The sequence below is a fragment of the Juglans microcarpa x Juglans regia genome, chromosome 4S (assembly GCF_004785595.1).
Source record: "Juglans microcarpa x Juglans regia isolate MS1-56 chromosome 4S, Jm3101_v1.0, whole genome shotgun sequence".
NCBI lineage: Eukaryota > Viridiplantae > Streptophyta > Magnoliopsida > Fagales > Juglandaceae > Juglans > Juglans microcarpa x Juglans regia.
In genome coordinates this window covers 12,195,442-12,267,530 of record NC_054601.1, presented here as the reverse complement: position 1 = coordinate 12,267,530, position 72,089 = coordinate 12,195,442, and the positions used below count along the sequence as shown (strand labels likewise).

The 72,089-nt window shown below is 35.3% G+C and overlaps 3 protein-coding genes across 3 annotated transcripts; 1 reads left to right on the top strand and 2 right to left on the bottom strand.

Annotated features, from left to right (window-relative positions):
* Nucleotides 1-24,849: 24,849 nt before the first annotated feature.
* On the bottom strand, nucleotides 24,850-26,801 carry LOC121263642 (BSD domain-containing protein 1). The gene has a single exon (XM_041166665.1). It carries the CDS (start codon nucleotides 26,604-26,606, stop codon nucleotides 25,146-25,148), a length of 1,461 nt encoding a protein of 486 aa, XP_041022599.1. The 5' UTR covers nucleotides 26,607-26,801; the 3' UTR covers nucleotides 24,850-25,145.
* Nucleotides 26,802-41,082: 14,281 nt separating this feature from the next.
* On the top strand, nucleotides 41,083-47,537 carry LOC121263641 (exosome complex component RRP4 homolog). Its single transcript, XM_041166663.1, has 8 exons — nucleotides 41,083-41,113; nucleotides 43,846-44,006; nucleotides 44,170-44,271; nucleotides 44,373-44,418; nucleotides 45,036-45,125; nucleotides 46,176-46,241; nucleotides 46,327-46,392; nucleotides 46,833-47,537. Exons 2-8 carry the CDS (start codon nucleotides 43,852-43,854, stop codon nucleotides 47,289-47,291), a joined length of 984 nt encoding a protein of 327 aa, XP_041022597.1. The 5' UTR covers nucleotides 41,083-41,113; nucleotides 43,846-43,851; the 3' UTR covers nucleotides 47,292-47,537.
* Nucleotides 47,538-48,610: 1,073 nt separating this feature from the next.
* On the bottom strand, nucleotides 48,611-60,375 carry LOC121263640 (auxin-binding protein T85). Its single transcript, XM_041166662.1, has 5 exons — nucleotides 60,186-60,375; nucleotides 59,220-59,326; nucleotides 58,673-58,876; nucleotides 57,774-57,841; nucleotides 48,611-48,894 (listed from the first exon to the last, which is right to left on the bottom strand). The coding sequence occupies exons 1-5, from the start codon at nucleotides 60,265-60,267 to the stop codon at nucleotides 48,789-48,791; spliced, it is 567 nt and encodes a 188-aa protein (XP_041022596.1). The 5' UTR covers nucleotides 60,268-60,375; the 3' UTR covers nucleotides 48,611-48,788.
* Between the last annotated feature and the right edge of the window lie 11,714 nt (nucleotides 60,376-72,089).

The following is a 72,089-nucleotide window of genomic DNA, read 5'->3' as shown; positions in this document are numbered from 1 at the left end:
AGGTGTTAAAGATTATGGACTTAAAGCCAACACACGTGGCTAATCATGCAGAGTCTTTTGGACCATGTTTAGTATGTGGAGGGATAGATCACCTCACCCAAGAGTGTCTCACATTTGCTTAGAGGAGATGAATGTATGAGGAACAATATAATGTCTTAGGTATGTACAAGAAGCCATTTACACCTTTCTCTGATACTTATAATCCGGGGTGGCGTAATCACCCCAATTTTAACTGGAAGTCTGAAATCCAGTCGCCTACACAACCACCTAGAGCTTATCCTACACCGTATCATGCATCATCTTCTTCTAGGAACCCCTTAGAAGATACTTTACATGATTTTATTGAGGCACATAGTAAAACTAATCAAAAGTTTGAATATTTGATTATATAGGTTATTGAAAAAAATAACGAGATAAAAGACCATGTATCCAAGTTGATGAGCTCTTTGAGTGTGAATAAGCGTTGCAAGTTCGCTTCTAAAACTCAATCCACATCTCAAGGTCAACATATGGCTCAAAGAAATTTGAAGGAGGTCAATGCCATTGTGACACGAAGTGGTAAGTCCCAACAACTATGCCAGAGGATGTTGAAGAGAAACAAAATAATGATAGTGCCGAGTTGCCCAAGAAAGTCGAGGTAATTAAGAGCCCAGTTAAGGTACCATTTCCTCAAGTTTTAAAATCTACTATGCAAACATTGGATTCTAACAATGAAATCTTGGAGAACCTCAGGCAGGTAAAGATCAATCTTCCTCTTTTGCATGTTATTAAACAAATTCCTACTTATGCAAAAGTTCTCAAAGATTTGTGTACAGTTAAGAGAAAGCACTATGTTAAGAAGACAACATTCCAGACAGAGCAAGTTAGTGCTCTAATTGAGCAGCGAATTCCTCCTAAGTACAAGAATTCTGGCTGTCCAACCATGGCATGTAATATTGGGAATCATGAGTTTGGGCAAACGTTGCTAGATTTATGAGTTAGTGTAAATTTGATATCTTATTCTATTTATTTGCAGCTTAGTTTGGGTGAAATTAAGCTCACTTCTGTTGTGCTTCAATTGCCTGACCCTTCAGTTAAGAAAGCGAGAGGAATAGTTGAGGATGTTTTGATCCAAATTGACAAGTTTTATTATCTTGTTGATTTCTTAATCCTTGATACTAGTTCTGTTGTTGACTCTAATTCTAAAATTTCCTTAATTTTAGATAGACATTTTCTTGCTACTGCTAATGCTCTTATTAATTGTAAGAATGATCTAATGAAGCTCTCTTTTGGGAATATGACTCTTAAAGTGAATATTTTCCATATTAAAAAATAACCAATAGAGGATGATGAGTGCTACAAAACGTACATGATTGACACACTCATAGACAAAGGAGTTCACACAACTTATGATTCTGATTCCCTTGAATATTTTCTTGTTAATTCTAAGTTTGATATTATGAATGATTCATCTGATGTTGTTAATGTTTGTGCTACTTTTAATGAACCTTAGGATTATGGCCCACATATTTGACAACCGAAATTTGAGGAGCTGTCTAAGAAAAATGAAAAGTAAATTTCTTCAAGTGTGGATAGAGTTGGAATTGAAACCACTGCCCTCAGTTCTTAAGCATGCATTTCTTGGCTGAGGTGACACTTTTTCTGTTAGTATTTCTTTGAAATTGAATACTGGTAAGTTTAGGAAATTTCAAATGACCGAGTCGGAGGAGTTGAGAAATTATGCTTATGAGAATTCTAAAATCTATAAGGCTAAAACGAAAACGTTTCATGATAAAAATATTGGTAGAAAGATGTTTAAGCCTAATGACCTAGTATACTTATATGATTCTAGACCTCACAAGCACCCAGGAAAACTTCAGTTTAGGTGAACCGGCCCCTTTGTAATGAATCATGTTTTTAAAAATGGGGCGGTAGAAATAAAGGACCTTAGGGATGGCCGAGTCTTTAAAGTAAATGGTCAACACTTTAAAATCCTTATTGATAGGCAAGTGCCTGAAGTGAAAGACATTCCACTTACAAACCCGATTTATCAACCTTAGCCACACTATGCAAGTATGTTTTTTTTTATTTGTTTTGTTTTGTTTTCATTCATTTTCTTTCTTTTTGTTTGTTGTTGTTTTATTTGTTTTTTATTTTCAGATTATTGTCATTTTGCCATTTAAGTTTGCCATCTCTTATGCTTACTGGGCTGCCCACATCACATATTAAGTGTATTTTACCCTCTTCGGTTACTCTCCATTCAGTTTTGATTTTTAAACATTGAGGACAATGTTTAGTTTAAGTTGTGAGTGGTACAAATTTTGCATTTACAAATGCTTGTTCGAACTCTGTGGCGCATTTACAAGTGTCAAAATTTTTTTTAGCATCACACGTACATCCATTTACATGTGTACTTATTCTCATGCATCGTCATCTTAGTGAATTCAACAAACCCATTTTAATCATTATCTTGAGGTACTCATAGGATTTCTAATGCACTCATCCAAGTTTTGTGATAAGATGGTTGTTTGACACATGTATCTAGAAAACTCTTTTGCTTAAGTCTTTATTTGTGAGTTTTGGAGAGGATTGAGAGTCAACAAATGCTGAAAATTGTGATAAGCATTTATTATTTTTTTGAATTGGGCACTTCTTTTGATAATATCACTGTATGGTTTGTAGTATGATGATGAATATACTTGGGATATGATAAAGGTCAATTTATGATTAACGTTTGAACCTTTCAAGCCAACTCTTTGAATTATAGATCCCTAGTAACCAACTTTGAGCGAAGAAACACATATAACTTTTTTTCTTTATATTCCTACATTATCCATACCTCTCCACATTAGAGTATAACCTATACACTGATTTTCCCTACCCTTGTTACTTTCAAGTGTGTATTAAATTTGGAATTCTTCTTTTTTGCGCGAAATTAAAAAAAAAAAAAAAAAAGAGAGAAAATGGAAGAACATAACTTACAAGGTGTTCAAGTGAATGAGGTTCAAGGGCAAAAAGACCAAGGTTGGGTAGAAATATCAAAATACCAAGGTGATATAATTGTTCACCAATTATTAAAAAAAAGAAAAAAAGAAAAGAAAAAGATGCATTATTCGATAATTTGAAAGGTTGAAGAGTACATCAAGTGAGAAATGTGGTTTATTAAGATGTTTAATAAGATTTCTTAGGTATGTACTTAGAAGTTTTTGAATCATTTTTCTTTTCTTGTCATATAGCTTAATCTAAGGCACATTACAACATTTTGTTTTGACCGTTCTGATCCCAAGTAAGTCTATGGAAAGGATGATTGAATTTTCATTTATTAATGTTTATACCATTAGATCAATACTTGTTTGTTACTTGTTAATAATTACCTAAATCTCTATGTGATTGTATGTACACCACTTCTCAACTCCATAGAGAGAGCCCTTACATGAAATACTATTATGCTCGTGAGCTGTGGAGTTGAACCTTTTGCTTGAGGCGTTCTTGATGTTGCATGTTAAGACTTGTGGTAAGATGATTATGGCTTGGAGAATACACACACTCTGTGAATTGGTACATGTGTATTTGTCTTGGTGAGTTATTGCATTCCATAAATATTTTTGATATGTGAACCTGAAAAATGTGAATTGATTGGCTATTTTAATATTTTCTCTAGTCTTTTTCATCTCTTTTACATAGAAATTGCTAGCGACTAGCAATAAGCAAGTTAGGGGTGTGATGAGTGTACGAAAGTGCACTTTAAATACCCTATTATTGGACTAAAATGCTAAAATATGAATATAAATTATAGAAATTAATGTGTATTCTTGAATTGAGTTTCTATTTACTTTGGGATACTTCTAAGCATATTTTTAAGTTTAATTTCAGGATTTATAAAAGAGCAAGTCAAAAATCAGTCAAATTCAAATGACATTAAAGTGGGCAAGACGGTGGAACAACTTAAGAACTTTCAACGAGTGTATGACTCTTCAAATAAGAATAATGATTAGGTTTGAGAGTGAAAAAGTTAGAGTCTAAAACATGCTATGAGACAGTTTGGACATATTTTAGTATTTTAATCGTAACTTTCCACTCACATATCGCATTGATGCGATTCTTGATGCGTTGGAAAGCAATCTTAAAGGTCTAAAAACTTGTCTCTAGTAGGGATCTCTAAATTTGAACTCTTGATGTACGTACATAGTTGCCAATATGAGTCCTAAAATTTAAGCGATTTTTTCATGCCGGAATCATGAAAATATTAGGGTTTCTTTCCTACCCTATATAAATATATCATTAGCAAGAAATTGGAAGATTTAAGAGAAGGGAGATGACTCAGTACTGAAGAACGAAGAGACAAAATTAATTTTCATGATCGTCGTTTGCTTTATTTTTCTCTTGAGATTTTTGTTGTCCATTATATTTATGGGTAACTAAATTCTCAAATAGGGTTAGGAATGAACTTGCACATTATATGATATTTTTAATTTATTTTTAATTTTTGCGTTTGATTTTCAATTACTAAAACTCTTTGTTTTTTATCATTTTCAATTCATTGTTGATATTTTCTTCTCTTAATAGTCATAGAATTTATTTTGTTTGTGAATTCAGTCCTACTTTTTCTATTGAATGGATTAGGTCTTTGATTATGTTTGAATCAATTATTTATCTATATTGATTTAATTTTTTGCTACAATATTCCCTGAGTATATTGTCATCGTTGGATTTTCTCAATAATGATAATAATTTACGTATTTTAAAAATGATGAATGATTTTTCAATGAATTACATTTGGTTTAATTTTGGTTTATAAATCTTGTTGATGTAAAAGTTTGTTGGCAAGGATTAGATGAATATGACCTATTTAAATTATTGGATGAATGTAATTTGTCTTTATCTTTATCTATGAATATTTAAATTCAATGTTAAATAGATTAATAGACAAAGGTTTGTCTTTATCTTTCTCTATGAATATTTGAATTCTAAGATAAGTGGTTAAATAAATAAATGTTCAAAAGACTTTTGATCAAGATTGAATGTTCGAAAAGATAGGAGATATCAAGTGATCTGGATATAAGATTCAAAAAGAAGATATCAAGCAGAAAGAATTTGAACTGTCAAGAAGTTATCCAGAACAAAAGTTGAACATAAATTAGTTACTGCAGAGAAGAGTTATCGTGACATGTCAGCAATCCATCAAGAGATGTCTTCGCGACAGATTCTATCCGTTAGCAGAATCCTACTGAAACTGGAACTCTTTCCAGATAACTTATTTAAGGGATTCTACTGGTTAAGATCGTTAAAGATTTAGATCTATATATTTTCTAGAGTACTTTCTAGTGCATTGTTTGGTGAGAAAATTCTTTTGTGAATTTTCATATTTGTAATCTCTCTTTGAGTGTGATTGTGCTTTGAACGTGGAGAGTCATGTAATTGGACTTAACCCTTTGAATTTGAAAATCACCAGAAGTTCTGGCTTCTATGCGGTAGAAAACAAACTGATCGTTTGTCTAGACAAGTAAGAGAGTCAAGTTGCAAAGATTTTGTAATTGATGAGTACTTGTAATTGATTTTCAAATAATAAGATTAACTTTCCTGGATTTGGCTGCCCCATAGAGTTTTACCTTTAAAGAGTTCTTTAAAGGGTTTCCCTTCGATACAAATCTTAGTGTTATGCAATTTATTTATTTTATGTTATTGTTTAATTATTAAATTAATTGTATGTTTGAATACTAACCAATTTGTTGAGTGAATTGGTAGATATTTTCGATATTTCTGCTGCATTACAGGGGTACTTGGATAATTTCAATTGGTATCAGAGCGTAGTTCACTCATTCGAGTGTGTTCCGTTCCCCTTTTGACTATATCGCTATATGTTCCGCCACACTTTGATGGGAAAACTATGCATATTGAAAAGTTCATATGAGGGTTTTTCTCAAATCGTTGGATGAACGAGTATGGTATTCCGTTGAAAAATGATGGACTAAATCAGCAGTAAGTATTGATGCTTGGACAAAAGATGAGATCGACAACTGTAATTAGAATAGCAAGGGATTGAATGCTATATTCGTGGCTGTATCTCCGGAAGAATTTAAGAGAATCTCCATGTGTGAGATTGCTAAAGAAGCATGAGATATCTTGAAGGTTACACACAAAGGAACAAAAATTGTGAAAAACTCAAAATTACAATTTCTTACTTCAAAATTTGAAGACATTAAGATGTTGGAAGATGAAAGTTTTAATGATTTTTATGCTAAACTTAACGATATTGTTAATTCTAGGTTTAATCTCGGTGAGAAGGTGGAAGATTCAAGGGTCATGAGAAAGATTTTGAGGTCTCTACTTGAAAGATTTCGGCCTGAGGTTACTGCCATTGAGGAAAGTAAGGATTTGGAAGCAATAAAGGTTGAAGAGCTGATCGGTTCCTTACAAACGTATAAATCCTCACTTCCTCAAATAAGAAAAGGTAAGTCTATTGCTTTAAAAACAATAAATGGTGATCAAGATGATTTTTCTGATAAAGAAAGTTTGAACGATGAGGATATAGATCTCATTGTAAGGAAAATTAGAAAATTTTTGTTTACCAAGAAAGCTAATGGAAAGCAAAAATAAGGTAAGAAATTTCCTGCAAAGAAAAAATATTCTGAAAAATGGAATACAGAAAAATCTGAGCAAAAATATAAAGTAAAGTGCTATGAATGCTCAGGTTATGGTCATATAAGAATTAAATGTCCAAACTTTAAGAAAAATAAAGGAAAAGCATTAAATATCACATTTAGTGAAAATTCAGAATCTGAAAATTCAAGTTGATCATCTGATGATGAAAATTCTTTTGTGGCTTTTTCTACTGTTATTAATGATTTTTCTGATTTTGTGGATATAAAATCTGAAAGTGAATTTGATGATAGTGACTTGGATATATCTATTATTGATGCTGACCATGAGTTGAGTGTACATGATGCTTATAATGATTTATGTGAAGAAGTGGTCAAGTTAAAAAAACTTAACAAGAAGCTGTATAATAAACTCACAGCTGTGGAAAATAAAAAGAATAACTTTTCTGAGGCACTGAAAAATTTTGAAGTTAAGATATCAAGATTGAATGCTCAAAAGGCTACATTTGAAAAAGAATTGAAAAAGTTTCAGGAGTGCAAGCAAAAAATAGCAACACAGAAATTAGAAGAGATGTTGAGTTTTCAAAGATCTTGTTGTGATCGCAAGGGTTTAGGGAATACAACTTCCCAAGGTATGGAACTTAAAGGCTTATCATCCGCTACTACTTCATCAAAATGTATCATTTTTATTAAAGGAAGTCGAGATGATGAAGCTCCAAACAAAGCCGTGTCTAAAACTCATGCTCCAAGAGCCTCACACAATAAATCAATGACAAAGAAGCCCAACCAAGGTAAGTTCAAATGTAAGTTTATTCCTACTTGTCATCATTGTGGTATTCTTGGTCATATAAGACCATATTGCTTTAACTTGAATAAAGTGAAGAAAAATTGAGGTGAAAGAAAGCTAAAAAAGAATGGAAAGACTCTAGAAAATCAAGTTGATGAGATGAGTGAACAAATCACCTTCATAACTCTAAAGCTTGGAGAACTAGCAGAATTTTGCCTTCACAATAAAAAAAAGTTCATACGAAGTGGTCTTGATGAAAATAATAGGCCAAAATTTAAAGCAAAGTGGGTGGTCAAAGAAGATGTCGTGTCACATTAATTGATAGGACCACTTGCATGTTCTTGCATTCCTTGCATTTCATTTTATTAGTCTAGGACATGCATTTTATTTTTCTGTTTTTAATTTATGTTTCTGGTTTTGGTTTTTAAATAAGAAAGATAATAGAAAAGTTTTTCTGGTTTGTTTTTATTTTTATTTTTTATTTTTGGGAAGTGCCTGCTTGATATGTCAAAGTTTTGAGCACATGTGTTCTCACGAAATAAATTTTTAAACTTATGCATCTCTTTACGTTGTGCAGTTCACTTGATGAATATTAACCCTTTGTGCTATCTTGACAAAGTTTATTTACAAAGCACTGTGAGAAACTTATGTGTATGCACCTTATAATTAAGTTCCATATTTATTATTGAGATGCTCACCATAGAGGGAGTTCATGTCTTGAATTGACTAATGCTTGTTGAATCTAGTACAATAATAAAAAGATATTCCCTTACCAAATACAAATAGTTGATATATATAGAAAAAGTCGATGTTATATCACTGCGGAAAAAGACAAACACCATACACGGATCTATCCCTTAAATTCTTATAGAAAGAATCGTTGCTCAAATCATAGTGGAATAAGATGAGTAACAAAAAAGGACATGAAAGAGGTTGTGCAAACTAGTGTTTGGAGGAAATACTCATGTATCTAGGCCCTAGTATAAAGTTTAACTTTTGAGGTGAGTGACAATCTCTTGGGAGCATCTACAAGAAGAAAATACTCATGAGTAAATTTATCAAAAATATATTTAAGAGAAAAAAAATAAAAATAAAAATAAAAATAAAGAGTTTATTTTTTATATAAGTTTGTTCACTCACACACTCACATAAACTTTGACGTTGATGATCTTATTAGATGTGAACATCCATGGTGATTATTGCAAATAAGAGGGTGTACTTTATTGAATGTTTTTTTGTGAGTGACACTATGTTTGGAACTAAGATGCATCTAGACATATTACTTGCCTCATTGCTTATACATATCAAAATAAAAATTTTTGTTAAAACTTTTTTTTATTATTTATTTATTTTGTTTTATATAAAATAAATATGAAAATATAATATATATTGAGGTATGAGTTAGTGTTGGGATTATTCATGTCAGTTTTAAACTAATGTCCACCAAGTGTTGTTTTTATGTCTCAACCAAGTTACTTCATTCATTTTATCATGATTTTACTTGCATTCATGCTTATACATCAGATGCATTGAATCTATGAAAAGTTGAGACACATGAGAGTTATGAGTCTTGTCAGATTAGTGACAAAAAGGGGGAGATATATTGGAAGATTGATTTACTTCGGGTATTATGAAATTTGTATTATGAGTTTTAGGGGGAGTTTGAGTAAGTGTGTTGTTGAGGGGGAGAGTTGAATGAATTTTTATTGTTCTAATTAATAAAGTTTAATATTGAGGGGGAGAACTAAAATATAGATATAATTCAACTCCAAGACTAGAACATGCTTAGATTTTAAATCTTGTAAAATTTAATCTTAGTCATTATTCTATGTCATTATTTTTTGCCTGGAATCTCTACTCGGTCTCTTAGTCTACTATTTGTGCTGTTAACAGGTTTTATATTACATTCATCAAGCTGGTTTTGTCACAAATCCACTAAAGGGGAGATTGTTAATGTAAAAGTTTGTTGGCTAGGATTAGATGACTATGACCTATTTGAATTATTGCATTAATGTAATTTGTGTTTATCTTTATCTATGAATATTTAAATTCAAAGATAAATAGATTAATAGATAAAGGTTTGTCTTTATCTTTTTCTATGAATATTTGAATTCTAAGATAAGTGGTTAAATAGATAAAGGTTCAAAAGACTTTTGATTAAGATTGAATGTTCGAAAAGATAGGAGATATCAAGTGATCTGGGTAGAAGACTCAAAAAGAAGATATCAAGAAGAAAGAATTCAAACTATCAAGAAGTTATCTAGAACAGAAGCTGAACATAAATTAGTTACTGCAGAGAAGAGTTATCGCAACATGTCAACAATCCATCAGGAGACGTCTTCGCGACAGATTCTATCCGTTAGCAGAATTCTATTGAAACTGAAACTCTTTCTAGATAACTTATTTAAGAGATTCTACTGGTTAAGATCATTAGAGATTTAAATCTACATATTTTCTAGAGCACTTTCTAGTGCATTGTTTGGTGAGAAAATTTCTTAGTGAATTTTCATATTTGTGATCTCTCTTTGAGTGTGATCATGCTTTGAATATGGAAGGTCATGTGATTGGACTTTAACCCTTAGAGTTCTAGGCGAAAAAGTAATATTTGAAGATCGCCAGAGGTTCTGGCTGCTACTGCTGTAGAAGACAAACGGATCGTTTGTCTGGACAAGTAAGAGAGTCAAGTTGCAAAGGTTTTGTAATTGATGAGTACTTGTAATTGATTTTCAAATAATAATTTTGATTTTCCTGGGTTTGGCTGCCTTGTATGGTTTTACTTTTAAAGAGTTTTCCTTTGATACAAATCTTAGTGTTATGCAATTTATTTATTTATGTTATTGTTTAATTATTAAATTAATTACATATTGGAATACTAATCAATTTGTTGAGTGAATTGGTAGATATTTCCCTGCATTACAGGGATACTTGGATAATTTCAAATCTATAACTTCCGATTGAGAATTTTGGAAATTGAGTTCCCAATTGAGTTACTCAATGAATTAAGAATAATTAAAATACCGGATTTGTGTAAGGGATTTCCGACGCTTTACTGTTCGTCAAATTTGAGTACTTTTTACGTTAGTCACTTTGCTTCACTTTAATTTGCATTTAAACTTAATCTTTGTTCTCCATTGATCATTTAATATTTTTTGTTTAGGTTCTTTGTTCCTTCTATTATTCTTTTAATTTGTCTCTATGTGTAATTGACACCCCAAAGTTGTGCTACAACTACCGCGTTAGTCATTGGACGTAATCACTTCTCAAACCTCCATTTTCTTCAAATATTAGGACTTTACAGTGGGGAAAACCCCAAATGCTTGCTCCATCCACCTCACCAAAATAGGCATTGGGTTTAGGGATGCTATAGTAGCTCCCCATATATCACAAGCCATTGTGCATTCCTAGTTCTCATTTAAGTTCATCACTCCTGCACAACCTTTCTCTTCACATCCTATAACTACTTGGTATTGACCCTCGTTCGCGTCCCCCTTCGACAACCCATCCAGTCGCATTCTTGGGTAAGTCTCTGCACCTTCGACATGCTCACCCCTCCCCCCCCCCCCCACCCCACACACACACACTCTCTGTCTCTCTCTCCCTCTCTCACTCTCTCTCTCTAATATCAAAATGCTCTGTGCTAATTATATATTTGTTCATCCATATTGGTTCATTTCTCTAGTTTTCCTTATGATTTAAATTGCTCTTTGGTTTACTCGAATGTGTCTTTGATTTATATGGGATCCCATAGGAAACATGCATAGCATCTTCCTCCATGTGTCCAAAAAGAGTGGCTTCTTGCCATACCTTTCCACGTCGGCATATTCCACTTCCAAAGCAAGAATCATTGTTTGAGAAATACTGATGAGACCCAAGTCTCTGGGAGTCTTGGGTTTTGAGCAAACCAATATAGATCAACAAAGACAGAATTTATGATCATCCTCTTGTTATTAAAAAAGTGAGGGAAAAAGGAGCAGGGAGTGGTTGTTTTAGAGGAATTCCATTTCCAACAGGCTCTGCTCTTTGTCGCAATACTTTTTCTTTGGAATGCCAATCATTTATATCATGGTATGATTTTTAGTAGTAGTAGAGCTTGAAGTTTGAGAAGTATGAATTAGCTCAAGTAGAGCAGAATTTTGTATTAATTATTGCTTGTCTTTACTACTTTTTTTTTCAAGAGACAATAATCAAATCACTCCTTAGTTGCAGTTGTTTAGATTTTCTTGGATGTGGGACTTAACTTAAGCCTTTCTCATAATGTTTCCTTGATTTTTGGGTAAAGGACAATGATACTTGGCTCCGTAAGACTTATGGCTCGAATATTTTATTTTATATTTTATTATTTTTTTCTTAATGTTTGAGGATGCTAAAAACATATTTAAAAGAAAATAAAAAAAATTAATTTGCACTAGCGGTATGCCCAGCAGTAAAAGCTAGGCAACCGACTAGCACTACCGTTTGGGTAAATCCAAAATCGGCAAATGAGTTGTTGCATTAAGAGCATTTACATCCGAAGTCCTAAACCTTCACTTTCTCCAAATTTTAGGGGTTTACACTTGGGAGTACATCTGTATTCCTCATTTCAATTCATCACTGTCGCTCAGCTTCTCTCTTTGTGTCCTACTTGCTATCGACCCCAGTTTGCGTCCTCATCTGGCAACCCTTCTAGGCATCTTCTAGGGTAAGTCTATGCACTTTCGACATGGTCACACCCACACCCACACACACCCACCCTTCCAAACACACACACACACACACACACAAACTCTCTCTCTCTCTCTCTGTGCTATCGGAATACTTTGTGCTTATTATATATTTGCTCACTCGTATTGGTTCATTGCTCTGGTATTCCTTGTGATTTACGTTGCTTTGTGATTTACTCAAATGGGTTTTTGATAAGATGTGATTTGGATAGTGAGTTGAGATGAGGTAAAAGTTGAATAAAGTATTGTTTGATATTATTTTTTAATATTATTATTATTTTGAGATTTAAAGAAGTTGAATTGTTTATTATATTTTAGGTAGAAATTTGATAAAGTTATAATGATGAGATAAGATGAGATAAAACACTTCATGTATCCAAACCGGGCAGCTCTGGTATTCCTTGTGATTTACTCGAATGGGTTTCTAATTATTTCTTGTGACTTATATTTGGATCTCTGATTTAGGAGATGTAGCTGTGAATTTGGAACTTGTCATTTTTGCATCATTGGGGTTCTGAATTGCATGTGAGTTAGATGGGTCTCTAATTCAATTTATTTAGGGTTTTACATTTTGGTATATACTTTTTTTTTTACTATAGATGTGACTTCTAAGTTTTAATTTACATTTCGTTACATTTGGGTCTCTGATTTACATGTTATGATAGCTATGAATTTGGATCATGTCATTTATGCAACATTGGGGATGTACATGTTTCCATTTAGGTTTATGATTCGATTATTCTTTATGATTTATATTTAAGTCTCTGATTTACATGTTACTATAGTTGTGAATTTGAAAATTTTTTTTTTCTACAGTATCAGGGATTTATATGTTTCCAATTGGGTCTCTGATTCGATTATTCGTCGTTATTTACATTTAGGTCCTTGATTTACATGTTACTATAGTTGTGAATATGGGACTTGTCATTTCTACAACATTGGGGCTCTGATTTACCATTATCATGGTTGTGATTGGTGGTTTGTGTAATTTTCAACTTTTGTATTTGGCAATCGAGTAAGGCTATCATTGGGGTTGTATATGTAAGTGTAGGGATGTGATGATGGTAGGGTTGTTAGGTGGACCCAACTGTAATATCAGCAGCCGTAGTGAATGCTCATTGATCGGTATGGTTGGGTAACCCAGATGTCCATCGTTATTGTGAAATCTTCACAAAGGTAACAGAGATTTGCAACCATCCTATCTTGTGACCTTGGTTATGCTTGAAATTATATAATTTTGAGCTTTCATGATATGTAAGTACAACATGTTTTGTTCTTTAGTTTTGTGATATATTGTGCTTTCTTAGCTTAATTGGTTGGGTGTGCTTGGGGGCTTGGCCCTTGTTAGTTGATGTGGCACATATTTTCTATTTTGGCTTGTACCTTATAACATGTTTTGGAGTTTAGTTTTATGATTTTTTGGCGGTGCTTGGTTGGTTGTGCTGCAAAGGGGCTTGGCCCTTGCTGGTTTATATGGCAACCCCATCACTGGTTTTGGTAGCAAATTTGTGCCTTATTTTCAGATTCTATATTTTTTGCATAAAACTTGGTTGGAGAATCGGATGTGGATACTGTTAGTTGATGAGGTGGGGAAGAAAAATTGGTTTTTGACATGTTGTGCCTTATGTTATATTACATTATCCTGAACTCCATTTTGGTATTGGATTGTGTGTGCTTACTAGTATAAGTTTCCTGATTTCTTCTGCAACTAATATGGGTTTTCTGAGAGCTCTCTCAACTAATGGATTCTTGATTTTTAAAATTTGAAAACTATAGTTCATTCCAGGCGAATAATAAGATCCCCAGAATTTGACTTTTGAAACTATAGTTCATTGTCTATAAAATTAGTTTATAGTTCAATCAATATAAAAAAATTTATTTGGCTATGTTTTGAAGGTTTAGATCTGATTGATTTCTTTTTTTATATAGGACATAACACCATATTTTACTCGGCATTTCTCACACACTTGTTCAAGAGTCAGAAATATAATTAGGCGTTCTTGTCATACTTTCTCCATAACATCGATTTTTGGTTGCCAAGACTATGAGGTACGTCATTAGTTGGTGGTTTTGTCTGCTAATATGTGTTGGTAGTCTTATTTGCTAATATGAACTGGTCAATTTCGCAAGCTTGGCATCCTTGCAGGTTTTTCTATTGGTTGGATCCAGAAATAACAACATATGGCAAAAAGACAATTAATCGATTAAAAACCGAATTTAAAAAAATATAAGTATCAATGGATACCCAAACCACTCGACATTGACTAGAAATTGTTTTAGAGAGGCATAAGAGAAAATTGGAAATAACTATGTTTCGTTATGGCAAATTCGTTGTTGTGGTTAATTATTTTGGGAATTTATTTTAAAAATATCTGAGCAATATTATGGGCACATGTACTGAATTTTAGGGGTTGGTGTATGGGCAATTTCAATGCTTGTAAATAGAATTGAGATAATATTATAAGCAAATGTACTGAACTTTTGTGGCTTGTGTATGGATAGTTTCAGTACCTGTAAATAGAACTAAGAAAATATTATGGATGTAAAGTGTAAACATTCTCTGGTTGTAAATATTTCAGTTTTTGAGAATTGAGACAAAAACAGATTTATCTATTTGTTTCCTTCAAGTGTGTCTAAAACTTAAATCCTTTCGATTTCTTTCTCTAGGCTTTAGTATTTCAATGTGTGAAAACTAGAAATTTTACCATTAGATAAAGGACAAAAAATATTACTATTAGATCTCAAAGAAAATCATAATCTTTATTTTTATTTTTCTGTTACAGATAAAATACCATTAGAAATGGTGAATTTTTATTAAAAAAAAATTATTACTTTTAAAATCGTAATAATTTCAAAACTATTATCATACTTGCCAAAAAAAAAAAGATTTGTGTTTAAAATATTAGTTAGAAGGTGATAGTTCAAAATATAAGGGAAAACATAAAAGAGTGAGTAGTTAAGATTGTAAATAAAAGTGAGAGAATAAAATAATAAAAAAATAGAAAAGATTATTTTAATAGAATAGAAAAATTATAGGAAATGAGACTTAGAAGAATTTTGAAAGATGCATAAAATTTGGGATAAGATTTTAGGAATTGTGGTTTTTAGGTAAAATTTAGAAAAATTTATAGGGAAGGGAACGTGGATGCTCTAAGGTGTCTCCAGACTATCCCTTCCCAACCTCTACACTTACCTCATGAATCTACAATACTGTGTTGTCACCATTTTCCCAAACTCATTACAATGTTTGGATTTTGTATGGTTTCCCACTTCTAGGGATCTGATTGGTTCTTTAAAAGAAATAATTAAAATCGAGGACTACTATAGCCACAAAAAAAGTATACAAAAGTAATCTCATAAATTAATGTAGTTTTATATGATATGTTAAATTTACTTTACAATATAAATAACTTTATAATCTAATGAATCACATAAAAACATGTTAGCTTGTGGAATTACTTTTGTGTAATCCATTTGTGACTAAAGTATTTCTCATTAAAATTGTTATTGAAGCGACTAAAATTTAAATTTTTCAGACATTTAAAAAGTTTGAAAGTAGTCCTTAATTTATGATGATATTTTTTAAAAGATATGAGATTTGCAGTTATAAAATGTATAGATTTTGTACACTCGTTTTGAAAAAAGTGGGTAAATTTAGAATCCACATTAAATTTTTTTAACAGTTATTCTACAAATAGTCAAAGTGTGTAACTGTTGTGCAACCTGCTGACATGGCACGTTAGTCGTTTTAAAAAAAATGAAAGGAGAAAACACGAAAAGAAAGAGGCAGACGGAGCTTCTAGCAAATGGGGTTTCGCAGAGCTTTTCACATAATGGAGCTTCTAGCATACCGAAATCTCTCCGCAGAGCTTCTCGCAAACGGAGCTTCTCTTCGTTGGAACTTCTCTTTGCTGTCTATTTGAGTTTTACGTTCAAGTTGGTTTCAAATTGTGGGTTCTTCCACAAATTTACAAATCTAGAATTTTTTTGAAAAGTTTTTGAAGGTTTTGCACATTGATCTGTGCAAATCGATCTATTAACCATTTGATTTTTGTGTTTGTGTTGGAGCTTCTCTTTGTGGGTTCTTCCTAAGATTGGCAAAATGGGCTTCATCTCAACTTATTAAAATTTTTTTGAAGGATCTGTGTAAATTGATCTGTTCACTTCCTCTGTGCAAAGCCGTACTTTTGACACCATCATGGTAAAAAAAAAAATTTGAACTTGTTATGGGTTTTCTTTATTTCGCCCACACAAATCAATTTGTTCCTTAACGTTGGGAGGTTGCTTCATTGCTCTGAATTTGGCCACTAACTGCTTTCAACCAAATGTGCTTTATATAATTTGTTAATTTTATTGTTGATAAGTTTTGACTCGACTAATCTATTGTGTTTATACGGGTGGTGTTGTGTTAATTTTAATGTTGGTATGTTTTGGCTCATATAATCATTAGTTTTGTTATGTTTTGGCTAGGTTGTTAAGGTGGTGTTGTGAGGTGTTTGCTAGAGTTCTCCATTGTTCTTGTTAAGTTATGAAAAATTTAACAAAATGTGTTGATAGGGGTTTTGTCGTGGATTTGATGTTTTTTGTTAGGTTTTGACTAGAATGTTAAGATTGTGTTGTGAGGTGTTTGCTAGAATTCTCCATTATTTTTGTTATGTTTTGAAAATTTGAATCTATTAGATAACTCATGGTGTTGGTTGCTGTTATGTTTGTATATATAGTTTTTACTAGGATTGTCACCATGAGGAAAGGGAAAGAACACACATATCCCCTAACACCCTCTAACTCAAATTCACGAACTCAGGTATGTTATGTTATTTAAAAATTATTTTGGAATGTGATGAATTGGTGTTTATTACCAGAATGCAACAACCTTGGGTTGATTACCATGATTGTTTATATGTTAGGACATATCAAGAACTTGTCCAAATTTTGCAAATTACATGCATAATTACTATGGACTAATGCCTGCATGGTCATCGCCTTTTGTACCATGTCGAGATGGCAACCCATATCCAAGCCACATCTAGGTGATGCAAATTAATTGCTTTTTTCTCTTTTAATTTTTAGCAATGGAGTTATTTGAAAATTTAATTGCATTTGTGGTTTAAGGAGAATGTTGTTTACCCATTTCAATATGGAATGAGACCTTCGACTCCTTTCACTACTACAAGCACAAAAGTACTTGAAGAAAGTAAAGAGACTACACTCGAGTATAGGGAAACTGAAGTGCCATGTACCTCTTCTAGAGTTGTTGAAGAAAGTAAAAAGGTTATACCTGATTCTAAGGAAACTGATGATGCCAATGCTGGGACACCTCAAATAGTGTAGATTGATGGGGTTGATAGAATTGAGGAGCCAATATCGGGGATGCATTTTAATTCTTTTAAAGAATTAATGACTCATTACAAGCGATATGCTAAGAAATTCAGTCTTAGGGTGGTGAAATAAATGAGTGAGAGAGGGGGGGGGGGAATGGGAGTGTCAGATATGTCACCATTGGTTGTGCTCGTAGTGGGAAGGCTCGAAATAGGACGTCAAATGTTGCAAAATAACGTTTGACAAGAAAGATGGACTGTAAGGCAAAGATAAATGCCTTAAAAATCAAGGGAATGTTGCGGTTGATAATAGTTCATAATACCCATAATCACGGCCCACGTCCACAGAAATCTCGATTCTTTAGATGTAATAGAGAAGTTAGTCAGTTCATAAAAAGAGTCTTAGATACAAACGACCTGGTTGCATCCGAATGAATAAGTTTTGACTCTCTTGTCATTAGCATGGGTGGGTTCGACAAACTCTCATTCTTGAAGAAAGACTATCGCAATTATATTGACAAGGCATGACACCTACAACTTGGGAAAGGTGGTGTAGGAGTGATTCGAGAGTATTTTGTAGGATGCAGTACAATAATGTTAGATTTTTTGCACTTATAGACTTAAATGATGAAGGTAGGTTACGCTATGCTTTTTGGGCAAATGCACGTAGTAGGGCTGCCTACAAATATTTTGGTGATGTGATAATATTTGACACCACATACTTGACAAATAGATATGAGATACCCTTTACACCATTCATTGGTGTAAACCACTATGGGCAATCAATTGTTTTGGGAGCAGGGTCGATTTCCAATTAGGATACAGAAGCTTTTACATGGTTATTCCAAACCTTGTTGCAGTGTATGGATGGTAAAGCTCTGAAGGCTATTATCATAGATTAAGACAGAGTAATAAAAAATGTAATTGCTATTATTTTTCCGAATAACCGATATAGATTTTGCTTGTAACACATTCAAAAAAAGTCCCTGAGAAGCTTGGTTCACATGTTGCCTACAAGAGTGGGCTAAAAAATCAGTTGATGAAATGTGTATATGACACACATAGTATTGAAGAGTTTAAGAGTTGTTGGGACGGGTTAATTAACACTTACAACTTACATGAGAATGCCTGGTTGCAAATTTATATGTTGAGCGTGGCTATTGGGTACCAGTATTCTTAAAAGTGTTTTTCTGGGCTAGAATGAGTACAATCCAGCGAAACGAAAGTATGAATGCTTTTTTTGACAGATATCTCCATGCGAGGACAAATTTGAAGGAATTTGTGGATCAGTTGGACAACGCGGCGAGAAAGAAAATTGAGAATAAAAATGGGATGGACTTCCACTCATTCAACGTCACAATTCCCTGCATCTCTAATTCTCCAATTGAAAAGAGATTTAAGAAGTTGTACATGAATGCTAAGTTTAGGGAAGTTTAGCAGCAAATCATGAGTGTGCTTGATTGTGCTCCAACTCTACAAAAAAATGATGGTGTAATTTCAACGTATCTGGTAGAGGATGAAGTTCGTGTTGAGAGCCATATTCAAAGCTAACAAAATACGTTCATCACCAAACAGGTACATTTTCGATAGATGGAGGAAGGACACAAAAGGGAGATACACTCTAATCCAAAGTAGCTATGACCTAGCTGAACACAGACTAGGCACTAACAGATATTTGTGTCTATTTAATATATGTTACAATATGATAACCAATGCAACGACATACGATGAGCATACTGAGGATGCAACTCAAAAGTTATATACAATGGCTGATTTATATTGCACAAACCAACCCCCAACTCTGACTCGGACAGATTCCAGTGTTGGTTGTACGACAGTTGACAAAATTACAGTTGGGAGTTCAAAGCAAGTATTTAGTCCCCTTGTCATGACAGGAAAAGGAAGACCCCTATCTCTCAGGTTGACATCTAGGATGGCAAAAGGAATGCTGAAAGTTAAAATCACGAAGAAGAAAGCTACTGCAAAGGGAAAACGTAGACATGTTCACCTTTTTAATAATTGTGACACATAGTATTAAATGTTTATATGTTTATATTTTAATTGGGATCTGTGTAAATGGTTCTTGTTTCTCGATTCTCAACGAGCAAGAGGAGATACAACAGTCTTGGACACTCATAGGTGTTTATTTGGCCCACAAAAGAAAGATATGTCCAAAGATGGACAAGTGCAAGTATATTAACACTTACACCCCAAATCCGAAGGTTATTACCATACTAATAATTATGAGATTATCACCAGATTGTGCCAGACAACTCAGCTTTAGATACTAGTGGAACCCAGCTCATACAACTAGTGATTGAGACTCAAGAAAGTGTACTAAAGATTTTCTAACTGGACTAAGTCATCGATTCTTTACACATTTTAATAGTAATATTATATCACATATAATATTTTGTATTATTCATTAGAGATGCTACTTGGGATGGATGAAACACAACCGAAGAGTGTAGATAGGACACAACCACATTGGGAAAGAAGTTCTTGAGCTGTAATTTATTGGGTTTATTGAATGGAAAGTGTAATTCTTTTGTGTATTTTAGGGTTGATTTATTAGTTGGAAGTGTAATATGACAATACAAGAGTTTATCTTCATTTTGGGCTGTATGCTTTGTTTTTGAATGGAAGTTATGTATATTGCATTGTAATTTATTGGGTGTGTTCAATGGACAGTGTAAAACTTTTGTGTATTTTTAGTACTATTTATTAGTTGGAAGTGTAATATGACAATATAATAGGTGATCATCATTTTCAATTGTATGCTTTGTTTTTGGATGATAAAATTCTTTATATTGTATTGGAATTGTCTTTGTTTTTCTTTTCCTAGTTTTATTTATATTTATGGGGTCAAGAACACAGATTCGTAAGGTTTTTGTTTGTCTTGAGTATGCAATGTTTCTATCAGGTTGCCACCCTTTGACCATGCCTGCTTAAACTTGTATAAAACATTGCTATTTAACCATCTGTCAAAATTTAGCTGCAGTATGTCCACACTTTGACCATGTGTTGGAGGCAAGTGTATAATTATATAATTTTGGAGGCAAAACTTATGTAGCACCAATGGATTTATGCTTTGTTTTCATCTCTATAAAATTATAATTATATAGTTTTGGACTCCCTTATTTTCATATCTATTTATGCAGCTGAGGGATGTAATTACATGATCCAATGCAAATAAAATTGCCTACAAATAAAATTGCATATAACTCATTGCCATAATTGCCAGTAGAATTGATTAAATAGCAAAAGTTGATTACTAACATAACCTATAACTATATATTACAGACCATAACCTGATTTCAGAATATATTACAGAATAACAATCATACATTTGTTAATAATAGCTAAATTAGATATTATAGACTAAGTATCAATCGTAAAGTATATATTACAAACGTTGACATAGAATCCAAAATCACTTAGATCCTATCAAATAACATAAAATAACAATCGTAAAAGCTCAATACACCCTAAGTAGTGTGCGTGAACACCACACTTCAACTTGTTGCTCGACAAGAACCAACTCTTTCTTCATAATCTCCTCATTTCTATTAGATAGCACCATCTCTCTCTTCTCGATCTCATCTTCTCTCTTTCGAAGCTCAATACTAAAAAATCCATAACAATCCTCACAATCCAGAAATTTAAACAGAACATGGCACATTGTGAGTCCATAACAATTCAAGAATATAAATAGAACAATCTAAATGTGATGTTTAGTCACAATCCAAGAATCTAAACAGTACAAATAAAAACAAAACAATACTAAAAAAACCTACAACAATCCTACAATCCCGAAATTTAAACAGAACGTGGCACATCGTGAGTCGATAACAATCCAAGAATATAAATTGAACAATCTAACCTAGGGAAGTAACTAACTTCAATCAGAACATGCAAAAAATGGATGCAATCGAAGTCATTCATTATATTAAAACACAGAACTCAACACCGAATCCATATATAATTTCAACCAAACAAAACTAAATAACAAAGTTCTACGCCACCTAGGTCCAAAGAAATGACATTAAGGTGGCAATCCAAACCAAAAAGAAGAAAACTTTTTCAACTACTGAGGGGCACTCACAAAACAAGTGCATTACTTCAAAGATCCTGCACACTCAAACCTACAAATGAAACAATGAATCATCAGATGTGAGGTGTCTCACTTTTAAGAGTGGTTATATAAATCAGAGAGCTTACTAGATTAAAAATCATTACTTTTCAAAGTTAAGTGAGAGAGCTTACCAAGCTTACAGCTTCTCGACCAATCATTTGCCTAGTGCCCATTTGTGATAAAGGAGAAAGGGGAGGTCGGGAACGAGAAGGAGCCGATGTCGTTCAGTGATGGTTAGGGTTTCAGGATGAAGGAGAATAGGCTAGGTTAGGGTTAGGGTTTCGGAATGAAGGGACTAGGTTAGGGTTAGGGTTTCAGGATGAAGGAGAATGGGCTAAATTTTTGTTACGGTTAGTGAAGAAGGGGCCTTGCTGAGATCTCAAAGATTTGAAAGGGGGAAAACAAAGGCTCGAATGTTAGAGAAAACACGAATGAGCTAATGAGGAGATGAGGCCTTGGAGAGAAGGGGGAACACGAATGGGAGAATGAGAAGATTCGGAGAAGGAAAGGGAGAAGGAGATAGGGGAAAATGAAGGGGAGAAGGAACAAATCGGAGAATGAAAGGGAGAAAGATATGGGAGAAAACGAAGGGGAGAGACTTTGAAAACGCATGAGCTTCTTTTCAAATGATGCGTTTTGATTTTTGCAAATGAAACAAACCGTTTCATTTTTTTCCACGTGGACACTGCTTGTGCCGCGGTTCCACTATCTTATTGCAAGAATAGTTTTTGTTTTTTTAATAGTGGACTCTATTTTTTCAAAGGGAGTGCACGGAACTTGCACGCCTTAGGATTGTATCTAGCATTACTAAAAAAAGAGAGATGGTATGTGTTATCTTGACGTTTGCAAGCCTCACACACTCCCTTTAAGAAAAGTGGATAAATCTGGGAGTTATAAGAAAATAAAATTATTTTTTAATAATAGACCCCACTTTTTCTCAAACAAAGTGTGCGTGACTTGTATATTCTAAAACTGTATCTACTATTAAAATATTGACTTGGAACATGACTACAACAAGCATAAGTGATCACAAGAGGGCATGTATTGTAGTTGTAGTGAGCTTAAAGGAAATTTAAAAACTCCCAGTCAACATAAATATGAAAAAAATTACTATAAATAAGAAACAAAAGGAGGCAATAAGGTGGCTTCTAAAGTAGTGCAGTGTTGGCCGCTCAGTGACACTACTTTTTGCAGCTCAAGGTGGCTGCAAAGGATCATATTGGGGTAGTTGTTGGCGGACACTCCTTGGGCAGCCACATCAGCTACACCTTTAGGCCTCTAAAAAAGGTGGGTGTTCAAGATCTATGGATGGGTTGATTTGAGCCACAATGTTAGATATAGTCATGGAATGCGTAAGTACTGTGCAATCATTTTGAAAAAGAGTAAGATCCACTATTAAAAAATTAATTTTTCATGTAGATATGATATTTAATCACTTCTTTTAAAAAGATTGTATGGCACTTGCACACTCCACGCAAATAACATTTCTCGTCTGTCTAATGAGGATGGGTTACACAAGTATGAGCTTTGACCAAATAAAAAGACATGTTACATTTGCACAGTCTCTTAGATTCGTTGTCATTAAATGAATATTTATAGGGGAGGAAAACGGACAACGATTTTGAAGAAAAGATATCCTCTCTCTCAAAGTCTCAAACAAGAGAGAGAGAGAGACTCCCCATCGCCCCACCCAAGAAAAGTTTCCGTTCACCGGGGGGAGGGGGTTGGTGCTTTGGCTCCACCCACCTCCCCTCCTTGCTGACCACAGCCTTGTTTATTTTTGTTCAACTTTGTTTATTTTCGGTTGGTTTTCTATTTTTTTTTTTTTCCGTTAGCACTATTCAACTTTGTCAATCTACTGCTTTCCGGGGGCACTGAGCTAACACACGCCCCTCCAGCAGCTTCTTCAGGTGTCAATCATCTAGATGGCAAAAGAAGTATGCTCATATGTGCGGTGCATACACCTCACAAGCTACTTATGCCATGCGAGAGATTAACGCGCTGCTGCGTCTCGAAGAGCTCTCTGCCGCCACGTGCGGCAGTTTCGAGACCAGCGGCATCGGATCTTCCAGATCCGATTGTTCTCTTTACTCTAGATGTGGTGTGTGACTTGCATGCATCACCACCGCCGATAACAACCCCCCGCCGACGATTTGTCACAATTTTCAGTTGCTACACTATGTTCTCGCCTTCCCTAATCAAGGATCGAGTGAAAGTGGAAGTAAAATTTTCTTCCAACCAGTCTAGACCAACAAGTTGCAGCACACAATCCTTAACTACGGTTTCTAGTCGCAGTTCTATAGTCTGTTTATCAGACTATATAAAAATCATCACCAAGCGATCTACCCTTGTGGAAAATGGGTGGAGCCATACTTTTGGCTCCAGATCCCTATTTTTCTTTTTCGTATTGTAATATGTTGTTTGAGAAGACTGTAGGGAACTCTCACCCCCATTAAATCTTGTATCTTGTAACAGTTAATTTATCTATGAATGTTCTACTTTTCTGAGAAAAAAGAATTGAATATTTATTCTCGTTGAGCATGCTGATTGTGCATTTCTATTTTTGTTTAAGTTGACTGTGTATAGATATGACAAGTACCCTATTTTGATTGGTTATTACATACCTGTCATGTGCCATATTAACATTTTTCTTGACTGGACTAACATACTTTTGATAGGGGGACCAATTTAAAATATCACTTAAATCACGAGGACAAGTTGGAAACTTTTTAAATGCATGTACAAGGTTGTAAAAAACCATAACCCTAAGGGCCTAAGCAACAAATTTCCTTTAGAAAAACAGTAGTACTCTGTCTTGAATTATATCATCCAATTACCATGACACATTTTATCATAACACATTGTATCACATTACCTTTTTTTTTAGGAAAAAATGGTACGAGAAGGATATCGAAGGTGGCTTCCCTACCTCGGCCTGACCATAATAGTGCTCTACTAGCTGGAAACCGAACAAGAAAAACCTAAATTACTATCAAATCGGGTTTAAGCCATAGATTAGCTCCAACCCCACTAAAGAATTCAATAGATCCTTAGGCGGCTAATGCCAATAGTCTAAAGTAAATCTATATGATTCGAGCCCAAGACATGCCAAACCATTAGAGAGTAACCCAAAGACTACTTAGCTAGCACCCCTTGGTGGTACAACACATTGTACCACCTGAACACACATTTTGAGTGAAAATTAATGGCCTTACAATAACGCATCCAATGTCACACAAGGAACCATACAAATTAAAAGGACGTACTCCCAGATCAACAATCTTTACTTATTCATGCAAGCATCTAATTGAAGATGGGGGAGAAGGAAACAGAAGAAAACACCACATTAGAATTTTGGATTAGACGCAGATCCAATCTGATCAATAATTGTACCACAATTTACTTAACATTGCCGGACTTGCAAATGAATGAGAAGTAATATCATTATAAACAGCTGCTTCAACTGCATACATTGAAAGAGACACAATCACAGTTTCCATTTTAAATCAATTAAAGAAGAAAAGGAGAATCGTTCCCAACCTATATCAGACTTGCATAAACATGTACAGAGGAAGACAGAACAGAACGGGAAATGGGTATATTTATAACATAAATGTATACGTTGAATCAAGCTTTAGCAGGCTCATCATCATCTTCAATATCCCAACTCAAGTCTTCCTCTTCATCTGCAGCACTCAGCCGCTTCCGCACATCAGTTCGGTTGGGGCTTTCACCTCCACCATGATTCACTTTCTTTTCATCAATGCTGCTAAGATCCTCGATCTCATCCCACCCAAGGTCTTCCTCCTCAGGCATTGAGGTCTGGGTAGAAACCACCGAAAACTCACTATCTTTACAAGACTCGCCGGAGTCGGCCTTCCCTTCTGAAGTCGCATTCTCATCAGATTTAAATGCCAAATTCTTATTCACCTCAGCATCCTGTGTAGAAGGTACTTTCTCATCAGACACCTTATCACCACTCAATTCCCCAACACTTACCTCCCTTCTCTCCTCTAGATCATAACTCTTCTCTCCCACTTGACCTTGCAAATCCTCAACAGGACTCTCCTCAGATATTTTCTCACCACCTCTGCCATCCAACTCCCTATTCTCTTGACCTTTGATCACTACATTACCCTGTCCGCCATCATTGCCCATCTCTTCAACATTCAAGCTCTTCTTCCCGACCTCAACATTCGACACCTCATCCCCCGCAGTTCTCCTTAAATCTTCATTACCCACCTCCCTCTTCTTCATCATCTCTGCATTTGGCACTATATCACTCCCCTCCTCTTCTTCATCGTCATCAACATCCCAACTCAACTCTTCCTCATCTCTGGAAATGGCACGCTTCACAAGATTAGACCTCATATCCTCAGCTTGCTTGAGCTTATGAACCCTATAGAAATACCTACACCAAAATGTCTCATTATCGACAGTAGTGGGAACAACCCGTTTGTAGATACTCTCCATAGCCCCATTTTTTTCAAGCAATCCCTCAATCTCCTCACTTTTCTCTCCGAAATCAAACCCTGATTTCCACTTATTGTAATCATCCAAATCCTCAGGTTCCTCACAGTAGGTGCCATCCTCACTCTGAATGGCACGAACCTGAGCGTCAAACCTACTGTACGGCTTAGAATTTAAGCTCTGTTGGGTACTATAATAATTAGGGTTGCTACCACTGTTGTTATCGGAATCGGATTCGAGATCAACGGAAAGGATTGAGTCCTTACCTTGGGAGATGATCTGGGCGGTTCCTTTCAGCACAGTGCTGCCGAACTCGTCAATGACTTGCCCGACATTCTGCAAGGAGCCTTGGCCCACCTCGATCTCCTTCTTCAGACCCGTACCGAATTCCCGGAGGTCGCGACGGTAGGTATCGATGACCGACTCGGATCTGGTCTTTAGGGTGTTGATCAGACCCCCAAAGCTCCACCCACCAGCACCACCAGCAGTGGGTGCCTCAGGGCTCGGGTCTAGTGGGGGATTAGGATCTGGATCGGATTCTTTAGCCGCTTCAGACGCGGATTCGGATGTAGGAGGATCTGGTGGGTCGTCGGCGAATACAGATTTGAAAAAATCCATGACGGATCTGATCGATCAATTGAGGTTTCTGTCTTCTGAGTAAACACACACAGAGGTAGAGAGAGAGAGAGAGAGAGAGAGTCAGATAATCTTAAGAATATCGGAAAACGCGAAAACAAGATTGTGTGTTTGGGGTTGGAATTATAAATAAAGTGTGTGGGTAAAGCCAGATTAATCTACGATGCACCCCGGTGCGTTATGCGCACTAGGACGCTAGGTGGTATTTTCGGACAGGGATGAACTTGAACCGGACCGGGTTGATGATTTACAGAGCGAACCGGCTATAATTATTGGCTTTAATTCTTTTTTTTTTTTTTTCTCGGAGGTTTGACATCTAAAATATAAGAGAAATGATAGTTTCAATTATGAGTGTACAAACGTCACATAATCACTTTAAAAAAATTAAATAAATGTAAAATTTATATGAAAAGAAAATTAATTTTTTAATAGTGGACCCTACATTTTTTCAAAACGATTACATGACGCTTACGCACTCACGACTGTATGTAGCATTACTCGAAAAATAATGCTATACTTTAGACTCGTTCACTTTCACAAAATTTTCTATCTCATCTTATTTTATCTTATCTAATCGTTACAATTTTATCAAAATTTCACACAAAATAAAATAAATTTTTCAAATTTTAAAACAAAAATAATATTAAAAAAATATATTATAACAATATTTTATTTAATTTTCAACTTTTATCTCAACTCATTCCATCTTATCTCATCTCATTTGCTAAAACAAACGAGATCAAACTTCTTCAATTAAAAAAAAGTAATATTAGGTATAAATTCCAAATAAACAAGTTTCATATAAATTTTTATAAAAAAAATAGGCCATACTAATAAAGAATAGTTTTTTTTTACACTTATTTAAGGTGGGGTCTACTTTTTTACAAAAGTTTTTGTGGGACTTGTCCATTTGAAACTTGTACAAATCATTTATCATTAAGAATTTCATATTTTGTTTTAATTTTATGAAAAAGAAAATGATATTTGCAATCATGGAGTGCGCAATAGTCGCAAATTCTCTTTGAAAATATTGAGTAAATATGAGACTTACATGAAAAAAAAAATTAACTTTTTAATAATAAATCTTACTCTTTTTTAAAAAAATTACATAATACTTACATACTCCACAACTATATGTATCGTTACTCTAATTTTATATATTTCCTTCTAAAAACATTGTTTAACTACAGATTTAAGTATGCTTGGTTAATGAAATATTTTAGAGTTTTCGAGTATTTTTAGACGTATTGTTTACTAGTTTTTGTGAGAATAAAATAAGAGAATCTAAATAATTTTTTAAAAAAATATTTTTTATATTTAGGATCGTGAAAGTGAATAGATAGAAATAAAAAGTTGTTTGAATATTAATTTTAGGATAATTTTTATTTTCATTTTTGTAAAGGTTATTCTTTATCTTTTTAAGTTTTCATTAAAATTTATACAAATACTTGGACGAAAAAAATTGAAAAATTGAAAAAGATTTTTTTTCTTTTTAATTCTTTTTAATTGAAAGATGGTAGGATTAAAGTTGAAGTACAAAAATAAAAAAAATAAAAAAAAATAAAAAAAAAAACCAAACATGGCCTATAGCAATTGTTGCGATAAAGTCGATAACCATTAATCAAGCTTAAAAATAAGACCAATAATCAAGCTCCGAGATAAGGCAAGTTGACTACCTAAAAAGAAAGGATCTCATGAGACAGGTTTACTATAAGGAAGGAAAGAGACATCTATAAAGAGAGTGAGTCTTCTCAAATTTGAGAAGAGTTCATTAGTCATGATGACTCGACTAAGCTCCTCTCTCTAGAAGCAAGTCATCTTCTTCAACCTCTAGATCTTTTGAAAAGTCTTCCATTGTATTGAGAGATATGCGAGGCCTAAGAGACTGTATAATCACCAACAAAGTGGATCTCTCCCCACACGAACCACGTAAATCTGTGTTTCATTCTTTATTTATATATTATTATTTATTACTTATTCATAGGGATGTACGTATGAGCACCATATCGATGCCCAAACCCCGTCAATGGGCTTTTCGACCACACCAGCGTCGCCCCTATTACCTATGTGGGACGGGGATGAATCTTCCTTCTGTTTCGACCTGTTGAGCAATTTTAGATATTAACATTTGGCGTCATGTGTGGGATCGATTTATTCTCTACACCAGAAGTAAGAAAATGATGATTCTCCTATTTATAAGATTGTCTCTGATGAAGCAGATAAGTTTCCTTTCAAATCTTTGCTTGTTATTTTTATTTCGTTAATAATAGTGTTCTGGTAAAGAGAAGAAAAGGAAGAGAGGAGCATGTATTGGATACAAAGAGTGTATTGTACACGTGGGACATGCATGATTCGTTACAGCAAAAAAAAAACAAAAAAAGAACTGGGTTGCATGTTGTGCACTATGCATGCCATACACAACGGATGCACGCGAGGTGCACCTAGGTGCATCATGCGGCGAGCTTCCTACCTTCCAGCCCCTTGCATGACACGACCCAACCCCGACCTCTCGGATGGACAACTAGACAAAGCTAAGAATTAAGCTCAGAGATAAGGCAAGTTGACCATGTAAAAAGAAAGGATCTCATGAGACAGGTGTGACTTAGGCCTCGTTTGCATTCAAAACCCACCTTAACTCATCTCAATTCATCTCATCTCATTATTACAACTTTCTCAAATTTCCACACAAAATATAATAAACAATTTAACTTTTTCAAATCTCAAAACAACTTTATCAAATTCTCACACAAAATATAATAAAGAATTCAACTTTTATTCTACTATTCACAAACCATCTCAACTCATCTATGAACCACTCTAATTACTCTAAAGAAGGAAAGAGACCTTTATAAAGAGATGGAATCTTATCAAATTTGAAAATAGTCCATTAGTCATAATGACTCCTCAAAGCTCCTCTCTCCATAAGCAAGCCATATTTTTCAACCTCTAGATCTTCTGAAAATTTCTCCATTGTATTGAGAGATATGCGAGACTTGAGAAATTGTCTAATCACCAACACAGTGGATTTCTCCCCCACACGAACCACATAAATCCATGTATCATCATTTATTTATATATTATTATTTATTGCTTATTCTCATGGATGTACGTATGAGTACCATATCGACGCTCAAACCACATGTGTGGGCTTTTCAACTGCATTGGCGTCGCCCTTATTACCTCTGTGGGCTAGGGATGACTATTTCTTCTATTCCGGCCTATTGAGTATTTTAAGCATTAACATTTGACGTCATTTATGGGATCGATTTATTTTCTATATCAGAAGTGAAAAAATGATGATTCTCCTGCTCATGAGATTGTCTCTGAAGAAGCAGATAAGTTTCATTTCAAATTTTTGCTTGTTATTTTTATTTCATTAATAATAGTGTTATGCTAAAGAGAAGGAAAGGACAAGAGGAGCATGTGCAGGGTACATTGCACTGTACACGTGGGACATGCACGATCCGTTATGGTAAAAAAAAAAAAAAAAAGAATTAGGTTGCATGGCATGCATTGTGCACGTACAAACTATGCATGCCATGCACAAGAGGTGCACCCAAGCATTTCACGTGACAGGCTTGCTGCCCTCCAGCCCCTTGCACAATGCGACCTAGGCCTGGCCTCTCGGCTGGACGACCATACATAGCCTCGATGGGAGCTTTCCCTTCATTTCCTCGTTGTCGAAAGCCCATAAATGAACGGGAAAAATCTGCCTGTCAACCATGAGCCAAGTGAGGCTGCCAGCGGCCACCAACAGAAATGCCGATGCTTTCTATCGCCGGCAAGGTGTTCCTTTCCCGCATAAGCTTTGGCCATATAGGAGGTCGCCACCACCACATTTCTTAGCCATGAGAGTTCCTCGCCCATGACTGAGTGAAGCTGCTGGCAACTCCAGCTACATGACGTTGGCTTCTGTCTCCTGTAAAGCATGACATCTGGCTCATTGGTGGTATCTATTGCCACCACAGCGTTTGATGAGAGGTAGAGAGCTAGGGCACGAAATGGAAGAATCTCGAATACTGAACTATATTTCATCAGAAAAGTAAAAACAATATATATAGTACAAAAGTAAGTAACACACTAACTAAAGTTCACGTGCATACAGGTAATTAAAAATAACTTTAATACACTAATAGGCCCCCTCAAGCTGGAGTGTATAAATTGATAACACTCAGCTTGGAGAGAAGACTATGACATCTATCTGTTCCTAAAGGCTTAGTAAAAAAATCACCAAATTGATATTCGGAAGAAACATGTAAAGTAATTACAATGCCATCTTGAATTATGTCCCTAACTAAATGACAATCTATCTCAATATGTTTAGTTCTTTCATGAAAAACAGGATTAGCAGCAATATGTAGTGCTGTTTGACTATCACAATACAACACAGATGGAGAAGAAAAAACTATTATGAAATCAGCAAGTAAAGCAATGAGCCATTTTATTTCACAACAAGCAGAAGTCATTGAGCGATACTCAGCTTCAGCAGAGGATCTGGAAACAGTCACTTGCTTCTTGGACTTCCATGAAATTAGTGAATCACCAAGGAAAATGCAGAAACTAGTGACGGATCGTCTGGAGATAGGACATGTAGCCCAGTCTGAATCACAAAAACCTTTCAGCTACAGAGAGGATGGACTTGGAGAAAATAGCCATTGACCAGCAGTAGCCTTAACATATCTTACAACTTTAAGAGCAGCATCATGATGGGATTGGCGAGGGTGATCCAAAAACTGACTCAAAGTGTTCACAGAATAAGAAATGTCAAGCCTAGTGAGTGTCAAATAAAGAAGTCTACCAATCAACCTTCTATAAGATGCTGGATCATCAAGTAAAGAGCCAAAAGATTCAGTTTTGGATAACCGTAAATTTTGATCCATAAGAGAAGTAGCTGGCTTACTAGCAAGAAGACCAAAATCAATAACAATCTCTAGTGCATATTTTCTCTGAGAAAGATAAATACCTTTGGTAGATTTTGCCACCTCAAGACCCAAAAAATACCTCAGATTGCCAAGATCTTTCAGCTTAAAATGCAAATGAAGAAAGGCCTTAAGATCAGCAACAAATGTGGAATTATTAGAGACAATGACAATATCATCAACATACGCCAACAATGCCATAAAAGAATCAACAGAATTCTTTGTAAACAATAAATAATCAGATTTAGACTGATTAAAACCATAGGTAATCAAAGTGGAAGAAAACTTGGAGAACCATTGACGAGAGGCTTGTTTTAAACCATGTAAGGACTTAAGTAACTTGCATACCCCAGAGTCTCCAGGTCTTGAAAAATCAGGTGGCAGTTTTATATAAACTTCTTCATCTAATTCCCCATGAAGAAAAACATTGTTTACATCCAATTGATGTAATTCCCATTTGTGAATGGCAGTCAAAGCAAGAAAACAACGAACAGTAGTAAGCTTTGCAACATGAGAAAAAATATCAAAATAATCAATGTCCTCACGTTGAGTATAACCCTTGGCAACTAAACGAGCCTTATATCTTTCTAAAGTGTTATCAGATTTCAACTTGCACTTATACACTTATTTATAACCAATTGACTGCTTGCCAAGGGGTAAATCTGTTAAAACCCAAGTATTATTAGCTTTTAGGTTCATATAGAGAATCAACAGAAGAACAAAAGTGTTTGTAAGAATTGGAGAATTTTGAATATGATAAGTATGAAGAAATGGGATATACAGTATCTGCTGCTGAAGAACCATCAACGAGAGGAGAATGAGTAACTTCATTATTTGAGATCAAGAAATAATGGTAATGTTGCAAGTAATCAAGTGGTCTCCTATTTCTTGTAGACTTTCAGGTAGGAATAGAAACATAATCATTTTCTAGATTTGTGGGAATATGAGAAGATGTGGAGGGAAGATTAGATGATGTGGGAGGAATATTAGATTAAGAAGGATTGAGAACAGTGTCTGATAAAGGGGCTCGTAAACAGGATTAGAAATAGGAGCAGAATCTGATTTGAAAGGAAAAATGGTCAAATGAAAGATAACATCTCTTGAAATAATATCTTGTGAGTATGAATATTGTATAGTTTATACCCTTTTATGCCAGCTGGATATCCAAGAAATATACAAGCTTGAGCTCGAGCAGAAAATTTGGTTGAAGAACCACCAAGAATAGAGGCATAACAAAGGCAACCAAAAACTTTAAGATGATTATATTGAGGTTTAATAGAAAATAACACCTCATATGGTGATTTATTTGAAATAATTGGAGTTGGTATTCTGTTTATGAGATAAACAGCAGTTAAAACACAATCACTCCAAAAATTTAAAGGGATATGAGATTGAAATCTAAAAGCTCAAGCAACATATGTGTTGATGTTTTCTTTCAACAATAGCATTATGTTGAGGAGTGTATACACAACTAAGTTGATATATAACTCCTTTATTTGCAAAAAATGATTTCATGTCAAATTCCAAAACATTATCAGTACAGACAGTTTTGATTTTGGAATTAAACTGAGTTTCAACAAAAGAGAAAAATGATTGAATGTAAGATCAAGTTTCATATTTTGATTTAAGTAAGTATATCCAAGTACACCTATTAAAATCATCTACTATAGTTAAAAAATATTTGAAGCCATTATAAGAGGGTATAGAAAAAGGTCTCCATACATCACAATAAACAACTCAAACACAAATGTTGAATGAGATGTGCTTAAAGGAAAAGGCAGTCATTTATGTTTGGTAAGAGGACATATATCACAATGATTATTATGCTGAGATGTGAAGTTAGAAAGATCAGAAGCAATATTATGTAAACGAGAATAAAAAATATGTCCAAGGCGACAATGCCATATGTAAGAATTGTTTCTAACAGAATTACAGTAAGGAAACATATCAGTATCAACAAATTTACAAGAAACATAAAAGTGTCTGGAACTTGCATTAGATGATATAGTCCCTGTGATTGCTTAGCTACTCCAATCGTTCTCCAATTGGAGAGGTCCTGAATATAACAAAAATCATGTAAGAACAAAAGAAAACATGATAACTGTGAAATTAATTTTCTTACTGAAAGAAGATTGAAAGTAAAGGCTAGAACATACAAAACATCAGTTAGAACAAACGAATCAGAGGAATTTATAGAAGAAAAAAGGGACAAAGAACCAATCTTGTGATCGGTTGCACCCGAATCAAGAATTCAAGAATGAAATGGGATGGAATCACGAGTATTATTAGAAAGAACATTAGAAGTACCTGAAAAAGAAGGATCGGATGTGGAAGGTACAGAGGAACTAGAAGGTGCACAAATTGTGCTTGCTTGATTTACAGAGGAAACGTTAGACTGACTTTGAAGAAATGTAATGAGTTGTTTACACTGCTCTTGAGAAAAAGGAAATGATTGGGTTAAAACTAAATCAGAAACATTAAATTGGCTAGCAGATATTTGGTTGACATTAGGGTTTCAAGATTTCGATTTGTATCTAGGAGGATACCCATGAATCTTGTAACACTTATCAATAGTATGGTCGATCTTTCTGTGGAACAAAAGACTTGCCATGTTTGGATCCATTAGATCCAGTAGGTCCAGTAGATACACGATTTGAATCTCGAGTAGAATCACAGTTCGAAAACATAGCAACAAATTCAATAGAAGTCAAAGAGCTAGAAACAATATCTCTCTATTTTTTTCTTCAAGAACAATAGAGGAAACTTTATTAATTGGGGGAAATGGATCAGAAAGCAAAATCTGATTTCGCAGATGAGCATAGGACTCATTGAAACCCATCAAGAACCGTAGAACATAATCTTCTTGTTGAAAATCAACAATTTTCTTTATAACTCTACAAGAACATGGAGGCAAAGGGCTAAAATGAACCATCGCTTTCCAACAACTTTTTAAATGGGTAAAATAAGAAATTACAAATGATGCGTCTTGAGTTAAAGAAGCAATGTTCTTTCAAATCTGAAAAATGTGAGGACGGTTACTTTAAGCAAACCTTTCCTTTAGATCGTTCCACATCTCATCGGCAAAATCGATATAGATGATAGAAGCCGTTATCTCCTTTCACATAGCATTGGGAAGCCATGATAAAACCACTATATTACACTGGATCCATGCATTGTGCATTGGATCAGAGATAAGAGGCGGTGGCAGAGCACCATTCACAAAATAAAGCTTATTCTTGGAAGTGAGGGCCATGGACATAGACCTATTCCAAGTAAGGTAATTATAACCATTGAGCGGCTGATAAACAAGAACAGCACCGGGATGATCACCGTGTTAAAGATAGAAGGGATTAGAGTAATCCTCAGAGTGGTGAGAATGATCAACGGGAGAAGGGGGAGGCAAAGAGTTAGAGGCCATTGTTGATGCGAAACGGCGCTGAGGAAATGTTTAGGGTTTGTTTACATATGATACCATGATGAGAGATAGAGAGCTAGGGCACGAAATGGAAGAATCTAGAATACTAAATTGTATTTCATCATAAAAGTAAAAACAGTATATATAGTACAAAAGTAAGTAACACATTAACTAAAGTGCATGTGCATACAGGTGATTAAAAATAACTTTAATACACTAATAGCGTTCCCCGCCCACAAGGAACTTGAAATCGTTGCACTCGCACGAGTCGTGCTTGCCTACCCTCTCGAAGCTCGATCACGAGTTCCTCACCGATCCCTTGTCACAAACTGATATGGTGGTCTCCATGGCCACTGGAGATCACCATCTGGACTGTCGGCGTTTTCTATTGTCGATGAGGAGGTCCCCTCACCACAGAATTCTTCGCCACTACCACCAGTGCTCATCATGATGCTTGATGCCAACACTATTGCTCACAACGGAAGCTTGCTCAACACAGCGGATCACCACACTCTGCGTCGGGCTCGACGGCGAATGTTGCATGGCCCCATGCAATGTGCTGTGCAGAGTTGGTTTTTGGCAGGCATACCTCACAGAATGTGTAAACATGTCGGCTGTCACGAAGGTCACATTCACGCAAACCAGAAACCAATCGATACAGTTTTTGTCATCAGCATTAGGCCTACCTCGCAATGAAGACCCGACAGGGACAAGACCCGCCAGCCATATACATCGCCCCAGTATCGTGAGGATGCTGGTGGGCACGACGTCTACTTGTCGGTATTCACTACGGCCACTATGGTATTCCCACAGCCTTAGCACCCTAGAACACGCTGGCGAGCAAAATGGTGACCTTGGGTAAGTAAGCTAAGTTGACCGGTTCGCCACTCCTCTTGAGTTGGTTCCTCATTGTTTCAAGCCACAAGGCCTTGCCTGCCATGGACATTCCCTCGGCAATATTGCTCACCCTCTTGGCAGTGAGCAGTGAGTCCACCAATCCCCAGCAGCTCACATGGTGGGCAACAAACACACCGTTGCTTTTGGCTATCAACAAGCAAAACATAGGTCCATCGCCCTCCCTATAGCAGGCAAGGAGCTTGTCTATGGAAAATGGAGCAACTATCTCACCACGAACAGACACACCCGAGCTTAACCAACTTGCCACCTTTTGTGGTGAACAACCATCTCGCCATGAGCATCCAACCACATTGGGCTTGGCCATAGCCTATGGACTGCACCTTTCCTACGAGCCTAGTTGTTGCATAGCCCTCTGCTCATAGGAATTTGGTGACAACGAGGAAGATCTTGCATTCTCCAAAAGATAGTGGTCTTGCAGTAATCACCTCCACTTTGAGGAGGTTTACATACAACTCTGAGACTATCGGGATTAAAAGGAAGAAGCACGCCACATGGCTCCCGAACAAATCACACTGCTCACCACCTTAAGTAGCCCACGAAGGATTAAAAAAATAGATATAAACAAAAAAACCAGTGGACGGAAGAGGAATGTTGTGGGCAATAGGCCCTCCATAATTTATGATCAATGTGTACAGATGAAGCAAGGTTGGCGGAAGTCATGCGACACGCGCAATGGGAGGCAACAAAAAGCAACTAGTAAGGCTACACACATTAACACAAATGGGACATAATAGTGAATAAGCAAGTCGGGAAGATACATGAACAATGGTCTTCGCCTAACACTCTCACCAATGACCACTTTCTACCTAACACAACGGAAAGCCAAATGGATTGGGAGTCCCAAAGCAGATAGATGAAACAAGGAGGTTGCACTACAGGAATCGGATGCTAACCAGACATCACCCCACTTGGCTCAGCACAACCAAGTACGCCTCCAGCCATAGCAATGCAGTTGAGCCCTACCTCCCACCACAGTAGCGTGGTCGAGCCCTGCCTCCTGCCACAACTGTGCGGTCGAGTACGCCTCCATCCAATGCAGCATGGTCAAGTATGTCTCCTGCCACAGCAACGCTATTGAGCTCGAAACAGCAGCGCTGATAAGCCCTGTTTTCCTCAATAGTAGCACAATCGAGCATCTCTTCCAGCAAAGCCGAGTGCCCTTGCACTCACGCTTGGCAACCAATGGGTGATAACATTGAGTGCCTCACTCCTCGCCCGCAAAGCTAAGTCCCTCAACTCATAGTACAAACAATGGGCGATGAGAATCCCTTGACTGCTTTGACCCTCTCACACAAAGCAGAGTCTCTATAAGCATATGGTGAACAACGGGCGATGACAGTCCCTTTACCATTTCGACCCTCTCCCACAAAGCCAAGCCCCTCGACTCGCATGGTGAATAACTATCGATAACAGTCCCTTGACTGCTTCGAACTTCGCCCACAAAGCCTTGTCCCTCGACTCGCAACGCAAACAACGGTCAATGACAATCCCTTGACTGCTTCAACTCTCGCCCACAAGGCCAAGTCTCTTGATTCACACGACGATCAATGGGCAATGACATTCGACTGCTCCGACCATCGCCCCTTAAAGTTGCGTGCCCTTTTACTTGTGCCATAACCACCGCCAGCAAGTTACCTTCGGGAACGAGTTCCGGAGTTCCACAACCGTTACGAGCGGGTTGCTTTCGAGAACAAGTCAATGGACTCGGTAACTACCTAAGATGGACCTAGGGTTCGATGGGCTCCCTGACCATTTAGCGTTGGTTACAGCAACCAAACTCTAACATAAAGACCAATAGAAAATTGCCTCAAGGGAAAAAAATCCACTAACACCATCAAACAAAAAACATTACTATCAACATAAATTTGTGCTCATTGCTTGTGATAAACAGTCACATACAACCATCTGAACGCTCGATTAACATTTATTTTTTCAAGCAAAAAAACTTCCTAGAATTTATTTTTTCTGCAGATTATTAGCTTAAAGATTCTCAAGGCTCTCTTGTTGAACAGATAACCTTAAGAATCACTGGCATCTGTTAGGGATAAAGTTAGTAGCCAGGAATCAAGCACAAGAATAAGACCAAGAATCAAATCCAGAGATAAGGCAAGTTGTCGACTTAAAAAGAATGGGCATCGTAAAGCAGGTGTGACTTAATTACTCCAAGGAAGGAAAGATCCTCTATAAAGGAAAAGAGTCTCCTCAAATTTGAAAAGAGTCCATTAGGCATGATGACTCCTCAAAGCTCCTCTCTCTAGAAGCAAGTCATTTTCTTTAACCTCTAGATTCTCTAAAAATTCCTCTATTGTATTGAGATATATGTGAGGTTATGAGAGACTGTATATTCACCAACATAGTAGATTTCTCTCCCAAACGACCTGTAGACATAAGCTTTTATGCCGAATTACATGAATTCATGTCTCACCCTTTATTTATATTTTATTATTTATTGCTCATTCTCATAGATGGGCTTTTCGATCGCACAGCTTGAATCACTTCCGTGGGCTGAGGATGACTTTTCCTTCCATTCCAGCTTATTGAATGATTTTACACATTAACGTCAACCAAGTCCAAATCATAGAAAAAAAAAATTAAAACTGAATAAATTAGATGATTTGCTCTTCTCTTTCTCGTCAATAAAAATTGTTTTCTCCACAAAGTGCTAGGCCCCTTTCACCAAATTTCCACTCTTCCAACTCCTAGGCCTAGCCAAAACCCTCCCAATTTGCCAAACCAGATTCGCTTTAAGAGGTATGGAATTTGGTGTAGCTTGGGTAACTTAGTTGTCTTCCTTTGTCAATATTGGTCGCCATCTACCTTTATTTTGAATCTCTCCTCTCTCTATCCATCCTCCATGGGTTCCATTTTTTCTGCCTTTATCTTATTCGGAAGTTTTAAAAGAAGAGTGGAAAGATAGGACTATTATGCTTTTTTTTTTTTAAATTAGTTTTGTTTTTATACGTTAATTGTATTTTATTGTGAGGGGCTTTAAAATATCATTTTCATTAGATAATTATTGCAAGAATAATGCTACCCGGCCGTATAAAGTTTACCGCTCAGATGACACTCTTGGCGTGACACCACCAAGTGATTCATTAAAAAATAAAACATAAACACAAAACGAGCTGAGGGAATCTAGAGTTTCAATTTTCCTCTTTTGTGTTTTCGGACACCCTTTTATTTTAAATATATATTTTTTTATAATAAACCTCATGGCACCACACGTCAATGGGGTCATCTAAGAGGTAAGTTTTAGATAGCCCAATAACAGTACTCTTGTTACAATTACTAGAGTTCATATAATTTAAAATTCTAATTTTGGTAAATATATAGGGGAATGAAATTTGAATGATATCTTCCAAACAAAAAAACAGAAAAAAGAAAGAAAGAAAAACCTCTCTTATTCCATCCGGCCCCAAATAAGCTGCAAATTAAAGACAACCAAAAACAGTAAAATAAGCTGATTCCATGATTGCTTTTACTTGAAGATAAGGAAATAAGATTCTGCCTTAGACATTGAGTATCTAATTATAAAACAGACATGCAAACACTTTGTTAATGGTTCCTCAAAGCTACAACAAGGTTTTGTAGCCATGACTGAATCTCATTTACCGCATATGCCTATCCACAGAGGTCCCATCTATCAAGCGGTTGAGATTTATAGCTAGGCTGCATTGGTCTGGAATAAATGAACTTGAAGCAAAGGTAAAGTTCTAGTTTCTCTATGCAATCCAATGTATCAAATGAATTTTCCCATGATATTCTGGGAGGCTGCTTTCTGCTAGCTTTCTACTAAAAAAGGTGAAAAGAAGAAGAACTGAAGAAGAGACAATCCCTCTTTGGGTTAAGAGAGAGAGAGAGAGAGAGAGAATGCTTCCATCAAGATAATTTTCTCACTCTTTCTTTACCCAACATCCCAAGCATGGAATCAAAGATTGCAGTACTCCATTCATTCAAATAGAATTCTCTCATCCTGCTTTGACCCATTAAGCCAATTTCCAAGTTCTTTTCTTAGCCAGCACTGTTTCTGAGACAGCCATTAATGCTGGAGAAGAACGATGGTTCCCTGCCTCTTGGCATTTGCCACAGGCTCTTCAACTTCATCAAGAACAGCCTCATTGCCGGTGGCTTAAAGCGTGTAAAGTTGGGTTCCATGGAAGAGAGGCAACCCCTAAATGCCACCCTTCCCAATGGTTTAGGCTCAGAAATTCAGATCCAGTTCTTGGAGAGCGATGATAAGTACTTGGAGAGCTGGACTCCGGTCGATGAGATCGTTCTTTCGGTCCATGTCTCGGAAGAAGATAAGGATACTGGTGCTCATGCACAAGATATCATTAACAATGAACAACAGTATCAAACTGTGGAAAGCTCAAAGGAAACAGAGTCCGAGAAAGGCCAAAACAAGAAAGTACTGATCATGGAAGATGTAGCTGCAGATGAAGAGAGAAGGAAGCAGAAAGGGAAGAACATAGTGAGTGAAAATTTGAACATATCTCATGTAGAGCCTGAGGCCAGAGAGATGAAGCCTGCTTCAACAAATGTGAGGCGACGTATCAGTTTGGTGACTAATATAAATGAAAAATCTGATGCTTTTATTAGGAACAAGAAGGAAGCCATGATGAATTCTAGCTTGCAGCCAAGAAATTCTTAGTCTATATGGGAAGTACATGATCTGGTGGCTCATATGGGTTGTGTAAAGTCAGTCCCAACTTGCTTAGTGATAAGGAATTATATGTCCAAATATTGCTTAATTCCTTAATAAATGTTTAGAGTTTGAACTTTGGAATAATAGGGTACTTTAATTCATTGGTTGTTATCTGACTGATTTTTGTGTCATTATTTGTGGCCTCCTGGGTTCATTGTGATTGTTATGGAGTTCCATTTAGACTTGGAAATATCATTGAGTATTTTTGGAGAGGGTAACCACCCTTGAAGATTTCTTCTTTTTCGAGTGTTGGAACTTATTCCTTGGAGCTAATTAAGGACTCTAAGTGCGTTTGGATGTTGAACTGATTTGAGTTGAGTTGAGTTGAGATGATAAAATATTGTTAGAATATTATTTTTTAATATTATTATTATTTTTAGATTTGAAAAAGTTGAATTGTTTATTATATTTTATATTGAAATTTGAAAAAGTTGTAATGATGAATTGAGATAAGTTGAGGTTCCAAACGAAGCCAGATCACTTGAGACTTTCAAAGGCAGAGTTTCAAAGAGATTCTACAAGAGAGAGAGAGAGAGTTGGGCCTAGGGGTAGTTGCAGTTACAAAAGAGGAGCAAATTGATAAGGATGTTTCTTTCATTCACATTACTTCTAAGGCTGCTTTTGAATGTTGAACTGAGTTGAGTTCTTTATGAATAGTAACGAGTTGAGATGGTAGAGTGAGTTTTGTAGAGTCCACTTAAAATGAGTTTAAATATGTTCGGATATTAAGATGAGTTTAGATATATTTATAGAAAATTGTAAAATAAATTGATGACATCATTACATTCAACTATTCATTTGACATATTAAAAATACTATCGGCGTCAAATGGCAAAAAAATTTCTTCAAGTTGCACTTGTAGCCATCCACATCAAATTAATTAGGGGCAAAATGGACAAAACATTACTTTCTATTTTTCCCAGCCACTGGTTTGTAGGCATCATGTGCCCACTGCAGAATTTCTGCCATTGGTCAGGGCGGTTACATCAAACAGTGTAGACTCACTCAACTTCTTTTCGGATGCAGTTTAAGTGGCTGTTTGGATGGTAGAAGAGGTTTAAAAATGAACTATATTGAGTTAAGTTTAACAACCAAACGGAGAGTTGCACACAACATGCAACCATCCTTTGGAACTAACAACATTTGAATGGATATTGTCCCTTCTATAGATAGGAAGTGACCATCAAGTCCGAAATGCCAAGCAATTGGCATTCTTGATTAGAGAATATTCGGATATGAAGCCACATATAGTTCTTTGTATCCAAAGGTGAAGACTCAAGATACCTTCGTAGATTAGGCTAGAAAGATGGCCTGATTTGTTATCATGTTTTTAGTTTTCACCATGTCATGAGAACAAGCTATATGATTGTATATATATTTTTGTATGACACTTAGCTTTCTAGTCATGCGTTTTCAAATGAGTCATATGTATTCTGTTATATAAAATTGGTGTGTAAACACACCAATTTTTAAGATGGCTAATGTGAAAAACTTTCATATAAGAAATATGTTAGATACGTAAATAAAGAGCCTATCAAATAAATTTTTTCAGAAGTATATTTAGCACAATTTAGTGACGTTTACTTCTGTCGTTCTCTAGTTTAATTGAAAAATACTTTAACCACAAATAGATTATACAAAAATAAATCTACAAAGTGACATCACTTGATATAGTACGTTAATTGTAAAGTTATTTTTATTGTATAGTATATCTAACGGATCATATGAAACTATATCTGTTTGTGAATTTATTTTGTATAATTATTTTGTGTCAGTAGTATTTCTCATATATAAATTATGTATGAAGGTCAATTTTGAATAATCCACTAGTTGACAAGTACCAAAATTGTTTAGAGGTTTCTTATTGACTCTACAAGATCTAAAGATATACTTATCCCTAGAATTTTGTAATTGTTGTCCTTACAAGGATTACACCACATCTTACGCGCGTGATCCTTGTGTCTCAAATGTACATAAAGCCCGTTTGAGGTCGTCACAACAAGTTTCTACCTTCGTACCAAATGGTGGAGAAGCTTATGCTGCAATTTAGCTGTCAAGTAAGAACTTTCTATTGGTATCAGGCCCACTAGGTATCAAGAATTTAGGTACTAACATACCACTTCATTCCGATGACCAGGGGTGTAAGAAAAAACCAACCGAACCGGGTTCAATATTGGCTCGATCGGTTTCAGTTTCGGTTTCTAAAAATCAAATTTGACTAAAAATCAATTCGATATTCGAATTAGACCGAACTGAATCGAAATACATATATATATATATATATTTTTTATTTACTTTGGAGTTGGACTTTTACTTTGGGGGTTTCATTTGCAATTAATTTAGTGTATTTCTTTAGATTTTTTTTTATTTAGTTAATTAGTTATACGTATGAACCCCAAGTGATTGGTCCAAGTGGTAAAGATCTTGGTCTTAGAGTATCACTCTCTTCAAGGCCAAAGTTCAACACTTTCTACTGCAAACAATCATTTGAGGCCACATCTTTTAGAAAAGTCAGCGAGTTAACCAATCTATATAGAAAAATGCGATGCACGGGATCAAAGTTTACTTTATAGGAGTGGGTTCAAAGGGTCCTGCCTGTTTTGAAAATAGTGTTTTGGCTCTATCATAATTGGGATAAAAAAAATTCATTTGGAAAAACCAACTAGCCCAACAAAAAAATCCAAATACAAATTAACATGTTAATCGAACCGAATGCGCTAGAACAGAAAAAATTGAAAGTTCTAATCTCTTGTATAAATCAAAATATATCGGTTCTTAAAATTCTAAAACTGACTTGTATCAATTCGATTTCAAAATATATTCAAAATCAGACCAAACCAAATGATTACATTCCTATTTATACTATCAAATACCTGATCTTCTTTATAGTCGTACTTGTGTTCCTTGGTAGTAAATGCAAACCGGCAAAAATAAATGAAGTGTTAGGTCTCTATATAAATCTAACAACTTATAAATTGATATAACGGAACATTAAATTTATTTTAAAATAAAATAATTTAACAATTAGAAGATTCACGTCAAAGATGTCAAAATCATTTTATAACATCACTCTATAAACTAATCATTTCTCAAAACGAGAACAACTTGACAATCTTTCTTAACGGTCATAGATGTGTTATACCAATTTGGGCTTCAAGCTGCAAAAATCCCACACGTGGGCCGCGGCCCATCTTAGAGGCCTAAGGGTTCAGGGTTTTTCTTCTCCCTCTCCTTTGTTCCAGTGTTCCGAGAGATTCCACAGACAGTGAAATGAGAGAAATACAGCTCTCGTTGAACAAAACCCAGAAAATCAGGCTCCAGAGAGCACTGGAAAAGCTCGAGTCTTTGTCTTCAAAGGTGAACTCCCATGCCTCTGTCACCATCGCCGATTCCATCCCTGTCAGCTACGAAGATGGCGTGCTCAAGTATCATTCTCTTCTCTAAGAGCTTCTTATATTCTGAAATTCGACTTCCTTTTCGAGGCTTCACTATTACATATCATCTATGCATGTGTATGCCTGTTTATCTCTCTCTTCATATATGTTCTATATAACAATTTCCTTTTTTGCTTAATTTTTTGGATTTAAGGGGTCATGGAACCTTGGACTTCAATGGAGAATTGGTTTCGACGGTCTGTGGCGTGGTCGAGCGCGTGAACAAGCTCGTCTATGTCCGCACGTTGCGGGCCAAGTAGTAGCACACATTGCAATTACATTTCAATTTTAATAGTACTGTACATTTTTCTCCTATCTAATTGTCGAATTTGGTATGATTTTTCAAATTATGATTAGGTACAAGCCAGAGGTCGGAGATATCATTGTAGGGCGTGTTAGCGAGGTGAAAATGAAATCCCCACCTCTAATTTTTTTTGGGTAGTTCTGATGATTAGCTTTAATGAAGCTAACATGCCCATTTGTACCTTTATAATTTATTCATGCGAGGTATTGCCGCATTGCGCTGCGTTTTTCATTATGGAACATTGTGCTTAAGTTGTGGAAGTCTAGCTGAGGCATATAAGCCTATAATTGCCTCTAGCAGTCTATTTTTCTACATCAAGACAAGCAATGCAGTTAGGGCTCACTTTTGGTTACTATTCACAATTTTGTGGCAATCCAATATATAAAAGGTTATGGCAGGAAGTTGCCCATAAATTCTTGAGAACATGATTTTCCAATCTGAAATATCCCTGATCAAGTTCTTCCCAGGCTAGGGTTCCTAAACGTGGTCAAATATCTTTTATGAATATATTTAGATAAAATATTGGTTATGAATATGTATTATCATTATGACCTGACTGCTTTCATGCTGCTATGCTTATTAATGAAAATATATTTATTTTCTTAATTTGGTGAAACAGATATAGCCAAAAAATAAAATATTACTCATTCAATCAAAGTGCATATTGTGCATATTTTCCCCTCTTTCTCTGTTTCTCCTAACCCGTACTTGCTCAGGTTGCTCAAAAGCGTTGGAGGTTGGACATAAATTATAGCCAGGATGCAGTTTTGATGCTTTCTTCAATGAACTTAGCAGATGGTATCCAGGTATTTCTCTTAGTGGCGAAACCTTGTAATGTGAATCTTTCGCAATGGTTTTCCTTCAGAAAGTATGCAATCCCTTGATATTAATGTAATTTTGCCCAAGCATAGCACATCTAAAAGATATCACAAAATTAATGTTTTAGTTCAGTTTAGGTGATCTTGCTACCCTTACAGCTTTTCTCAGCGTATTTGCTTGTATGTGACCTGTGCTAAATTTGAGTTGTTTTTCATCATCATTCATAAAACGGCACTGTGGTTAACTTAACAGAATGTTCTTATCGTTAAACATACTTTTATGTGTATCCTTTACTTATAACTCAGCTATCAGATATTGAGTCAGATAACAACAGTGCTAAGTGGCTGTTTTCCTGGTTTGCATGAAAGATTCAAGGCTTCTTCTTATGGATTCTTAGGGGACACGAATTTTGCGAATGTTGAAATATTTTGATTGGCACCAGGTGTCTGGGAATAACGTCCCGACTAATCCCAGGGGTGCACAGGCCCTCGGCAAGGAGTTTCCCGCAAGTGCACCTTGGGTAATTCAAGGGGAAAGTCCTCCAGTCCGATGGCCCCTAGAGATTCGTTGCACCCAAGGGGATTTGAACCTTAGACCTGGGGGGAACATACCCACAAGCCCAAGGCCTTTACCACTTGAGCCAACCCCTAAGGGTTTGTGAATGTTGAAATATTATTGGATACTGATCCTACTGATAAAAAAAATTGTTGGATACTTATCCTAAAATGATGTGGTGTGTATGGTGGTAAACTAGCATAATATTATATGAGTGCAGGCAATGAGAGGGCATTATTTGTTATTATTTAGATATAATGGTTCGCATCAAGGTGTATCAACTTCCTTCTGTGTATGCCTCCTGTGTACTTGGGCTATGCCTATTCTTTCAATAAAATTTTCTACTTATAAAATCAAGGCATATCAAGTCAGCGAGTCCTTGTGACCACTAAATGGCTTCATCTGGGCAAAAGATGTTGTACATCTTGACTGTTTTGGATACAGTTGCAAGCCTCACTCAAACTTTACCCTTTTTCTGGTAGAGACGACGAACCGCTTTGGATGAACTCAACATGCGCAGTATTTTTGAAGAGGATGATGTTATTTGTGTAAGTCCCATAATATTTATTGACCCATTCCAGAAAAAATGAATTAATAATAATCTTTTATAACAAGTGATGCTTCTTTTTCCAGGCTGAAGTCCGCGGTTTCCAACATGATGGCTTACACCTCCAAGCAAGAAGTCAGAAGTACGGGAAGGTTTGTTTTCTTTTGTAGCTTATAAACCTCTATATTCAGATCCAGAAAAAAGGAGGAAATAATTTTTATACTGGCTCTTTTCACCTTGAGATTTATTTATATGCAAGGAAATAAAGAAATTTACTCAATTTTTTAAAAAGACAATTCCTAAAAGTTAGGGAGCAAGTACAATCTGTTGGCCACTGTTATTGGCAGAGCTAGGTTGTTGCTTCCAGAGCAATTCCCCGCATGTGAAGCATCTCATTTGATGCTCATGTGATAACTATGGATGCAACTAAAGGTTCTCATTAAATTGGACTTGTGTTGTTAAGTAACTGGCTCCTTCGAGCATCTTTTGTGTTATTGTTCCTGTTGTTAGTACAATGTCATTGCCTTCATCCTTTAATGCTTGCTGCAGTTGTTAATATTAATTGTATTAATCGTAGTGATTTGCATTACAGCTTCAAAGGGGTCAACTGCTCACAGTTCCCCCTTATCTAGTGAAGAGACGCAAACAGCATTTCCACCATCTAGACCAGTATGGTGTTGACTTAATACTTGGCTGTAATGGATTCATATGGGTCGGTGAGCACGTTGAAGCCAGAGATGATATGGTAGAGGATCAAGAGAAAAAACCTGAATTGCAGAATGCTAAATCTCAAAAAAATTCCATGAGTCTTGAAGATCAAGAAAGAACTTACACTCCAATAGAGACAAGGCAGAATATATGTAGGATTGCAAATGCTATCCGTGTGTTGTCTACTTTAGGCTTCAATATAACTGCTGAAGTGATCATGGAGACAGTTAACTTGAGCAGCTCACTGAATCTTGATATTCATCAGATGCTTGGTTCAGAGTTCTGTGTTCTGGTTGCCGAGGGAGAGGCCGAGCGGAGAAGCTTAACTAAAAGGAAGGGGTGATTCTAGCATCACAATTATGGGCTAAGTTTTTAGAGAAGCTTCGACCCCTCTCGCACTCTGTGGAAGGGACAAGCACGTAAGAATTGGCAATACGTGTTAGTTCTGTCCTTCGATTGGGTGTGTGTTGTGATTGATAGGAAAATCAGGTTGCTGGCACGTTGGATCCCATCGAATTTGTTTGAAGCATCTCAGATCATTATGCTACTGTTATTATGTTAGAAAAAATAAAATCGCTTTAGAACCGCATTGGCAATGTGTTATTTCTGTAGATTTTCCATCACTTGGAGATTTCCCAAAGAAAATAGGAGTAATCGAACGGCTCACAGTTTCATTCATGACCTAAGATCTCAATTAGTACAAGAATTTTCACTAAAGTTGAAACAATGCCATATATTTAACCATAATTGACAACCATAAAATGGTCAAGACACAAGACTTCTAATAGTTGTAAAGGCTTTGGGTTTGGGAGTATGCTTTCCCAGGTCTAAGGTTCAAAATTCTTTGGATACAAATAATCTTTAGAGGTTATTGGATTGGAGGATTTTTCTCTTGAATTACTCGAGATGCACTTACGAGAAATTCCTTGTCGAGGGCTTATGCATTATCGGGATTAGTCGGAACGTTGTTCTTGGACACCCGGTGTCAATAAAAAAGCAAATATGGAATTAATGACAAAAAAAAGGTGGTTAGAGACTCAACAATCGCTCTCAAAAAATTGAAAGAGTGAGACAGGAAAGAAGAAAAATAAGAGTGAAAGAGAAATATAATCACAAAAACAATTCTGGTCCCTTGAATATGTAAACTCCATCCTTGTAAGCAAAAGCATATTTGAGCCCCCTTTTTATTTATGGATTGCAAACAATAGATAAGCTGGCTTTGTTGGTTTAAGTCATGAAAATAAGAGACAAAGTGGTTGAAAGTGTGCAACAGTTAGTAGTGGTGGTGGAAGAAGAGGAAGATGAAAAGCAGAAGGACAATGAGGGTAGGTAGGGAGAGGTGGATAGAGCGAATGAAGTTAAATAGAAAGAGTGGTAGGTGGGGGAAGATGAAGAGAAAAAGAAGGAACAAAAAATAAAAAATAAAAAAATAAGAAGAAGAAGAAGAAGAAGAAAAACTCACCTTAGGAGAGGATTCTCTCTCGAAGAAACTCTGGAAAGAAAGAGAAGAGGTAGGTGGAGGTTGTGTTCATGGAAAGGAAGATAGAAGAGAGATACAAAAAAGTTTAGTGAGCTTTCTACAGCAAGTGTAAATTGTGGACAACAAAAAGTATGATTTTTGACAACTCCAATGTCTATCATATCGCATCTTCCATGTAAAACTTTGAACATCTACAATTATCCTCTTTAGTTTTCTGAGACAAGATTACATCAAAAATTACGGGAAGCACTAATATTTTCTGTTTCCTCGGGAATCCAGTAGCATCAGATATTTTTAACAAGAGAAAGGCCAATCTGTTGTATTGGCATTTGGCAATATGTACAAGTCAAGGCTTATAAACTAAAGTTCGTCTTTCGGAGGCGCTTCGAAGCAGTGCTCATCCCAATAGTATGGGAACTTCAATCTTGCTGCAGTGTGAGGCATGAACCAGTCTTCATATATAAACCTGTAAGCAAGAGTCGATGCAAATTTTCCCTCAGAAAAATATGAGAAAAGAAAAAAGGAACCAAGAATCAGACAAAGATCCATAAGAAGACTTGAGGAATAAATTTCATAGCTGATGTTTCGTCAGTAATAGGAATTCTAGAGAAACTTGTATCCTGCACTTGGGATTAACAGTTTGTAAAATAATATTACTAAGAAGATTAATATGATCCATTGTGGAACCATAGGAAGATTAGTAGATGGTTCTCAACTAAAATGGTTATGATCACACTATTATAGATCATCGTAATTCCAAAGCTAATATTTTTTAGTCAGTCAAAAAAGTAATTTTGGTACTTTTCAGATTTTAATTCCGTCACTGAATTATCTAATTTTCAACATAGTTCTTGAAGTTATAAAAAGCCTCAATGTAACTTTATTCTACCTCACTGTCACTATATGAATAGTAATTGTGCTTTGAAATGGCTTTATATTTTGATTTGGAGGAAGTAGAAGTAGTGAAGTACACTATTCACCCTCTAAGTACCACACAATTTACAAAATGTACCCTAAACTACCAAAATTGACACATTGCACCCTTCAACTTGTGCAGACTATTCAAATTTAACCTTTAAGATGAATGAAAAATAAGTGGAAATAGGCGGTGGTAAAATCTTGAGAGTAAAATCGGAATAGAGGGTGTACATTGCATTCAATTACGACTGTTAGAGAAATGAAAAGTAGGTGAAAATAGGTGACTTGGTATAATCTGATGATTGAATCCAAATAGAAGGTGTGCATTCCAAAATGGGGCAGTCAATGGTAGCTGAAGGATGCAATATGTCAATTCGGCAGTTTAGGGTATTTTACCCTTTAAGATTTTGTTAGGTCAACATAATGACCTAATGCACCATGTCAAGTTGTAAGGACGTGAATCAAAATGGTTGCCACATTAGCAATTGATGGTCATGTAGTGATTGTGAGGAGGAAGGGCTATATTGAAGCATTTTTTAGAACTTCCAAGGAGTGAAATAAAATAAGTTATGATTCTAGAATGAAATTAAAATCTCACATAACTCAAGGATCAAAATCACATTTGACCTTTCCCAATATTAGGCTTTTAATTGATAGCTTTTTAACTTTCTTATTTTCTTTTTACAACCTCAAACTTCAACTCATTTTGCAATATGACTACCGAATTATCGAACTTGTAACTTAGGCCCCAATTTGAAAATGAAGTTAGAATTTACTCCCTCCTTAAGATCTAACCATTGATATGGATGAAAAAATGGTGGCATAGCACAACCATAAAGTTGGATCTTAAGGGAGAGGGGGGGGGGGGTGGCAAATTGAAAAAGGTGTTGAAGTTTGAGGAGGCCAAGTTTGTTAATTTGGTGGTTGAAAGTAGGGGTACTCTGAGGGGGCTAAAGTGTAATTATCCCTTTAAAACTTATTATATAAAGACTTGAAAAGGAAGATCTTTTTCTTGGAGCATTGTCCTTTTTTATATGAGTTTATGACGGTGAGAAGTTAAATCTGGAACCCAAAGCATTGTTTACAATGGAAACTGAAGGATACATCAGATGAATACAAGGAGATATTGGACAAGATAGATGACGTGTGGAAGGGCTTTTCTGTGCAGATTGTGCATGTGTGCAGAGAGATGAACATGATAGCAGACTACTTTGCAAAGGAGGGAACTAGGGGTGTTTCAAAAGTTTACAGTGCTCAAGTTCAACTTCCTAAGTCAAGGTATGGTTCTTCTAGATAAGGTAGGGCACCCTGTTTTGAGATGTAAAGAGTTTTTTGGCAAGTTTTGATACTGTATAGTGTTGATTTTTTTCTTATTGAATTGCTGTCAAGATTTAATTGTATTGGGTGATTGTAGAGGTTAATAGATTTTACTGAACATGGTTTTGGGACTTTAAGCATTGTTTTCAATTTCGTACCGTACCTGCCGGTACAGCCGATATTTTCCGTACCGGCCGCTGGGCCGGTACAGGTACCATATATGTTTCGTACCAGCCCAAATACAGGCCGGTACCGGCCTCAATTTCGGCCTGTACCGGCCTATATTTCGGCCTTCAATTTTTATTTTTATTTTTTCATTTTTTCAAACTACAAGCTTATTTTTTTACCCCAATTCAGACTAGGCTATTTATAATTTAGATATATGTATTTATATATAATTTATTCATATATAGACTATTATTTTGGAATATAATTTTTATATATATAATTTATTCATATATATATTTATATAAAAATTTATTCATATATCGACTATCTCGAAATGGTACACGAAACGATACCGGTACCGAAATATTTCGTTCCAGTGCCTTGACCGGTACGGTATTAAAACATTGCTTTTAAGTCCCAAGTGCAAAAAGTATTCATTTGCCATAAGTGAGAATTATACAACAAATTTGGGGTCTTGTCCTTTTACTAAAATAAAGAAAAAGAAAAAAGACAAACCAAAGCCCCTCCCATCCCACCTTGGGGGGGGGGGGGGGGGGAAGGGGGGGAATGGTCAGGAAAAGGATGATGGAGACCGTAATCAGCAGGTCAACTACGATTTTTTTGTAGCCATTTCAGATTGGACGGCTTTATTGTTGGATAATAAAAGCTACTCAAGAAGAGAAAGCCATAATAGCAGGTAATTGTATTCACCTGGAAATAAAATCTGTACGGAGTCATAAGGAATTGAATATGAAAAACAAAGGACGGATAATCTTAATCCTGTTTTTGATGACGTGGCATCACTAATTTTCTCTCTCGACTCGAGGGGCGATTAGGGTGCGATTTGGTTTGGCTTTACGATGGTCATGGCCGCCGGGCCCTCAGCGCCGCTGGGGAGGCAAGGTGATGCTGGTTCAAGGGTGGACCAGAACGTGCCAACGAAGGCAGTAGGAGTATCAACAGGTCCTCTTGGGGCTTCTAAGGGAATTTCTTTCGTTGATTTGATTGTGGCGAAACCTCAGGTTCTTCCTGAGGTTGATATCCCGTTGAAGGATCCTCGGTTTTGTGATGGGGAGATGTTTTTCTTGTTCTCAAAAGCGGAAATCAAACAATCGGCCAAGCCTTTTCGTTTTTCGGTGGTTTTAAAATTCTTGCATCATAGGCCATCTTTGGATCATGTTCGTGGCTTTATCAAGAGCAGATGGGGGTTGAAGTCTATGCCGGTTGTTGGACAACTTCGAAACCCACGGAATCTCCTGGTGCGAATTTCTAATGAAGAGGATTTTGTTGGGGTTATGGCTAGAGGAAATGCGGATGTCGCAGGGGTCCCGTATCGGATTTTTCACTAGACGCCGAATTTCGTTGAGGAGGAAGATTCCCCGTTGGTTCATGTTTGGTTGACACTTCCGGGTCTACCTCCGAATTTTTTTCATAATTCAATGTTGAAAAGCAATGGTGGGGGATTTGGGAGATTTTTTAAACGAGATAATGCGACGGTCTGCATGTCTCGTCCTGAGGCAGCTGGGATATGTGTGGAGCTAGATGTGCCAAAGCCTTTGAAGCATTCCTTTTGGCTGGGGGTTCCGGGTCTTCCAAATAGCCACTTTCAGGAGGTTATTTATGATGCAGTGCCTCAATACTGTGTTGGGTGTCGTAAACAAGGACACCAGGAAAATTCTTGTGGGCGTCGTAAGAAGACTGTGATTCAAGAGGAGGAGAATGGGGATCACTCTAAAAAGGTTTGGAAGCCAGTTGGAGTCAAAAAGGTGGTGCCACAACAATCGGTTGTTGAAGAGGGGGAGGTCAGGTACTCTATTTCTCGTTGGGCAGAGTTGCTAGAGGCTGTTAAGAAGAGGAAAAGGGAAGAGGAAGTGAAGATATCATGTGTTGCTTGTGGATTCAAAAGGCCAATTGTATGATAAAAAACAGATTGAATTAAGGGAGGTGGCAGACGTTGTTTCTGCTCGGAGGATAAATAAGGAAGGAAATGTTGTGGAAATGATGGAACCTACGGGTAAGGAAAAATTGATGGAAGCCAATGTTGGTCTAACCAATGTGGGTATGTCAGTTTCTCCTAGTAAAATTGTGGACAATTGGTTTGAGGTATCAAAAGAAGGTTCTGAGGATGACCGAATGTCTGTGAAGAGTCTTTCTCCGAGAAGTTCGCTCAGAGTTGTGGATGAAGCCTTGGAGTTTGAGTTGAGTTGATTATGTGATGTAGGAATTGGGGAATTCAAACAGGTTCGGTCCTTGTCGGAGGAGGAATTGGAGGAACTAGCTAATAAATGTTTTGATTCCGATTCAGAGTTACATGTTCCATTGAAGCGTCTAAGTGGAGTGAAAAAGAAGGGTCCGATGCATGTCCTGGAAAGGAGGACTCGGTCAAAAAAATAATAATTTTATTATGCAGTTTCTTATTTGGAACATTAGGGGAATTATTTCGTCGAAGAGTAGGCTTCGACATATTATGAATAAAAGTCGCCCCTCAGTGGTGGCATTGTTAGAGCCATTGATTGATTCTAATAAATGTGGGCGATGGGCACGATGGTTGCACCGGAGTAAGTTTATAAATAACGCTGAAGTAGGTGGTAAAATATGGTTGTTTTGGGATGAGGAGCTGGAATTTGAATTGATTTCTATGTCGAACCAGGCTTTGGTTGGATGTTTTGTTGGCGATAGTGTCAGAGTTATGGTGGTAATAGTCTATGCGAGTTGTTTCCGGAGGAAACGTACAGAGTTTTGGGAATTCTTATGTGCTTTAGATGCGGGTGGTTGGCCATTTGTGGTTGGGAGAGATTTTAACATTGTTCATACAGATGATGAAAAAGTGGGAGGTCTTTTGAGGCCTGCTCATGCAAAACTAGAGTTCAATAGTTGTATTCATGATTGTGGGTTGATTGAACTTCCTTCAGATGGGAATAAATTTTCTTGGTGTAATGGGAGACTTGGTGGTAGGCGAATTTGGGCAAAGTTGGATCGTATTTTGGTCTCTTCGACGTTCATGAATTTTTTTGAGGCTCATATAGAGTATCTTCCACGGACTTCGTCCGATCATTTTCCTATGCTTTTATATTTGAAACGGGAAAGAAGAGGAGGCATTAAATTTTTCAGGTTTCAACGTATGTGGAGATCTCACGAGGGGTTTCTTCCTTTGGTCCAGGAGGTTTGGAACCAAAATGTAGAAGGATCGCCAATGGTGAGAATTAGTAGGAAGTTGAAGTTGTTAAAAAATAAGTTGCGGAGATGGAATGTAGATACTTTTGGTAGAGTGGATTGGGAATTGAAGAAGGTGGCAAACCGTTTGGTGGAACTTGAGGAATTATTAGCTGTTGATTATTCCCAGGAGCGTGAAACAGAGCTTTTGGCTTGTAAACAACATCTTCAATGGATCAATAAAGAAGAAATTTTGAGCTGCCAAAAATTACGTATCAAATGGCTCAAAGAAGGGGATGCAAACACTGATTTTTTTCATGCTTCTATGCGGATTAAAAAGAAGAGTTTGGTTATAGATTATATGAATTTGGATAATGGACAGGTTTTGGACTCAACTGAAGCCGTGCATGATGGAGCAGTTCATTTCTTTCAGGATCTGCTGTCAACGTTGGATGTGAGATTGGAGGAAAATGATTTATGTTTATTATCGCCAAGTGTTTCAGATCAGGAAAATGAGGCCTTATGTGCGCCGCCTTCGTTAGAAGAAGTGAAAGCGGCATTGTGGTCTATTCCTCAGGATGGTAGCCCAAGGCCAGATGGGTATTCAGCAAGTTTTTTCAAACTAGCGTGGGAGGTGGTGAAACAGGATATTCTTGAGATGGCTAAGGAATTTTTCGAAGGCATTCCGTTGACTACATTCTTTGGGGCTACTAATCTTGTGCTAATTCCTAAGGTGGATGGCCCCGGCAAATTTTGGGCAATTTCGACCTATCAGTTTATGCTCGGTGGTTTATAAAATGGTAGCCAAGATTATGGTGTTTAGATTGGCTCCTGTCCTTGGGAATATTATTTCTCCAGAACAAGCGGCGTTTATTCGTGGGCGAAGTATTTTTGAAAACATGGTGTTGGCTCAGGAAATGGTGCATGGTATGAATCGAAAAACAAGGGGAGGAAATATTATGTTAAAGATTGATATGGCGAAGGCGTATGATCGTGTAAATTGGAGGTTTGTATTAAGGAGGTTGGGATTCTCAGACAAGTGGCGTTCTTTGATTTTTAATGCGATCTCCTCACCTATTTTTTTAGTCAAGTTAAATGGAAGTTGCAAAGGTTTTTTCAAACCTTCACGTGGGCTTCGTCAAGGTGAACCTCTTTCACCTTATCTTTTCATTTTATCAGAGGAGCTTCTTTCAAGGATGCTCCATAAAGCATTCAACAGGGTCATGTTAAATATTTTAATGTTTGTGGGGGTGTTCGTATCAGTCATTTATTATATGCCAATGATTTGTTGATTTTTGCGAATGGTGGGAAAGTCTCTAGTCAGAATTTGAGGAAGGTGCTAAGAAGATACGAAGAAATTTCGGGACAACTAATAAGTCCTCAAAAATCTTCAATTTTTTTCTCTTCCAATATCTCATGTGAACAGAAGGTGGAGTTGAAACGGATCTTAGGTTTTATTGAGGGGCGTGGCCTTGTACATACTTGGGCATTCCATTACATGTGGGTCAGATTACGTTGAGGTTGTTTGAGCCTTTGTTGACAAGGATACAAAAAAAGCTAACAGGTTGGAAAAGTAAATTGTTATCGTTTGGTGGAAAAATGATACTCATCAAGCATGATCTTAATAGTATGCCCTTTCATTTATTATCGGTGATGAATCTACGTAAGGGAATTTTTGGGAAACTGAAATCCATATTCTCAAAATTTCTTTGGGGCTCTAATGATGGAATAAAAAAGAGATCTTGGGTTTCTTGGCGGAAAATATGTTTGCTAGTAGAGGAGGGGGGGGGGGCTTGGCATTCGTGATTTGGCTGAGGTACAAATGTCTTTATTCATGAAATTTGCTTGGAAGCTGATGAGGAGTGGTTCTCTTTGGGCGGAATTTTTTGGAGCCAAATACGTGGGCAATTCATATATGTCGTTGGTAGTGGAAGGAGTTAGGGGGTCACGGTTCTGGTGAGGTTTTAAATAATTCAAGGTGACTGGTTCGTGAGGGGTCCTTGAGCTTTTGGCTTGACAATTGGCTGGGAAGTGGCCCTATTGCTGATAGGCAAGCTGTCGTGGGTGATAGGGGCTTCTAGGTCTCCCATTTATTTGAAGGCGAGGTATGTAATATGGCTCTGTTGCGGCAGTTGGTAGATGAGGAAACGATAAATGTAATCTTAGCAATGCAAGTGAGAATTCGTGAGGGCCAAGATATTCTGATCTGGAAGCACATGACAGATGGAAAGTTTACTACTAAATTGGCTTGGAATGTTGTAAGAACGCATGGGTTGTGTTGTCCATGGAAGAAATGGTTGTGGCAAAAGTATGTACCTAAGAAGATGTCTTTCTTATGTTGGCGTGCTCGTTGGAATGCGATCCCAGCAGATGAGGTAATAAAACAATTAGGAATTCCAATTGCTTCGAAATGCCATTGCTGTAATTTCTCAAATGTTGAGTCTGTGGATCATATGTTGTGTGATGGGGAAGGGCCAAGAAAAGTGTGGGATTTTTTTGCAGCAATATTTGGGATTCAATTACCTGCTAATCGACTATGGGCTAGAGTGATGAATGTATGGTGGTGCAGAGCGTCGAAAGCTTCACAAGTACGTTGTTTACGTGGTGTTACTCCTATTTTTATTTCTTGGGCTCTTTGGAAAACTCATTGTGCAGCTCGTATGGAGGGATTGAGATATGATTGGAAGAAGGTAATTAGAATGGTGAAAGGATTTATTATAGAAGCCTCGGGTATGATGGGGAAATTCAAGAAGTTAAGTCCACATGATATTACGGTTTTAAGAGAGTTAAATTGCCCATTGGTGGCGTTGGGTAGCAGGATGCCGAGAAGTGTTTCGTGGATTTTACCCGAGGTTGGGAGGGTAAAGCTTAATGTTGATGGGACTTCTTGTGGTAATCCTAGGCTGTTCGGAGGAGGAGGGATTGTTAGAGATGATTGCAGTCGTGTTTTAGGTGGTTTTGCTCATTGTTATGGTCAAGCCACAAATACCATTGCCGAATGTCATGCGGTGCTAGATGGGCTGTGGTTGTGCAATCAACTAGGTTTGAAAGATCTTGTTATTGAGACTAATTCTACTGTTATTGTGGGATGGTTTGTGTCAAGTGTTTGTAATTATTGGTACCTCTGGGCTTTTTGGGAGGAAGCTCAAAGTTTGTTTAGTTCTCTAAATGTTCAGATTAAACATGTGTTTAGAGAAGGGAATATGGTAGCGGATTATTTGGATAAACATGGTGCTGCAGGCGGTTCTATGGATTTTATTGGTGAAGAGATTAGTCCGGAGAGGCTTAGGGGGCTTTTACAAACGGATCGATTGGGTGTTCCGTACATTAGACGTAAGTTTTTTGTGGGGATAAAGTTTTTCTGGGTTTTTTAATGTAACTATGGTTATTCCTCCGCCTGAGTGAGGGTTTATTATTAATAAATGGAGGCAGAGCCCTCCTTTTTTTCCCAAAAAAAAATGAAAAACAAAGGTTCCAGCAAGTATCTTCTGGGCCACTGGATATATAAGATGTCGAGAGACAAAGATGCACTTAACAATCATAATATATTAGAAGTTATATAGTGTGTGATAGGCTGAAGAACTTGGGCATGACTGGTTTCTGGAGACCACGTGTCTCAACGAAGATTAGCTAATGTGAGAGACACAACTGTTTTGAAGTCTCAAGCAACAGTTATTTTGAAAACCTAAAGCCAGATCTACCCATCCTCGTCCTTCTTCAGACTAGAAAAGCAAGCATTGATTACAGAAATGTAACGATGATAAATATGGAGTTGGGAAGATTACATACACTTTGGCTGGCGGGCGAGATATAACAGCAAGCACTTGCAAATCTTCATGTTCATTTGTATTCCATACCTGCAATGTCACAAACAATAATAATAATAAATAAATAAATACTGGAGGATGATTGTTAAAAATTCTCAACATGATACAATGAATCAAGACATAAGTACAAGTTCCGTGATTTAAGAACTCAAAATTATTGAATTGAAAATAAATATAAAGATATACAAGTGTTGGTGCAACAAGTACATGCATTGTTGTTTAAATAATTAAGATATTTTTCCATACCAATTAAGCAAATAAAGTAAATGTTGACTACCTAGACATTGCCCAAGCCAAGAATCAGCAGTTCCCAAGGAAACTCATATCCAAATCGATGGCATCATCCAAGCATTATGATGTCATTAATCACATCTATGACTCTATAAATCAATCAATTAATAGCAATGTTTCAAATCACCAATTCACTACCAGCAACATGAAGCCAACTCTGGCATACCAATCTGTATCATCTCACCTTGAGATGTAAGAACTTAGACCCAATTTGACTGCAAGCTCAGTTAAATCAGACTAACGCATCTCAAAGTAGGAGTATTGGTTTTCGTAAATGGATCATTCCTAGTGTGCCCTGTCTTCAAGAGGTACATAACCATGCAAAGGACCAGAATCATAGCCACCCAACTCCAATCTATATCTCGGAGCCTCTTCAATTCCTTTACCTTTTTATGATCATCAAGTCTTATTTTTATGTATTTCATTTCTTTTCAACTTAAAATGACATGCTTAGGATTCACAAAATTCTCTAAAAAACTTGTGTACCCCCCATATTAGCGAAAACCTGCTCAATCTACATCATTAGATAACATATTCTTGGGCTATTAGAATACATAAAGTATAGTTTACCTGATGCGCATCATTTACAGGGATATGAAATGTGCTATTAGAATAGATTCTAAACTCTTGAGGCTTTCCAGGGTGCATCTCATATGAACTTGATGCAAGATACAGAGTTCCACTTCCCTTGAGGACAACAAAAACTTCTTCGCAGGAATGCCTGTGGATTGGTGTGCCTGATCGTGGGGCAAATGTCTGAAGCCATACCTCAACCTGCAAAAGCCCAAAACTTGAGTTATCTAATTTGAGAAAACAGATGTGCAACATCTTTAACTTGGTCCTTTAAAGAGGCTCATAGACAAGGTCAGTTCAAGCTAATATGTGTACACAGCTTCCAGACAGTGAGTGTTTCTATGGTTCAAAATTACTAACAGTAGGATAATATCCTTGGATACATTTCAATATGAGATACATCTCAACAATATAATCATATGATGTGTATGGTTTTCTTTATAGTCACCCTGTTCAAGATTCTAATATGAATTTTGAATTCACAAAGGGAGACTATGAAACTAGAGGGACAAGAAAGAGTACATTGAAATTTGGTATTGGATACCTCTTTCATTCCATGCATGAATGAACCTGCAACAGTTACGTGGGATAAACCGCCCCTTCCATAATTATCTTGTGGAAGCTCACTAATATTCCTAACCAGTGGTAATCCTGCATAAAAAATGAGAAAAAATCATTGTTATCTAAGACTAAGCAGTTAACCAAACTGATATGTAGCAGGATTTTCACCAAAGAGCTTAATCTGAAAGACAGTCATAGAGAACTCAAACTAACAGAGTCAGCCACGACTTCTTCATGGTTCTTGTCCAATTCTTTTTCACTTACAAAAGTTCCAGTCAAATTCATGAAAGATATGAAGAGAACAAGATTAAACACATGCATAACCGGCATTCCATCACAGGAAGAAATCAAGACATAACAGCATGCAAAAAATCAAAAGCACATTTAAATGAGTGATACACAATACTTAGAGTCTAAGTCAGATTTTCTTTTCTTTTGTTTTTTTTTTTTCCTTTTCCGGTAAACTAGATAAAATTCATGCATCGTAAGATACTTACTTCTTATTTTTCTTTTTATTATTGCAAAAATATTCATTTTTCTTAAGATTTCCACACATATTACTGCATACATAATTTGGTAACCCGAATCTTAAAATTCAAATGACTCCAATAAAATAACAGACCGGTCCAAATAATCAAAACCTCGAGAATTAGCCTCTAAACTAGCTGTCCAAGGCATGAATCATAAAATCATAGATCCAAACAACCCCCACCCCAACAAAAAAAAAAACCACTACAATTCTAATTTCTACTTCTATAGGGCACAACCATGAATTTCCATCCCAACAGTTGAAAAATGATTAAACCAACCAGAGTAAAAAAAGAAAAAGAGAAAAGGAAAATCAGGTTTTTAAGTACAGTGATCCAGATGACAAAGCAATGCAAAGTACGAGTTAATTATATCACGAAACTCTACGAAACTGTAGTTGATAAAAGTAAGAGCTACTCACCCTTGGTTGAGCAGTGAGAAGCCTCAGCCATCGCAGAGACTAAGAGCGACGTAAAGAAGAAAGTGAGCCAATGCACGGTCATTTTTCTCAAGAAGCTGTAGCACCTGTTGCGTTTATCACTTTGTGTGACCGCCTGCTGCGATATATAGGGTCGGTCATTGGGTGTCGGAGGGAAGGCAATTAGGTCGGCTAAAGTCGACTTAACAAATAATTTTTGTAAGAATCTGAAACTCTTATTACGGCACTATTTTTGCTGCTGTTTAGGCTGGGGAATAAACTTCTTTCCTTTGGATCTCTTATCGAAAATTCGAAATGCATTTAAGTTGGCAAATTAGCTCAAACATACGTTTAGATGTTAAATTAAGTTGAGTTAAGTTAAGTTAAATTGAGATAAAAGTTAAAAATTAAATAAAATATTGTTAAAATATTATTTTTTAATATTATTATTATTATTATTTTAAAATTTGAAAAAAATAAATTATTTATTATATTTTATATTAAAATTTAAAATAATTATAATAATTAGATAAAATGAGTTGAAATGAATTTGAAATTCAAAATTGCCATTAAATGTAGATGCTTTTCTTTTCGAGTAGAATCTTTTCAAAGGTCTTTTATCTCACCGGTTCCTCTTTAGAATGGTGTGTGCCTTTAACCGGCCCCAATAAAAATCGGTCGTATGTAAAATTCTACACTGCATATCATGGATCTGGTCTCATCTAATAAAATCAATAGAAGTGAAGTTTATTCTTTGAGTGGGTCTACGCCTACTGCTGGGAGTTTTTTTTACTTTTTTTATATGATTTTTTTAATATTTTTAAATATTATTTTAAAAAAGAAAAATTTACAACATTATAAAAAAAAAAATACTTACTTAATCACGAAATTAAAAAAAAAAACTAAAAAAAAAATTACCAACGAGAACCCCTATCGGTAAGCATAGCTTTTTCTTTATTCTTTATCCTCGACAACTCTTTTGAACATTTATGAATTATCGTGAATTTTAAAAACCCAGACCGTCGCATGACACCAGATCTGTCGCTACCATAATCGGACAAAGTCGTCGCCCACCAAGCTATGCCGCCCCCAACAAATTCTGTCGCAATAGGAGACCACAACAGCTGCTACTTACATTCGTCGATCACAACCTTCGCCCACCACAGCATTTGAGCTCAAGTTGGCCATTGTCGTCGACAAAGTCGCCACTATTTCTTCCGCCATTTAATAGTTTGATTTTTGCAGTGAGGTATGATTTTTCCACTCATATGGTCAGTCATTTAGGAAGAAACTTGAAAATTGTTTGTGTATATTTTTTATGTATACATTTTAATGGTAGTGATTATAAATCTGAAAAATTTCCCGACTAAAATGTCATAATTTGAAATGGATTTTCTTGAGAAATTAGATTTTCTTGGCAAATTAGAATTTGCTAGTTAGTAGAGGGGCAAATAAATTTTTGGAGCATTATTTGCACATGGGACCGATTGATTCACATATATCTTTAACTAGTTAGTAGATACTTTTTTTTTTCCCTAGCATTATCATTTGTTGTGCGGTCATATGGAAGTTAAAATGAGAGACCTACGTAGCATTCACTTATTGGAGGGCTATTATTTGAAGGAGAACAGACCGACTAGCCAGAAGTTTTTCTCTTATCTCACACATCATTACGTGGTATAATTTTTTTTTCCTTTTCGTTGCTTTTGAAATTAAAAAAATAAAATAAAATCTTTTTTCCACGTTGGGTTCTTTTTGGTATATTTCTTAAACACCAAAATCATTTTTTTAATCTCCCAAAATAATCATCTAATTATATGGATATGTGTACATGAAAAAACAGCGTATAAGAAAAGCCTAGATTTCTCTCAGATCTAAAATAAACGTATTTCATAAGAACACTGGTAGTGGCTTCTTTATCTTTATCTTCATCTTTAAATTTAAAGAATATGTCTGAAAAATCATCCACATTGGTTTCTCTATCTTTATTTTTATCCATAGCTATAAACAGTGTTTCTTCAAATTTGAAGAAGCATTGTTTTAATCTTCAAACATTAAAAATAATGTTTTTTCTCTCTCTATCCGAACGACTCCTCTCTCTCACGCGAAAAGTCTCCCTCCATCCTCTCTCTCGCTCTCTCGCTCTCTTCTCTTCGACAGACCCATTCCCCTCGACGAAAGTCTTCCTCTTCTTCTCTCTTGCTCTCTCTTGCTCTCTCTACTCTCTTCTCTTCGACAACCCAGATTTACCTCGAATCTTCTTCTCTCTTGCTCTCTCTGCTCTATTCTCTTCGACAAACCCATTTTTGTTGCACTGTCTTCCTCCTTCCTCTCTCTTCTCTCTGCTCTGCTACACCATTGCCGAAAGCAAAGCTCAAGTGCACCACGGGGCTGTTCCTTCATCAACGACAACCTCTTATCTTGCCCAATACCCTATTTCGTGCGGCTATTTGGAAACCCTAGAAAAGGTGATTTCGTGCAAGCCATTTGTTTTGATTTTAAAAATTGTTTTGTGTGATTTTCCCTCATATGGAATGTGTGATTTCTCCTGATTAGAGTTTTTTTTAGGGTTTTTTGTGTGAGTTTTCCCGATATTGAACCGAGAATAGGGATACATAGAGCAGTGTAATTGATGTTCTTGGGTTTTTTAGATTGTACAGGCCTCTGTACATGCTTCTTATTTCTCGTAAAAAACAGTGCAAGTGTTGTATATGCTATGTATAAAAATTTAGGATTTGCTTCTTGTGGTTTGCAAATGAGAATGTATGCTAATTACCTCCATTGATTGGTATGATTTGCTTATGTTCTCTGCCCTTTTATTGCCAAAATGAAGAAAACTACTCTGTATAATACTAGGTTGAGTTCAAACATGACAAAGATTCTAACATGGCACTCGTGCCATTCTCCAATCATTGAAATTGAAAGTAGAATATCTCTTCTGAAATGCAATATTAATAGAAAGGTATCATGCGGAAGTGAGTCAGTTTGGTAAACAAGCCATTTGTATAACAGAAAGTTCACAAAACCCATTTATCTTTATGCATATAATAAAGCCTCTCATGCCTTTATATTTTTTACTTAGCTTTTAAATCAAACCATGTATATCTCTTCCTTTGGGACCCTACTTTCTTAATTATCAGTCCAAGCCTTTGGTTGTCATTGGACCAGTGAGATTCTTGAAGAAGAGATGGAAGAGATGCACATAAGGTTAAAAACTAATTAATTCTCGTGAATAGTTAGGTCTCTTTTTTATCTTCTATCTGTCCAAAGATTAAGTTAGCTCATGAAAATTTATCTCATTTTCAATACAATACATATCCACATTAAGAGCAATAGCAATTATGATGCTGGGTTTATTTTCAAAATCTCAAAAATTGAAATGCATACTCGAAGAAACCTTGAATTCCATAACACAACTGAAATAATCCTCACTTCAGGAAATAACTCAATTTGCTTGTAGTTTACTCGTAGACTTGTGGTTTTGCTTAAAAGATTGATTTTGCTTAAAACAGTGCTTATGTTCTCTGCCCTTTTTCTTGATTTGGATTGTATTTATCAAACCATTAAGTCAGTAGGTATGCATGCCTTTAGACAGATTCACACAAATAAAACGAAGGCATATTTATGTTTTTCCCATGTGCACTGCATACATACTCTGTTTTTTCCATGTATTTTGTTTTCTCCATGTTGCATACATACTTTGTCTATTGAGGCAGTTTTAGTAACATTTTATCCTTCAATATTTTGTTGAAGGATGAACTGTTTAATTGATGAGGATCCCTTCTTCACCACACTGTTGGAAAGTGGTGAAAGTGATATTAACAACCCCCCTATGGGCAGTGCAAGTGTTGATGTCCAAGCGACACAACCCCAACGGGAAAAAAGAAAACAAAAATCTCAGCGGGGTGTGTCATTTACTATAGAGGAAGATATTCTCCTCATTTCAACTTGGCTTAACATTAGTATGGATTCCATACAGGGGACTGATCAATCATCTACACAAATGTGGAGTAGAATTTATGACTACTACCACACATTTAAAAAACCTAATTGTCAAGAACGGTCTATACCTTCCTTGACCAATCGGTGGTCAATCGTTAAAAAATGCGTCAATAAATTTTGTGGTAGCTTAGCCCAAGTTGAAGGAATGCATCCAAGCGGTGCGACCGAGCAAGACAAGGTATAATGCTTTTTCCTATGTTTTGTGATTCTAATTATTACGTATTTGCAATGTTTTTAGTTGTATCTTGTTCCACTATTTTGTAGATTGATAAGGCAAAAATCTTGTACAAAGAGAACCAAAAACTTAACTTTAACATGGATCATTGTTGGAATTTATTGAGGCACCAACCGAAATGGCAAACACACATGGACCTCATAAAAAGAAAAAAAAATGGGACAAGTTCAGGTATTACTCCAAACTCAATACCTTTAGGGGAAGACGTGGAAAATATGTCCGTCGATTGTGAGAGACCTATGGGCAAGAAGGTTGAAAAAGCAAAAGAAAATGAAAGAAAGTGTAACGAAAAACAAAATATAATAATTAATGAGGCCTTAAACCAAATGAAAGATGATAGGAGGGCTTCTATGATGGAGAGAAGAGAATCGCAATTGAAGTATGAGAATGAAAGATCTGAGTTACTACTTCTTAAGAAGAGAAAACTTGAGTTAGAAATTAAGATTGAAAGAGAGAGATCTGACTTGGCAACTCTTAAAAAGAGAAAAACTGATATGAAAATTATGAACTTGGATATTGATTCCATGAATGGTCTGCAGCAAGAATATTTCCATAATTTTCAAATGGAGATCATTGAGGAACAAAGGAATAAAGTTATATCTCGTACATAGTTGTATGTTTGTACGATGGAGCTTTTGTAATTGTTTTGATTGTGGTGACATATTTTGGGTAATTTTTGTAATGCTGGTTGCACCAAATTGCATCATTTTTTTGTGGAGCTGGGCTGCTGTGGAGCTGTGGAGCTGGGCTGCTGCGGAGCTGTGGAGGTGCTGTGGAGCTGGGCTGCTGTGGAGCTGCTGGTTGACATATGGAGCTACCAAGTCCAACTTGAAGTAGTTCAAATTGTATTAAAATCAACTTTGTGGATTTTCTATTAAGTTGATTTTGATACATGAGGTTTAATGATAAATGTGTATGGAATTTCTTTTGGTTGGAAGTTGAATGCGAATGGAATTTATTTTGAGGCAGTTGAATTTATATGTAATTTATTTGGACAATTGAATTTGTATGGAATTATATTATATGAAGTTGTGAATTTGTATGAAATTTATTGGACTTGGAGTTGGATTTATTTGAGCTGGATGGTCTATTGAGTTTTTTTACCTTCAGGTAGTGTAATTTGACTTGAATTTATTAGACCATCCACATTTAACAATAGAACATCTAGATGCACAAATCAGATTTATAGAAAAAAAAATTATAAAATAATGAATATTTTATTATTATTTGATTTTAAGATGCATAATCTAATGTGGGACAAGTTCTTCATATGCAAAATCATTCTTCAAAAGATGTGATTTTGCATATGAAGATGCATAAACCACTACCAATGCTCTAAGGGGATGTTTGGTAATGCTTTTCATCTCATCCCATCTGGGTTATCTCATCTCATTTCATTCTCAAACATCACTCAAACACAAACATTTAAATTAATCATTACAACTTTTTCAAACTAATCATTCAAAAATACTCAAACACAAATATTTTCAAATTAATCATTATAACTTTTTCAAACTTTAAAACAAAATGCAAAAAGCAATTCAACTTTTTCACATCACAAAATAAATATAATGTTAAAAAATTATATTCTCATAATATTTTAATTTTATAATATTTTTCTTCAAGTTTTTTTCCTCTCCTTTTCCAAAACTCCATAACACATCATAACTCAAACTATTTTACCCTTATTCACAAATCATTTCACTACCATTTACAGATTTTTTATCTCATCTCATTTTTCAAACATCCTTTAAAGAGTTTTCTTCTCAAATGTATATTATAAGCTAATATTATTCTTTTATAAATCCCAATAAAAATACATCTAAAACAATTATTCAATTTAGACATATTTTTTAAAGCTCCCTCCTATGAAAACATTTTCCCAATTAGATGAATTTTGAACAGTATTTACTGGTTATTCTAAATAGTGAAATTATGCCTCCTTTAGGAATTCATTTCATCTCATCTCATTTCTAAACATCACTAAAATACAAACACTTTTCAATTTCAAATTTTTAACTTTTTCATTTAATCATTACAACTTTTCTAACTTCTAAATAAAACACAAATAACAATTCAACTTTTCAAATTTCAAAAAGAAAAATTATATTATAACATTATTTTAATTTTATAGTATATTTATTAAACTTTTTTTCTCTCATTTTCCAAAATCCAATAAAACATATTAACTCAAATTATTTCACTATTATTCACAGATTTCTCATCTTATTCCTCATACGAAAGCTTAGAAATCATGGCTAGATTTGAACTGAGTATGGCTTCTAGTCAGGAGCAATTTTGTCATCATAAGGACAATACTGAAAATCAGGATTTTTTTTTTTTTTTTAACAAAAGTTCAGCAAAATCCAACAGAACACATATTAGTAGTCTGCAATATTTGTGAATGCAGAGTTTTTTCATTTTACAAAATCATATTCATTAAATGCCATTGAAATTCTTTTTAGATTTATATGTATTAAATTGTTGACATATGCATGGTGGTGGATTTCTAGATCCCAAACCCATTCCTACATGCTAGCTCTCTAAAGGCACATGGACAAATTTCAATCAACGCCAGCCCATGAGAAACCAAAACAAACTTTCCTCTTCCAAAATTCACGACTTCCTAACAAAATCAAATATTCTGTACAAGCTGCATTAAGATTCTAAATTTATATATCATTGCTTGTAGTAATTAATTAATGTTTATGAATATTCAATTTCAATTTGACTCGTATCGATGTCGATGCATTTTTCTGTTGAGAACGATTGCAACAATAAATAAAGCATAGAAAATAGAAATGAGAGAGACATAAAAATTTATGTGGTTTGACATTGATGCCCTTGTTCACCGGTATTTGGGATGGAATATATTAAATTTGATGATTTTACAAGCTCTCATAGCATTACTTTGCATTTTATACAATGATACAAATGGAAGAAATTAGAAATTGAAGACGGATTGCTTCCTTGTGAAGAAGTTTCCAAGTCCTTTTACCTTTGATCGCCTCCCTCCTCTTAGCCAATGTCTCCTTACATAAAGCCAATGTCTCCTTACTTTATGTTAGGGTTGTCAATTTTTAACATGGCCTACGAAACCTGACACATAATAACAAGGTTAGGGTTGGGTATATTTGGGTTTATATCAATTCGAGTCATTTTAAATTTGATCTAATTAATAATCGGGTCATATCGAGTTAATTCATGAGTTTACGTGTTGACCCAGCTGACTCAATTAGAAAAAAGAGAAACGATTATTCGAGTCATAGATCAGTTAGGTCAACTCGTGACATAATTGACTTGCCACATATTTTTAATTAAATATTGAGTTTTAAATTGAAAAATATAACTCTTATTTTCTTGTATAGTCTTTGCCTTGTTATATTATTAGGAATGAATTTGGTTTGGTCTAGTCTGGTCAGTCCGTAGGGAAGTTTTGGAATCAGACTGAAAATTTCAATCCATCCTTTTTCCACCTCGGACAGGATCGAATACCCCCAATAGACCGGATAAGACCATTAGTTATCGGTCCATTCAGTCCGTTTGGTTTGACCCAATACAAAATGGGCCAGTTTTATGTTGGCCAGCCAAATGACATGTCTATATATTTCTCAGTCTAAGTGACATTTTATCCTTTTTTGAGCCCAAATTACATAAAAAAAAAAAAAAAAAGGAACTTGAAAAAGAAGCAATAACATCCAAACTCTAAATAAAATAAAATAAAAATAGAAATGAAAAGGAATAAATATATATATATAATTATCCATATGGACTATATCCATCAACCATACTAGTAAAATTAAAAACAAGAAATAGAGAAAAATAAATTAAAAAGAACCCTAATCATCCAAATTCCAAATATAAGAAAAAAATGAAAAAAGGTTAAGGACAGCTAACAAAAATTATTATAATGCAGGCATTTAGTCATAACCTACCTATTTATAAAACAATATTACAAATTACTCCCGAATTAAAATAAAACAAATTGTATCTAACCACGGCCTAAATAACCAAAAGGGAATCAACATAGTTAGTTACATAATCCAATGATCAGAAATGACTGAATGACTAATGAGGCCACAACTAAAACTCCAGTCTCCACAAGTCACAAAAACAATTTTATTGTAAAAACATAGCAAACAAATATCTTAATTTAAAATCTTTTTTCATGCTAATCAAAATAACTAGTACAGTAGTATATTTTTATCATCTCAATCATCTGCAATGAATGTAGGCATTGTATTCAAAACCTCCATAGAATTTTTAACATCCCCAACATGTTCTAGACATAAAAGATAAAACCAAACAAATTATATAAATTTACATAACATACAAAGCAATAAATAATGAAAAGATATAAAACAAAATAAATTTATTATGTACCCATATCCAACTTCTCAAAATGTTCCACCTCATCCATTTGCCTTCGTATCACATGCATAATCAACACTATAATAATTATATTCTGCCTTAGGTTTAGTTGGATCACCTTTTAGTATTCTTGTGAAATCATCCCAAACCATTACCCTTGTGTTAAATTGTTAGCATCATCTGTGGTAGAGTCTCCCGAAATCGTTTCTTTTGAAGTGTCCATCTAAAAAAGAATCAAACAAAACTTAATTAACTTAACAATTAAGTCTATTTAACTGTTAACAAGTAATTAAAATAAAGACAATGAATATTATTATAAATTTATAATTAATCAGAAAAGAAAGTTTAATTTGTAAATAATATTTTCACCATGAATCAACAAATGTTGGTAATGAAGAATAAAAAAAAAACACTGAGCATCACAGATTCACAATCACATATACTGTTTGGGCACTAGGTAGATTAGTTAAAAATAGATTCACAATCACAAATTCACATATACTGAGCATCCAAGATTCATAATCACATTAGCATATACTGAGCATCACATCAAAAACAAAGGCAAGAACTCAAGAACCCAGTGGCAGTGGAAGATGAATAAGGCATCAGTAATAAGAGCCAAATAAATTAGGCTAAAGAATTTACACAACTCAAGGCTCAACTGCATGTAGTCCTGAAGTTTTTGAAGGAGCAGGAGCTAGGTTAATGGAGACGATGGCATCGGGCGAGTGAATGGGGAGGAGGGAGGTGCGAAGTCATACTCCCTGGTTATTGAAACAACGCCATTTGGATTGAAAATAAATCCATACGGTGTCGTTTCAATAACTGGCATATTAAGAAAAAATAAAGAGTTGCGTGAAACGACGTAATTTCATGCAACTCGGTTTCATTCTTGTGATTGAAAACGGCACCGTTTAAACTCAATTACACTCTAAGCGCAAAGTTTTGATATGCACTAGAATAATATTTTTCTGTCTTTTCTTTTTTGGTAGATAAATTAATACTAAAAATGATTTAAAATAGTAAAATTAAAATTAAGTGAGCTCTTTGATGTTGATTATTTAAATAACTCATTAAAAAATAATTAATTATAATTATATTTATGATGTTAATAGTTACTAACTTAGACTTTAGTATTCATAATGACCTATATTAAAATTCTAACATTTTATATATGGTTAATGAATATTAAATAATTTCATTGTCAATAGACTATTAATGCTTACTTGCAACTTAAGTATTTTAAAAATAATTACTTAATTACTTTAATTAGGTGTAGATAGTAGAATATGTATCTACATATAATAACATATATTATCATATGGTTTATCATATGATATGTTAGTTAATTGATATCATATATTATTTAACAATTTATATGGTTAATTGTGATAGATTAGATGAAAATTACATAATTAACTTATACAACTACTATATAAAATAATATATTATATATATAATATTTAAAAAAATTTCATGTAAACAGTTCGATCGATTTCGGTTCGATCCAGTCCAAAAAAATCCGACTCTGGTCCAGCTTTGTTTCAACTCCGACATAACGAAGTCAAAGTCGAAGTCAGAGTTGGATTTTTTCTTCTTCTTTTTTTCCAGTCAGAGTTGGAGGTGTTGCTAGACCAACTTCGATCCGATCTGACTTTATGCTCCGACTCCGACTCCAACTTTGCCCTCCGACTCCGATAATATACATATGTTATAAAATTATGTATATTTATCATATATATTGGTATAGTTATATAGATATATAACTAGAACTTATATAGTTTAATTTAATAATATACTAGTATGAGCTAATTATTATAAAATAAAATACTAATATTATAGTATAAATAGACTAATTATAGTTTAGTATATGTAAACATTATAGTATTACTACCATACATAATCATGCATAGAAATATGTTAGACACTAGTATTGAAATAAGTCTAGTATAATAAGTTAATAATACATAATCCTAATTACTAAAGTATAATAACATGTAATTAGACACTATAAAGTCTAGTATATAATTAACTTGGAAATAAATTTGACATTAGTATAATAACATGCAATATTAACGTATACTAACATGTTTAGACACTAGAGTATAAGTTTTGTATAGAAATAAATTAGATACTAGTATATAAATAACTAATAAGTTTAGTATAATAAGTAATAACATATAATATTATTTTACTAAAGTATAATAGTATGTAATTGGACACTACAAAGAAGTCCAGTGTAGAAATAAGTTATAAAGAAGTTAGACACTCGTATAATATAATTACAAGTAATATTATATTATAATAACATGTAATTAGATACTATAGTATAAGTCTAGTATAGAAATATATTAGACATTAGTATAGAAACAAGTCTAATATAATAAGTTAATAACACATAATACTACAGTATAATAACATATAAGTAGACACTAGAAATAATATGTAATATTATAATATGATAATATGTACTTAGATATTATAGTATAAGTTTAGTACAAAAATAAGTTAGATATTAGTATATAAGTAAATAAGCAGTTAATAATTTAGTTTTAGTTTTAAATTTTTGGAAAAATTGAAATTTGAAAGCCCATATTTTTTTTTAAAAATGAATAAATATGAAGTTAAAAAAAAGTCAAAAAGCCCAAGTCGAAGTTGGAGTTCGGATTTGAACTCCGATTATGTCGGTGCTCACCCCACCAGACCTAAAAAAATGAATAGGTCAAATAGGTCTTGTTGGGTCATCTTGATATATAATCCTATTGGATTTAAATTGAGGTGTTTGACCCGTTTATTATTCGTGTCCGATTCAGAATGACTCGAAATTGAGTCAAACAATAACTCGACACCACCTGACACAATCTGACGCATTTGACACCCCTACTTTCTTCCCTTGTCATGGGATTTTAATACATCAGTGGGCTAAGTTATAACTCATGTGCTTCTATTTTTAATAATATGCACTTACATTATAACATGAAAATTATGGGAGATTTAAAAAATTATGCCCTTTTGCTTATTAATTATTATGTCATAATCATAGTAAGTTAACAACTAAAAAAGAAAGGTGACTTTGGTTTATGACAACATGTTTTTATCATTGTATGTAAATTCTTTTAGATTTAAAGTGACAAAAACGAGAAAATAAGATGGAAGTTGAAAGAGTAATCTATTTATTTTTTATTCAATGTCAATGAAATGGATAAGTTAGTTAATCCTCTAAAAAAATTTTTTTTTTAAAGGTTTGCTACATAGAAACCACTGTAGCAGTGCTCCGGGCATGGTGTAATATTGGTGGT

What these genes read in the sequence shown, in the direction of transcription:
- LOC121263641 (XM_041166663.1), top strand. Translation starts at nt 43,852, where the DNA reads ATGAGAGAAATACAGCTCTCGTTGAACAAAACCCAGAAAATCAGGCTC. An exon ending in TACGAAGATGGCGTGCTCAA is followed by an intron (nt 44,007 to 44,169) that starts GTATCATTCTCT and finishes TTTGGATTTAAG; the next exon opens with GGGTCATGGAACCTTGGACT. An exon ending in GAAGTCAGAAGTACGGGAAG is followed by an intron (nt 46,393 to 46,832) that starts GTTTGTTTTCTT and finishes TTTGCATTACAG; the next exon opens with CTTCAAAGGGGTCAACTGCT.
- LOC121263642 (XM_041166665.1), bottom strand. Translation starts at nt 26,606, where the DNA reads ATGGATTTTTTCAAATCTGTATTCGCCGACGACCCACCAGATCCTCCT.
- LOC121263640 (XM_041166662.1), bottom strand. Translation starts at nt 60,267, where the DNA reads ATGACCGTGCATTGGCTCACTTTCTTCTTTACGTCGCTCTTAGTCTCT. An exon ending in TTCTCACTGCTCAACCAAGG is followed by an intron (nt 59,327 to 60,185) that starts GTGAGTAGCTCT and finishes TTTTTTATGCAG; the next exon opens with GATTACCACTGGTTAGGAAT. An exon ending in TCTCGCCCGCCAGCCAAAGT is followed by an intron (nt 48,895 to 57,773) that starts GTATGTAATCTT and finishes TCTTGCTTACAG; the next exon opens with GTTTATATATGAAGACTGGT.